The sequence below is a fragment of the Schistocerca americana genome, chromosome 10 (assembly GCF_021461395.2).
Source record: "Schistocerca americana isolate TAMUIC-IGC-003095 chromosome 10, iqSchAmer2.1, whole genome shotgun sequence".
NCBI lineage: Eukaryota > Metazoa > Arthropoda > Insecta > Orthoptera > Acrididae > Schistocerca > Schistocerca americana.
This window is the reverse complement of record NC_060128.1, coordinates 7,130,120-7,202,208: the sequence shown is the minus strand read 5'-3', so window position 1 is coordinate 7,202,208 and position 72,089 is coordinate 7,130,120.

Here is a 72,089-nt window from a genome sequence, read left to right as displayed (position 1 = left end):
AATACCGACTCTAGTACAAGAGGAGTGACACTCTAACTTTCTTTGATTTGACCTCTCCTGTGAGTCCAGTTTTAGATTCCGATGCTTCACTTCAGGTTTACTGTATCCCTTGGACCTTCTTATTGACGATGAATCACAGAAATTGCATCCGAATTTAATACAAATGGCACAATGCTGACTTAAGTAAAAGATGACTGACACTCTCACTTTCTATGATTTGAACCTCTCCTGTGAGTCCAGTTTTAGATTCCGATGCTTCACTTTAGGTTTACTGTATCGCTTGGTCCTTCTTGTTGACGATGAAAGACAGAAATTGCATCCGAATTTAATACAAAAAGCACAATGGCGACTTAAGTACAAGTGGACTGACACTCTCACATTCTATGATTGGAACCTCTCCTGTGAGTCCAGATATGGATTCCGATGCTTCACTACATATTTACTGTATCCCTTGGACCCTCTTATTGACTATTAACCACAGGAATTGCATTCGAATTTAATACAAATGGCACAATGCCGACTTAGGTACGAGAGGACTGACACTCTCACTTTCTATGATTTGAACCCCTCCTGTGAGTCCGGTTTTAGGTTCCGATGCTTTACTTCGGGTTTACAGTATACCTTCCACCCTCTTATTGACGATGAAACACAGAAATTGCATCAGAATTAAATTCAAAAGGCATAATGACGACTTAATTACAAGATGACTGACACTCTCACTTTCTATGATTTGAACCTCTCCTGTGAGGCCAGGTTTTGATTCCGATGCTTCACTTCAGGTTTACTGTATCCCTTGGACATTCTTATTGACGATGAAACACAGAAATTGCATCCGAATTTAATACAAAATGCACAATGCCGTCTTAAGTAAAAGAGGACTGACACTCTAATATTCTATGTTTTGAACCTCTCCTGTGATTCCAGTTTTAGATTCCGAGGCTTCACATAAGGTTTACTGTATCCCTTGGACCTCCTTATTGACGATGAAACACAGAAATTGCATCCGAATTTAATACAAAAGGCACAATACCGACTTAAGTACAAGCGGAGTGACACTCTAACTTTCTATGATTTGAATCTCTCCTGTGGGTCAAGTTGTAGATTCCGATGCTTCACTTCAGGTTTACTGTATCCCTTGGACCTTCTTATTGACGATGAAACACAGAAATTGCATCCGATTTTAATACAAGTGGCACAATGCCGACTTAAGTACAAGAGGACTGACACTCTCACTTTCTATGATTTGAACCTCTCCTGTGAGTCCTGTTTTAGATTCCGATGCTTCACTTCATGTTTACTGTATACCTTGCACCTTCGTATTGACGATGAAACACAGAAATTGCATCGGAATTAATTTCAAAAGGCACAATGCCGACTTAAGTACAAGAGGACTGACACTCTAACTTTCTATGTTTGGAACCTCTCCTGTGAGTCCAGTTTTAGATTCCGATGCCTCACTTCAGGTTTACTGTATCCCTTGGACCTTCTTATTGACGATGAAACACAGAAATTGCAACCGAATTTAATACAAATGGCACAATGCCGACTTAAGCACAAGAGGACTGACACTCAATCTTTCTATGATTTGAACCTCTCCTGTGAGTCCTGTTTTAGATTCCGATGTTTCACTTCAGGTCTACTGTATACCTTGCACCTTCTTATTGACGATGAATCACAGAAATTGCATCGGAATTAAATTCAAAAGGCACAATGCCGACTTAAGTACAAGAGGACTGACACTCTAACTTTCTATGATTGGAAGCTCTCCTGTGAGTCCAGATTTAGATTCCGATGCTTCACTACATGTTTACTGTATCCCTTGGACCTTCTTGTTGAGGATGAAACACAGAAATTGCATACGAATTTAATACAAAAGGCACAATGACGACTTCAGTACAAGAGGACTGCCACTCACACTTTCTATGATTTGAACCTTTCCTGTGAGTCCAGTTTTAGATTCCGATGCCTCACTTCAGGTTTACTGTATCCCTTGGACCTTCTTAATGACGATGAGACACAGAAATTGCAACCGAATTTAATACAAATGGCACAATGCCGACTTAAGTACAAGAGGATTGACACTCTAACTTTCTATGATTTGAACCTCTCCTGTGAGTCCAGTTTTAGATTCCAATGCTACACTTCAGGTTTACTGTATCCCTTGGACCTTCTTATTGACGATGAAACACAGAAATGGCATCCGAATTTAATACAAATGGCACAATGCTGACTTAAGTACAAGAGGACTGACACTCTCACTTTCTATGATTGGAACCTCTCCTGTGAGTCCAGTTTTAGATTCCGATTCTTCAGGTTTACTGTATACCTAGCACCTTCTTATTGACGATGAAACACAGAAATTGCATCCGAATTTAATACAAAAGGCACAATGCCGACTTAAGTACTAGAGGACTGACATTCTAACTTTCTATGATTTGAACCTCTCCTGTGAGCCCAGTTTTAGATTCCGATGCTTCACTTCAGGTTTACTGTATCCCTTGGACCTTCTTACTGACGATGAAACACAGAGTTTGCATAAGAAGTTAATACAAAAGGCACAATACCGACTCTAGTACAAGAGGAGTGACACTCTAACTTTCTTTGATTTGACCTCTCCTGTGAGTCCAGTTTTAGATTCCGATGCTTCACTTCAGGTTTACTGTATCCCTTGGACCTTCTTATTGACGATGAATCACAGAAATTGCATCCGAATTTAATACAAATGGCACAATGCTGACTTAAGTAAAAGATGACTGACACTCTCACTTTCTATGATTTGAACCTCTCCTGTGAGTCCAGTTTTAGATTCCGATGCTTCACTTTAGGTTTACTGTATCGCTTGGTCCTTCTTGTTGACGATGAAAGACAGAAATTGCATCCGAATTTAATACAAAAAGCACAATGGCGACATAAGTTCAAGTGGACTGACACTCTCACATTCTATGATTGGAACCTCTCCTGTGAGTCCAGATATGGATTCCGATGCTTCACTACATATTTACTGTATCCCTTGGACCCTCTTATTGACTATTAACCACAGGAATTGCATCCGAATTTAATACAAATGGCACAATGCCGACTTAGGTACAAGAGGGCTGACACTCTCACTTTCTATGATTTGAACCTCTCCTTTGAGTCCGGTTTTAGATTCCGATGCTTTACTTCAGGTTTACTGTATACCTTGCACCTTCTTATTGACGATGAAACACAGAAATTGCATCGGAATTAAATTCAAAAGGCACAATGCCGACTTAAATACAAGAGGACTGACACTCTAACTTTCTATGATTGGAACCTCTCCTGTGAGTCCAGTTTTAGATTCCGATGCCTCACTTCAGGTTTACTGTATCAATTGGACATTCTTATTGACGATGAAACACAGAAATTGCAACCGAATTTAATACAAATGGCACAATGCCGACTTAAGTACAAGAGGACTGACACTCTCACTTTCTATGATTTGAACCTCTCCTGTGAGTCCAGTTTTAGATTCCGATTCTTCAGGTTTACTGTATACCTTGCACCTTCTTATTGTCGATGAAACACAGAATTTGCATCCGAACTTAATACAAAAGGCACAATGGCGACTTAAGTACAAGAGGACTGACACTCTCACTTTCTATAATTTGAACATCTCTTGTGAGTCCAGTTTTAGACTGCGATGCTTCTTTTCAGGTTTACAGTACACCTTGCACCCTCTTATTGACGATGAAACACAGAAATTGCATCGGAATTAAATTCAAAAGGCACAATGCCGACTTAATTACAAGATGACTGACACTCTCACTTTCTATGATTTGAACCTCTCCTGTGAGTCCAGTTTTAGATTCCGATGTTTCACTTAAGGTTTACTGTATCCCTTGGACCTTCTTATTGACGATGAAACACAGAAATTGCATCCGAATTTAATACAAAAGGCACAATACCGACTTAAGTACAAGCGGAGTGACACTCTAACTTTCTATGATTTGAACCTCTCCTGTGAGTCCAGTTTTAGATTCCGATGCTTCACTTCAGGTTTACTGTATACCTTGCACCTTCTTATTGACGATGAAACACACAAATTGCATCGGAATTAAATTCAAAAGGCACAATGCCGACTTAAGTACAAGAGGATTGACACTCTAACTATCTATGATTGGAAGCTCTCCTGTGTGTCCAGATTTAGATTCCGATGCTTCACTACATGTTTACTGTATCCCTTGGACCTTCTTATTGAAGATGAAACACAGATATTGCATACGAATTTAATACGAAAGGCACAATGACGACTTAAGTACAAGAGGACTGACACTCTCACTTTCTATAATTTGAACATCTCTTGTGAGTCCAGTTTTAGACTGCGATGCTTCATTTCAGGTTTACTGTACACCTTGCACCCTCTTATTGACGATGAAACACAGAAATTGCATCGGAATTAAATTCAAAAGGCACAATGCCGACTTAATTACAAGATGACTGACACTCTCACTTTCTATGATTTGAACCTCTCCTGTGAGTCCAGTTTTAGATTCCGATGCTTCACTTCAGGTTTACTGTATCCCTTGGACCTTATTATTGACGATGAAACACAGAAATCGCATCCGAATTTAATACAAATGGCACAATGCCGACTTCAGTACAAGAGGACTGACACTCACACTTTCTATGATTTGAACCTTTCCTGTGAGTCCAGTTTTAGATTCCGATGCCTCACTTCAGGTTTACTGTATCCCTTGGACCTTCTTATTGACGATGAAACACAGAAATTGCAACCGAATTTAATACAAATGGCACAATGCCGACTTAAGTACAAGAGGACTGACACTCTAACTTTCTATGATTTGAACCTCTCCTGTGAGTCCAGTTTTAGATTCCAATGCTTCACTTCAGGTTTACTGTATCCCTTGGACTTTCTTATTGACGATGAAACACAGAAATTGCATCCGAATTTAATACAAAGGGCACAATGCTGACTTAAGTACAAGAGGACTGACACTCTCACTTTCTATGAATTGAACCTCTCCTGTGAGTCCTGTTTTAGATTCCGATGTTTCACTTCAGGTCTACTGTATACCTTGCACCTTCTTATTGACGATGTAACACAGAAATTGCATCAGAATTAAATTCAAAACGCACAATGCCGACTTAAGTACAAGAGGACTGACTCTCTAACTTTCTATGATTGGAACCTCTCCTGTGAGTCCAGTTTTAGATTCCGATGCCTCACTTCAGGTTTACAGTATCCCTTGGACCTTCTTATTGACGATGAAACACAGAAATTGCAACCGAATTTAATACAAATGGCACAATGCCGACTTAAGTACAAGAGGACTGACTCTCTCACTTTCTATGATTTGAACCTCTCCTGTGAGTCCTGTTTTAGATTCCGATGTTTCACTTCAGGTCTACTGTATACCTTGCACCTTCTTATTGACGATGAAACACAGAAATTGCATCCGAATTTAATACAAAAGGCACAATGGCGACTTAAGTACAAGAGGACTGACATTCTAACTTTCTATGATTTGAACCTTTCCTGTGAGCCCAGTTTTAGATTCCGATGCTTCACTTCAGGTTTACTGTATCCCATGGACCTTCTTATTGACGATGAAACACAGAGTTTGCATAAGAAGTTAATACAAAAGGCACAATACCGACTCTAGTACAAGAGGAGTGACACTCTAACTTTCTATGATTTGACCTCTCCTGTGAGTCCAGTTTTAGATTCCGATGCTTCACTTCAGGTTTACTGTATCCCTTGGACCTTATTATTGCCGATGAATCACAGAAATTGCATCCGAATTTAATACAAATGGCACAATGCCGACTTAAGTAAAAGAGGACTGACACTCACACTTTCTATGATTTGAACCTTTCCTGTAAGTCCAGTTCTAAATTCAGATGCTTCACTTCCGGTTTACTGTATCTCTTGGACCTTCTTATTGAAGATGAAACACAGAAATTGCATCCGAATTAAATACAAATGGCATAATGCCGACGTAATTACAAGATGACTGAAACTCTCACTTTCTATGATTTGAACCTATCCTGTGAGTCCAGTTTTAGATTCCGATGTTTCACTTAAGGTTTACTGTATCCCTTGGACCTTCTTATTGACGATGAAACACAGAAATTGCATCCGAATTTAATACAAAAGGCACAATACCGTCTTAAGTACAAGCGGAGTGACACTCTAACTTTCTATGATTTGAACCTCTCCTGTGAGTCCAGTTTTAGATTCCGATGCTTCACTTCAGGTTTACTGTATCGCTTGGTCCTTCTTGTTGACGATGAAAGACAGAAATTGCATCCGAATTTAATACAAAAGGCACAATGGCGACTTAAGTACAAGTGGACCGACACTCTCATATTCTATGATTTGAACCTCTCCTGTGAGTCCAGTTTTAGATTCCGATGCTGCACTTCAGGTTTACTGTATACCTTGCACCTTCTTATTGACGATGAAACACACAAATTGCATCGGAATTAAATTCAAAAGGCACAATGCCGACTTAAGTACAAGAGGACTGACACTCTCACTTTCTATAAATTGAACATCTCCTGTGAGTCCAGTTTTAGATTCCGATGCTTCATTTCAGGTTTACTGTATACATTGCACCCTCTTAATGACGATGAAACACAGATATTGCATCGGAATTAAATTCAAAAGGCACAATGTCGACTTAATTACAAGATGACTGACACACTCACTTTCTATAATTTGAACCTCTCCTGTGAGTCCAGTTTTAGATTCCGATGCTTCACTTCAGGTTTACTGTATCCCTTGGACCTTATTATTGACGATGAAACACAGAAATTGCATCCGAATTTAATACAAATGGCACAATGCCGACTTCAGTACAAGAGGACTGACACTCACACGTTCTATGATTTGAACCTTTCCTGTGAGTGCAGTTTTAGATTCCGATGCCTCACTTCAGGTTTACTGTATCCCTTGGACCTTCTTATTGACGATGAAACACAGAAATTGCAACCGAATTTAATACAAATGGCACAATGCCGACTTAAGTACAAGAGGACTGACACTCTAACTTTCTATGATTTGAACCTCTCCTGTGAGTCCAGTTTTAGATTCCAGTGCTTCACTTCAGGTTTACTGTATCCCTTGGACCTTCTTATTGACGATGAAACACAGAAATTGCATCCGAATTTAATACAAAGGGCACAATGCTGACTTAAGTACAAGAGGACTGACACTCTCACTTTCTATGATTTGATCCTCTCCTGTGAGTCCTGTTTTAGTTTCCGATGTTTCACTTCAGGTCTACTGTATACCTTGCACCTTCTTATTGACGATGAAACACAGAAATTGCATCAGAATTAAATTCAAAAGGCACAATGCCGACTTAAGTACAAGAGGACTGACACTCAAACTTTCTATGATTGGAACCTCTCCTGTGAGTCCAGATTTAGAATCCGATGCTTCACTACATGTTTACTGTATCCCTTGGACCTTCGTATTGACGGTGAAACACAGAAATTGCAACCGAATTTAATACAAATGGCACAATGCCGACTTAAGTACAAGAGGACTGACACTCTCACTTTCTATGATTTGAACCTCTCCTGTGAGTTAAGTTTTAGATTCCGATTCTTCAGGTTTACTGTATACCTTGCACCTTCTTATTGACGATGAAACACAGAAATTGCATCTGAATTTAATATAAAAGGCACAATGCTGACTTAAGTACAAGAGGACTGACACTCTCACTTTCTATGATTTGAACCTCTCCTGTGCGTCCTGTTTTAGATTCCGATGTTTCACTTCAGGTCTACTGTATACCTTGCACCTTCTTATTGACGATGAAACACAGAAATTGCATCAGAATTAAATTCAAAAGGCACAATGCCGACTTAAGTACAAGAGGACTGACACTCTAACTTTCTATGATTTGAACCTCTCCTGTGAGTCCAGTTTTAGATTCCAGTGCTTCACTTCAGGTTTACTGTATCCCTTGGACCTTCTTATTGACGATGAAACACAGAAATTGCATCCGAATTTAATACAACGGGCACAATGCTGACTTAAGTACAAGAGGACTGACACTCTCACTTTCTATGATTTGATCCTCTCCTGTGAGTCCTGTTTTAGTTTCCGATGTTTCACTTCAGGTCTACTGTATACCTTGCACCTTCTTATTGACGATGAAACACCGAAATTGCATCAGAATTAAATTCAAAAGGCACAATGCCGACTTAAGTACAAGAGGACTGACACTCAAACTTTCTATGATTTGAACCTCTCCTGTGAGTCCAGTTTTAGATTCCAATGCTTCACTTCAGGTTTAATGTATCCCTTGGACTTTCTTATTGACGATGAAACACAGAAATTGCATCCGAATTTAATACAAAGGGCACAATGCTGACTTAAGTACAAGAGGACTGACACTCTCAATTTCTATGATTTGAACCTCTCCTGTGAGTCCTGTTTTAGATTCCGATGTTTCACTTCAGGTCTACTGTATACCTTGCACCTTCTTATTGACGATGAAACACAGAAATTGCATCAGAATTAAATTCAAAAGGCACAATGCCGACTTAAGTACAAGAGGACTGACTCTCTAACTTTCTATGATTGGAACCTCTCCTGTGAGTCCAGTTTTAGATTCCGATGCCTCACTTCAGGTTTACAGTATCCCTTGGACCTTCTTATTGACGATGAAACACAGAAATTGCAACCGAATTTAATACAAATGGCACAATGCCGACTTAAGTACAAGAGGACTGACACTCTCACTTTCTATGATTTGAACCTCTCCTGTGAGTCCTGTTTTAGATTCCGATGTTTCACTTCAGGTCTACTGTATACCTTGCACCTTCTTATTGACGATGAAACACAGAAATTGCATCCGAATTTAATACAAAAGGCACAATGGCGACTTAAGTACAAGAGGACTGACATTCTAACTTTCTATGATTTGAACCTTTCCTGTGAGCCCAGTTTTAGATTCCGATGCTTCACTTCAGGTTTACTGTATCCCTTGGACCTTCTTATTGACGATGAAACACAGAGTTTGCATAAGAAGTTAATACAAAAGGCACAATACCGAGTCTAGTACAAGAGGAGTGACACTCTAACTTTCTATGATTTGACCTCTCCTGTGAGTCCAGTTTTAGATTCCGATGCTTCACTTCCGGTTTACTGTATCCCTTGGACCTTATTATTGCCGATGAATCACAGAAATTGCATCCGAATTTAATACAAATGGCACAATGCCGACTTAAGTAAAAGAGGACTGACACTCACACTTTCTATGATTTGAACCTTTCCTGTGAGTCCAGTTTTAGATTCAGATGCTTCACTTCAGGTTTACTGTATCCCTTGGACCTTCTTATTGAAGATGAAACACAGAAATTGCATCCGAATTAAATACAAATGGCATAATGCCGACGTAATTACAAGATGACTGAAACTCTCACTTTCTATGATTTGAACCTATCCTGTGAGTCCAGTTTTAGATTCCGATGCTGCACTTCAGGTTTACTGTATACCTTGCACCTTCTTATTGACGATGAAACACACAAATTGCATCGGAATTAAATTCAAAAGGCACAATGTCGACTTAATTACAAGATGACTGACACACTCACTTTCTATGATTTGAACCTCTCCTGTGAGTCCAGTTTTAGATTCCGATGCTTCACTTCAGGTTTACTGTATCCCTTGGACCTTATTATTGACGATGAAACACAGAAGTTGCATCCGAATTTAATACAAATGGCACAATGCCGACTTCAGTACAAGAGGACTGACACTCACACTTTCTATGATTTGAACCTTTCCTGTGAGTCCAGTTTTAGATTCCGATGCCTCACTTCAGGTTTACTGTATCCCTTGGACCTTCTTATTGACGATGAAACACAGAAATTGCAACCGAATTTAATACAAATGGTACAATGCCGACTTAAGTACAAGAGGACTGACACTCTAACTTTCTATGATTTGAACCTCTCCTGTGAGTCCAGTTTTAGATTCCAGTGCTTCACTTCAGGTTTACTGTATCCCTTGGACCTTCTTATTGACGATGAAACACAGAAATTGCATCCGAATTTAATACAAAGGGCACAATGCTGACTTAAGTACAAGAGGACTGACACTCTCACTTTCTATGATTTGATCCTCTCCTGTGAGTCCTGTTTTAGTTTCCGATGCTTCACTTCAGGTCTACTGTATACCTTGCACCTTCTTATTGACGATGAAACACAGAAATTGCATCAGAATTAAATTCAAAAGGCACAATGCCGACTTAAGTACAAGAGGACTGACACTCAAACTTTCTATGATTGGAACCTCTCCCGTGAGTCCAGATTTAGATTCCGATGCTTCACTACATGTTTACTGTATCCCTTGGACCTTCGTATTGACGGTGAAACACAGAAATTGCAACCGAATTTAATATAAATGGCACAATGCCGACTTAAGTACAAGAGGACTGACACTCTCACTTTCTATGATTTGAACCTCTCCTGTGAGTTAAGTTTTAGATTCCGATTCTTCAGGTTTACTGTATACCTTGCACCTTCTTATTGACGATGAAACACAGAAATTGCATCCGAATTTAATACAAAAGGCACAATGCCGACTTAAGTACAAGAGGACTGACATTCTAACTTTCTATGATTTGAACGTCTCCTGTGAGCCCAGTTTTAGATTTCGATGCTTCACTTCAGGTTTACTGTATCCCTTGGACCTTCTTATTGACGATGAAATACAGCGTTTGCATAAGAATTCAATACAAAAGGCACAATACCGACTCTAGTACAAGAGGAGTGACACTCTAACTTTCTATGATTTGACCTCTCCTGTGAGTCCAGATTTAGATTCCGATGCTTCACTTCAGGTTTACTGTATCCCTTGGACCTTCTTATTGACGATGAATCACAGAAATTGCACCCGGATTTAATACAAATGGCACAATGCCGACTTAAGTAAAAGATGACTGACACTCTCACTTTCTATGATTTGAACCTATCCTGTGAGTCCAGTTTTAGATTCCGATGTTTCACTTAAGGTTTACTGTATCCCTTGGTCCTTCTTGTTGACGATGAAAGACAGAAATTGCATCCGAATTTAATACAAAAAGCACAATGGCGACTTAAGTACAAGTGGACTGACACTCTCACATTCTATGATTTGAACCTCTCCTGTGAGTCCAGTTTTAGATTCCGATTCTTCAGGTTTACTGTATACCTTGCACCTTCTTATTGACGATGAATCACAGAAATTGCATCCGAATTAAGTTCAAAAGGCACAATGCCGACTTAATTACAAGATGACTGACACTCTCACTTTCTATGATTTGAACCTCTCCTGTGAGTCCAGTTTTAGATTCCGATTCTTCAGGTTTACTGTATACCTTGCACCTTCTTATTGACGATGAATCACAGAAATTGCATCCGAATTTAATACAAAAGGCACAATGCCGACTTAAGTACAAGAGGTCTGACATTCTAACTTTCTATGATTTGAACCTCTCCTGTGACCCCAGTTTCAGATTCCGATGCTTCACTTCAGGTTTACTGTATCCCTTGGACCTTCTTATTGACGATGAAACACAGAGTTTGCATAAGAATTTAATACAAAAGGCACAATACCGACTCAAGTACAAGAGGAGTGACACTCTAACTTTCTATGATTTGATCTCTCCTGTGAGTCCAGTTTTAGATTCCGATGCTTCACTTCAGGTTTACTGTATCCCTTGGACCTTCTTATTGACAATGAAACACAGAAATTGGATCCGAATTTAATACAAATGGCGCAATGCCGACTCAAGTACAAGAGGACAGACACTCTCACTTTCTATGATTTGAACCTCTCCTGTGAGTCCAGTTTTAGATTCCGATTCTTCAGGTTTACTGTATACCTTGCACCTTCTTATTGACGATTAATCACAGAAATTGCATCCGAATTTAATACAAAAGGCACAATGCCGACTTAAGTACAAGAGGACTGACATTCTAACTTTCTTTGATTTGAACTTCTCCTGTGAGCCCAGTTTTAGATTCCGATGCTTCACTTCAGGATTCTGTATCCCTTGGACCTTCTTATTGACGATGAAACGCAGAGTTTGCATAAGAATTTAATACAAAAGGCACAATACCGACTCAAGTACAAGAGGAGTGACACTCTAACTTTCTATGATTTGATCTCTCCTGTGAGTCCAGTTTTAGATTCCGATGCTTCACTTCAGGTTTACTGTCTCCCTTGGACCTTCTTATTGACGATGAAACACAGAAATTGCATCCGAATTTAATACAAATGGCATAATGCCGACTTAATTACAAGATGACTGACACTCTCACTTTCTATGATTTGAACCTATCCTGTGAGTCCAGTTTTAGTTTCCGATGTTTCACTTAACTTTTACTGTATCCCTTGGACCTTCTTATTGACGATGAAACACAGAAATTGCATCCGAATTTAATACAAAAGCACAATACCGATTTAAGTACAAGCGGGGTGACACTCTAACTTTCTATGATTGGAATCTCTCCTGTGGGTCCAGTTTTTGATTCCGATGCTTCACTTCAGGTTTACTATATCCCTTGGACCTTCTTATTGACGATGAAACACAGAAATTGCACCCGAAATTAATACAAATGGCACAATGCCGACTTAAGTACAAGAGGAGTGACACTCTCACTTTCTATGATTTGAACCTCTCCTGTGAGTCCTGTTTCAGATTCCGATGTTTCACTTCAGGTCTACTGTATACCTTGCACCTTCTTATTGACGATGAAACACAGAAATTGCATCTGAATTTAATACAAAAGGCACAATGCCGAATCAAGTACAAGAGGACTGACACTCTCACATTCTATGAGTTGAACCTTTCCTGTGAGTCCAGTTTTGGATTCCGATGCTTCACTTCAGGTTTACTATATACCTTGCACCTTCTTATTGACGATGAAACACAGTAATTGCATCCGAATTTAATACAAAACGCACCATGCCGACTTCAGTACAAGAGGACTGACACTCTCACTTTCTATGATTTGAACCTCTCCAGTGAGTCCAGTTTTAGATTCCAATGCTTCACTTCAGGTTTACTATATCCCTTAAAACTTCGTATTGACGATGAAACACAGATTTTGCATCCGAATGTAACAAAAAAGGCGCAAAGCCGACTTAAGTACAAGACGACTGACACTCTCACTTTCTATGATTTGAACCTCTCCTGTGAGTCCAGTTTTAGATTCCGATTCTTCAGGTTTACTGTATACCTTGCACCTTCTTATAGACGATGAAACACAGAAATTGCAACCGAATTTAATACAAAAGGCACAATGCCGACTTAAGTACAAGTGACTGACATTCTAACTTTCTATGATTTGAACCTCTCCTGTGAGCCCAGTTTTAGGTTCCGATGCTTCACTTCAGGTTTACTGTATCCCTTGGACCTTCTTATTGACGATGAATCACAGAATTTGCATCCGAATTTAATACAAATGGCACAATGCCGACTTAAGTAAAAGAGGACTGACACTCACACTTTCAATGATTTGAACCTTTCCTGTGAGTCCAGTTTTAGATTCAGATGCTTTACTTCAGTTTTACTGTATCTCTTGGACCTTCTTATTGACGATGAAACACAGGAATTGCATTGGAATTAAATAAAAATGGCATAATGCCGACTTAATTACAAAATGACTGACACTCTCACTTTCTATGATTTGAACCTATCCTTTGAGTCCAGTTTTAGTTTCCGATGTTTCACTTATGGTTTACTGTATCCCTTGGACCTTCTTATTGACGATGAAACACAGAAATTGCATCCGAATTTAATACAAAAGGCACAATACCGACTTAAGTACAAGCGGAGTGACACTCTAACTTTCTATGATTTGAACCTCTCCTGTGAGTCCAGTTTTAGATTCCGATGCTTCACTTCAGGTTTACTGTATCGCTTGGTCCTTCTTGTTGACGATGAAAGACAGAAATTGCATCCGAATTTAATACAAAAGGCACAATGGCGACTTAAGTACAAGTGGACTGTCACTCTCACATTCTATGATTTGAACCTCTCCTGTGAGTTCAGTTTTAGATTCCGATGCTTCACTTCAGGTTTACTGTATCCCTTGGACCTTCTTATTGACGATGAAACACAGAGTTTGCATAAGAATTTAATACAAAAGGCACAATACCGACTCTAGTATATGAGGAGTGACACTCTAACTGTCTATCATTTGACCTCTCCTGTGAGTCCAGTTTTAGATTCCGGTGCTTCACTTCAGGTTTACTGTATACCTTGCACCTTCTTATTGACGATGAAACACAGAAATTGCATCGGAATTAAATTCAAAAGTCACAATGCCGACATAAGTACAAGAGGTCTGACACTCTAACTTTCAATGATTGGAACCTCTCCTGTGAGTCCAGATTTAGATTTCGATGCTTCACTACATGTTTACTGTATCCCTTGGGCGTTCTTCTTGACGTTGAAACACAGAAATTGCATCCGAATTTAATACAAAAGGTGCAATGACGACTTAAGTACAAGAGGACTGATACTCTCACTTTCTATAATTTGAACATCTCCTGTGAGTCCAAATTTAGATTCTGATGCTTCATTTCAGGTTTACTGTATACCTTGCACTTTCTTATTGACGATGAAACACAGAAATTGCATCGGAATTAAATTCAAAAGGCACAATGCCGACGTAAGTACAAGGGGACTGCCACTTTTACTTTCTATGATTGGAACCTCTCATGTGAGTCCAGTTTTAGATTCCGATGCCTCACTTCAGGTTTACTGTATCCCTTGGATCTTCTTATTGACGATGAAACACAGAAATTGCATCCGAATTTAATACAAATCGCACAATGCCGACTTAATTACAAGATGACTGACACTCTCACTTTCTATGATTTGAACCTATCCTGTGAGTTCCGTTTTAGATTCCGATGCTTCACTTCAGGTTTACTGTATCCCTTGGACCTTCTTATTCACGATGAAACACAGAAATTGCATCTGAATTTAATACAAAAGGCACAATGCCGATTCAAGTACAAGAGGACTGACACTCTCACATTCTATGAGTTGAACCTCTCCTGTGAGTCCAGTTTTAGATTCCGATGCTTCACTTCAGGTTTACTATATACCTTGCACGTTCTTATTGACGATGAAACACAGAAATTGCATCCGAATTTAATACAAAACGCACCATGCCGACTTCAGTACAAGAGGACTGACACTCTCACTTTCTATTATTTGAACCTCTCCAGTGAGTCCAGTTTTAGATTCCAATGCTTCACTTCAGGTTTACTATATCCCTTAAACCTTCGTATTGACGATGAAACACAGATTTTGCATCCGAATGTAACAAAAAAGGCGCATTGCCGACTTAGTACAAGACGACTGACACTCTCACTTTCTATGATTTGAACCTCTCCTGTGAGTCCAGTTTTAGATTCCGATTCTTCAGGTTTACTGTATACCTTGCACCATCTTATTGACGATGAAATACAGAGTTTGCATAAGAATTTAATACAAACGGCACAATACCGACTCTAGTACAAGAGGAGTGACACTCTAACTTTCTATGATTTGACCTCTCCTGTGAGTCCAGTTTTAGATCCCGGTGCTTCACTTCAGGTTTACTGTATCCCTTGGACCTTCTTATTGACGATGAATCACAGAAATTGCATCCGAATTTAATACAAATGGCACAATGCCGACTTAAGTAAAAGAGGACTGACACTCACACTTTCAATGATTTGAACCTTTCCTGTGAGTCCAGTTTTAGATTCAGATGCTTTACTTCAGTTTTACTGTATCGCTTGGACCTTCTTATTGACGATGAAACACAGAAATTGCATCCGAATTAAATACAAATGGCATAATGCCGACTTAATTACAAGATGACTGACACTCTCACTTTCTATGATTTGAACCTATCCTTTGAGTCCAGTTTTAGTTTCCGATGTTTCACTTAAGGTTTACTGTATCCCTTGGACCTTCTTATTGACGATGAAACACAGAAGTTGCATCCGAATTTAATACAAAAGGCACAATACCGACTTAAGTACAAGCGGAGTGACACTCTAATTTTCTATGATTTGAACCTCTCCTGTGAGTCCAGTTTTAGATTCCGATGCTTCACTTCAGGTTTACTGTATCGCTTGGTCCATCTTGTTGACGATGAAAGACAGAAATTGCATCCGAATTTAATACAAAAGGCACAATGGCGACTTAAGTACAAGTGGACTGACACTCTCACATTCTATGATTTGAACCTCTCCTGTGAGTTCAGTTTTAGATTCCGATGCTTCACTTCAGGTTTACTGTATACCTTGCACCTTCTTATTGACGATGAAACACAGAAATTGCATCGGAATTAAATTGAAAAGGCACAATGCCGACTTAAGTACAAGAGGACTGACGCTCTAACTTTCTATGATTGGAACCTCTCCTATGAGTCCAGATTTAGATTCCGATGCTTCACTACATGTTTGCTGTATCCCTTGGACCATCTTATTGACGATGAAACACAAGAATTGCATCCGAATTGAATACAAAAGGCACAATGACGACTTAAGTACAAGAGGACTGACACTCTCACTTGCTATAATTTGAACATCTCCTGTGAGTCCTGTTTTACATTCCGATGCTTCACTTCAGGTTTACTATGTCCCTTAAACCTTCGTATTGACGATGAAACACAGATTTTGCATCCGAATGTAACAAAAAAGGCGCAATGCCGACTTAAGTACAAGTGGACTGACACTCTCACATTCTATGATTTGAACCTCTCCTGTGAGTCCAATTTAAGATTCCGATGCTTCACTTCAGGTTTACTGTATACCTTGCACCTTCTTATTGACGATGAAACACAGAAATTGCATCGGAATTAAAATCAAAAGGCACAATGCCGACTTAAGTACAAGAGGACTGACACTCTCACTTTCTATAATCTGAACCTCTCCTGTGATTCCAGTTTTAGATTCCGATTCTTCAGGTTTACTGTATACCTTGCACCTTCTTATTGACGATGAAACACAGAAATTGCATCCGAATTTAATACAAAAGGCACAATGCCGACTTAAGTACAAGAGGAGAGACATTCTAACTTTCTATGATTTGACCTCTCCTGTGAGTCCAGTTTTAGATTCCGATGCTTCACTTCATGTTTACTGTATACCTTGCACCTTCTTATTGACGATGAAACACAGAAATTGCATCGGAATTAAATTCAAAAGGCACAATGCCGACTTAAGTACAAGAGGACTGACACTCTAACTTTCTATGATTGGAACCTCTCCTGTGTGTCCAGATTTAGATTCCGATGCTTCACTACATGTTTACTGTATACCTTGCACCTTCTTATTGACGATGAAACACAGAAATTGCATCGGAATTAAATTCAAAAGGCACAATGCCGACTTAAGTACAAGAGGACTGACACTCTAACTTTCTATGATTGGAACCTCTCCTGTGTGTCCAGATTTAGATTCCGATGCTTCACTACATGTTTACTGTATCCCTTGTACCTTCTTATTGACGATGAAACACAGAAATTGCATCCGAATTTAATACAAAAGGCACAATGACGACTTAAGTACAAGAGGAGAGACATTCTAACTTTCTATGATTAGACCGCTCCTGTGATCCCAGTTTTAGATTCCGATGCTTCACTTCAGGTTTACTGTATCCCTTGGACCTACTTATTGACGATGAAACACAGAGTTTGCATAAGAATTTAATACAAAAGGCACAATACCGACTCTAGTACAAGAGGAGTGACACTCTAACTTTCTATGATTTGACCTCTCCTGTGAGTCCAGTTTTAGATTCCGATGCTTCACTTCATGTTTACTGTATACCTTGCACCTTCTTATTGACGATGAAACACAGAAATTGCATCGGAATTAAATTCAAAAGGCACAATGCCGACTTAAGTACAAGAGGACTGACACTCTAACTTTCTATGATTGGAACCTCTCCTGTGTGTCCAGATTTAGATTCCGATGCTTCACTACATGTTTACTGTATCCCTTGGACCTTCTTATTGACGATGAAACACAGAAATTGCATCCGAATTTAATACAAAAGGCACAATGACGACTTAAGTACAAGAGGACTGACACTCTCACTTTCTATAATTTGAACATCTCCTGTGAGTCCAGTTTTAGATTCTGATGCTTCATTTCAGGTTTACTGTATACCTTGCACCTTCTTATTGACGATGAATTACAGAAATTGCATCGGAATTAAATTCAAAAGGCACAATGCCGACTTAAGTACAAGAGGACAGACACTTTAACTTTCTATGATTGGATCCTCTCCTGTGAGTCCAGTTTTAGATTCCGATGCCTCACTTCAGGTTTACTGTATCCCTTGGACCTTCTTATTGACGATGAAACACAGAAATTGCATCCGAATTTAATACAAAACGCACCATGCCGACTTCAGTACAAGAGGACTGACACTCTCACTTTCTATGATTTGAACCTCTCCAGTGAGTCCAGTTTTAGATTCCAATGCTTCACTTCAGGTTTACTATAACCCTTAAACCTTCGTATTGACGATGAAACACAGATTTTGCATCCGAATGTAACAAAAAAGGCGCAATGCCGACTTAAGTACAAGACGACTGACACTCTCACTTTCTATGATTTGAACCTCTCCTGTGAGTCCAGTTTTAGATTCCGATGCTTCACTTCAGGTTTACTGTATCCCTTGGACCTTCTTATTGGCGATGAAACACAGAAATTGCATCCGAATTTAATACAAATGGCACAATGCCGACTTAAGTGCAAGAGTACTGATACTCTCACTTTCTATGATTTGAACGTCTCCTGTGAGTCCAGTTTTACATACCGATGCTTCACTTCAGGTTTACTGTATCCCTTGGACCTTCTTATTGACGATGAAACACAGAGTTTGATAAGAATTTAATACAAAAGGCACAATACCGACTCTAGTACAAGAGGAGTGACACTCTAACTTTCTATGATTTGACCTCACCTGTGAGTCCAGTTTTAGATTCCGATGCCTCGCTTCAGGTTTACTGTATCCCTTGGACCTTCTTATTGACGATGAATCACAGAAATTGCATCCGAATTTAATACAAATGGCACAATGCCGACTTAAGTAAAAGGGGACTGACACTCACACTTTCTATGATTTGAACCTTTCCTGTGAGTCCAGTTTTAGATTCAGATGCTTTACTTCAGGTTTACTGTATCTCTTGGACCTTCTTATTGACGATGAAAAACAGAAATTGCATCCGAATTAAATACAAATGGCATAATGCCGACTTAATTACAAGATGACTGACACTCTCACTTTCTATGATTTCAACCTATCCTGTGAGTCCAGTTTTAGGTTCCGATGTTTCACTTAAGGCTTACTGTATCCCGTGGACCTTCTTATTGACGATGAAACACAGAAATTGCATACGAACTTAATACAAAAGGCACAATACCGACTTAAGTACAAGCGGAGTGACACTCTAACTTTCTATGATTTGAACCTCTCCTGTGAGTCCAGTTTTAGATTCCGATGCTTCACTTCAGGTTCACTGTATCCCTTGGACCTTCTTATTGGCGATGAAACACAGAAATTGCATCCGAATTTAATACAAATGGCACAATGCCGACTAAAGTGCAAGAGTACTGACACTCTCACTTTCTATGATTTAAACGTTTCCTGTGAGTCCAGTTTTACATTCCGATGCTTCACTTCAGGTTTAGTGTATCCCTTGGACCTTCTTATTGACAATGAAACACAGAAATTGCATCCGAATTTAATACAAATGGCGCAATGCCGACTTAAGTACAAGAGGACTGACACTCTCACTTTCTATGATTTGACCTCTCCTGTGAGTCCAGTTTTAGATTCCGAAGCTTCACTTCAGGTTTACTATATCCCTTAAACCTTCGTATTGACGATGAAACACAGATTTTGCATCCGAATGTAACAAAAAAGGCGCAATGCCGACTTAAGTACAAGTGGACTGACACTCTCACATTCTATGATTTGAACCTCTCCTGTGAGTCCAGTTTTAGATTCCGATGCTTCACTTCAGGTTTACTGTATCCCTTGGACCTACTTATTGACGATGAAACACAGAGTTTGCATAAGAATTTAATACAAAAGGCACAATACCGACTCTAGTACAAGAGGAGTGACACTCTAACTTTCTATGATTTGACCTCTCCTGTGAGTCCAGTTTTAGATTCCGATGCTTCACTTCATGTTTACTGTATACCTTGCACCTTCTTATTGACGATGAAACACAGAAATTTCATCGGAATTAAATTCAAAAGGCACAATGCCGACTTAAGTACAAGAGGACTGACACTTTAACTTACTATGATTGGAACCTCTCCTGTGAGTCCAGTTTTCGATTCCGATGCCTCACTTCAGGTTTACTGTATCCCTTGGACATTCTTATTGACGATGAAACACAGAAATTGCATCCGAATTTAATACAAATGGCATAATGCCGACTTAATTACAAGATGACTGACACTCTCACTTTCTATGATTTGAACCTATCCTGTGAGTTCCGTTTTAGATACCGATGCTTCACTTCAGGTTTACTGTATCCCTTGGACCTTCTTATTGACGATGAAACACAGAAATTGCATCTGAATTTCATACAAAAGGCACAATGCCGAATCAAGTACAAGAGGACTGACACTCTCACATTCTATGGGTTGAAACTCTCCTGTGAGTCCAGTTTTAGATTCCGATGCTTCACTTCAGGTTTACTATATACCTTGCACCTTCTTATTGACGATGAAACACAGAAATTGCATCCGAATTTAATACAAAACGCACCATGCCGACTTCAGTACAAGAAGACTGACACTCTCACTTTCTATGATTTGAACCTCTCCAGTGAGTCCAGTTTTAGATTCCAATTCTTCACTTCAGGTTTACTATAACCCTTAAACCGTCGTATTGACGATGAAACACAGATTTTGCATCCGAATGTAACAAAAAAGTCGCAATGCCGACTTAAGTACAAGACGACTGACACTCTCACTTTCTATGATTTGAACCTCTCCTGTGAGTCCAGTTTTAGATTCCGATGCTTCACTTCAGGTTTACTGTATCCCTTGGACCTTCTTATTGGCGATGAAACACAGAAATTGCATCCGAATTTAATACAAATGGCACAATGCCGACTTAAGTGCAAGAGTACTGATACTCTCACTTTCTATGATTTGAACCTCTCCTGTGAGTCCAGTTTTACATTCCGATGCTTCACTTCAGGTTTACTGTATCCCTTGGACCTTCTTATTGACGATGAAACACAGAGTTTGAAAAGAATTTAATACAAAAGGCACAATACCGACTCTAGTACAAGAGGAGTGACACTCTAACTTTCTAGGATTTGACCTCTCCTGTGAGTCCAGTTTTAGATTCCGATGCTTCACTTCAGGTTTACTGTATCCCTTGGACCTTCTTATTGACGATGAATCACAGAAATTGCATCCGAATTTAATACAAATGGCACAATGCCGACTTAAGTAAAAGCGGATTGACACTCACACTTTCTATGATTTGAACCTTTCCTGTGAGTCCAGTTTTAGAATCAGATGCTTTACTTCAGGTTTACTGTATCTCTTGGACCTTCTTATTGACGATGAAACACAGAAATTGCATCCGAATTAAATACAAATGGCATAATGCCGACTTACTTACAAGATGACTGACACTCTCACTTTCTATGATTTGAACCTATCCTGTGAGTCCAGTTTTAGGTTCCGATGTTTCACTTAAGGTTTACTGTATCCCTTGGACCTTCTTATTGACGATGAAACACAGAAATTGCATCCGAATTTAATACAAAAGGCACAATGACGACTTAAGTACAAGAGGACTGACACTCTCACTTTCTATAATTTGAACATCTCCTGTGAGTCAAGTTTTAGATTCTGATGCTTCATTTCAGGTTTACTGTATACCTTGCACCCTCTTATTGACGATGAAACACAGAAATTGCATCGGAATTAAATTCAAAAGGCACAATGCCGACTTAAATACAAGATGACTGACACTCTCACTTTCTATGATTTGAACCTCTCCTGTGAGTCCAGTTTTAGATTCCGATGCTTCACTTCAGGTTTACTGTATCCCTTGGACCTTCTTATTGGCGATGAAACACAGAAATTGCATCCGAATTTAATACAAATGGCACAATGCCGACTAAAGTGCAAGAGTACTGACACTCTCACTTTCTATGATTTAAACGTTTCCTGTGAGTCCAGTTTTACATTCCGATGCTTCACTTCAGGTTTACTGTATCCCTTGGACCTTCTTATTGACAATGAAACACAGAAATTGCATCCGAATTTAATACAAATGGCGCAATGCCGACTTAAGTACAAGAGGACTGACACTCTAAATTTCTATGATTGGAACCTCTCCTGTGAGTATAGATTTAGATTCCGATGCTTCACTACATGTTTACTGTATCCCTTGGACCTTCTTATTGACGATGAAACACAGAAATTGCATCCGAATTTAATACAAAAGGCACAATGACGACTTAAGTACAAGAGGAATGACACTCTCACTTTCTATAATTTGAACATCTCCTGTGAGTCCAGTTTTAGATTGTGATGCTTCAATTCAGGTTTACTGTATACCTTGCACCTTCTTATTGACGATGAAACACAGAAATTGCATCCGAATTTAATACAAAAGGCACAATGCCGACTTAAGTACAAGAGGACTGACATTCTAACTTTCTATGATTTGAACCTCTCCTGTGAGCCCAGTTTTAGATTCCGATGCTTCACTTCAGGTTTACTGTATTCCTTGGACCTTCTTACTGACGATGAAACACAGAGTTTTCATAAGAATTTAATACAAAAGGCACAAGAACGACTCAAGTACAAGAGGAGTGACACTCAAACTTTCTATGATTTGACCTCTCCTGTGAGTCCAGTTTTAGATTCCGATGCTTCACTTCAGGTTTACTGTATCCCTTGGACCTTCTTATTGACGATGAAACACAGAAATTGCATCCGAATTTAATACAAATGGCATAATGCCGACTTAGTTACAAGATGACTGACACTCTCACTTTCTATGATTTGAACCTATACTGTGAGTTCCGTTTTAGATTCCGATGCTTCACTTCAGGTTTACTGTATCCCTTGGACCTTCTTATTGACGATGAAACACACAAATTGCATCCGAATTTAATACAAATTGCATAATGCCGACTTAATTACAAGATGACTGACACTCTCACTTTATATGATTTGAACCTCTCCTGTGAGTCCAGTTTTAGATTCCGATTCTTCAGGTTTACTGTATACCTTGCACCTTCTTATTGCCGATGAAACACAGAAATTGCATCTGAATTTAATACAAAAGGCACAATGCCGACTTAAGTACATGAGGATTGACATTCTAACTTTCTATGATTTGAACCTCTCCTGTGAGTCCAGTTTTAGATTCCGATGCTTCACTTCAGGTTTACTGTATCGCTTGGTCCTTCTTGTTGACGATGAAAGACAGAAATTGCATCCGAATTTAATACAAAAGGCACAATGGCGCCTTAAGTACAAGTGGACTGACACTCTCACATTCTATGATTTGAACATCTCCTGTGAGTCCAGTTTTAGATTCCGATGCTTCACTTCAGGTTTACTGTATACCTTGCACCCTCTAATTGACGATGAAACACAGAAATTGCATCGGATTAAATTCAAAAGGCACAATGCCGACTTAATTACAAGATGACTGACACTCTCACTTTCTATGATTTGAACCTCTCCTGTGAGTCCAGTTTTAGATTCCGATGCTTCACTTCAAGTTTACTGTATCCCTTGGACCTTCTTATTGGCGATGAAACACAGAAATTGCATCCGAATTTAATACAAATGGCACAATGCCGACTTAAGTACAAGAGTACTGACACTCTCACTTTCTATGATTTGAACCTCTCCTCTGAGTCCAGTTTTACATTCCGATGCTTCACTTCAGGTTTATTGTATCCCTTGGACCTTCTTATTGTCAATGAAACACAGAAAATGCATCCGAATATAATACAAATGGCGCAATGCCGACTTAAGTACAAGAGGACTGACACTCTCACTTTCTATGATTTGAACCTCTCCGTTGAGTCCAGTTTTAGATTCCAATGCTTCACTTCAGGTTTACTGTATCCCTTGGACCTTCTTATTGACGATGAAACACAGAGTTTGCATAAGAATTTAATCCAAAGGCACAATACCGACTCAAGTACAAGAGGAGTGACACTCTAACTTTCTATGATTTGACCTCTCCTGTGAGTCCAGATTCCGATGCTTCACTTCAGGTTTACTGTATCCCTTGGACCTTCTTATTGTCGATGAAACACAGAAATTGCATCCGAATTTAATACAAATGGCACAATGCCGACTTAAGTACAAGAGGACTGACACTCTCACTTTCTATGATTTGAACCTCTCCTGTGAGTCCTGTTTTAGATTCCGATGTTTCACTCCAGGTCTACTGTATACCTTGCACCTTCTTATTGACGATGAAACACAGAAATTGCATCGGAATTAAATTCAAAATGCACAATGCCGACTTAAGTACAAGAGGACTGACACTCTAACTTTCTATGATTGGAACCTCTCCTGTGAGTCCAGTTTTAGATTCCGATGCCTCACTTCAGGTTTGCTGTATCCCTTGGACCTTCTTATTGACGATGAAACACAGAAATTGCAACCGAATTTAATACAAATGGCACAATGCCGACTTAAGTACAAGAGGACTGACACTCTCACTTTCTATGATTTGAACCTCTCCTGTGAGTCCAGTTTTAGATTCCAATGCTTCACTTCAGGTTTACTGTATCCCTTGGACCTTCTTATTGACAATGAAACACAGAAATTGCATCCGAATGTAATACAAATGGCGCAATGCCGACTTAAGTACAAGAGGACTGACACTCTCACTTTCTATGATTTGAACCTCTCCTGTGAGTCCAGTTTTAGATTCCGATTCTTCAGGTTTACTGTATACCTTGCACCGTCTTATTGACGATGAAACACAGAAATTGCATCCGAATTTAATCCAAAAGGCACAATGCCGACTTAAGTACAAGAGGACTGACATTCTAACTTTCTATGATTTCAACCTCTCCTGTGAGCCCAGTTTGGGATTCCGATGCATCACTTCAGGTTTACTGTATCCCTTGGAACTTCTTATTGACGATGAAACACAGAGTTTGCATAAGAATTTAATACAAAAGGCACAATACCGACTCAAGTACAAGAAGAGTGGCACTCTAACGTTCTATGATTTGACCTCACCTGTGAGTCCAGTTTTAGATTCCGACGCTTCACTTCAGGTTTACTGTATCCCTTGGACCTTCTTACTGACGATGAAACATAGAAATTGCAACCGAATTTAATACAAATGGCACAATGCCGACTCAAGTACAAGAGGACTGACACTCACACTTTCTATGATTTGAACCTTTCCTGTGAGTCCAGTTTTAGATTCAGATGCTTCACTTCAGGTTTACTGTATCTCTTGGACCTTCTTATTGACGATGAAACACAGAAATTGCATCCGAATTTAATACAAATGGCATAATGCCAACTTAATTACAAGATGACTGACACTCTCACTTTCTATTATTTGAACCTATCCTGGGAGTCCAGTTTTAGTTTCCGATGTTTCACTTAAGGTTTACTGTATCATTTGGACCTTCTTATTGACGATGAAACGCAGAAATTGCATCCGAATTTAATACAAATGGCATAATGCCGACTTAATTACAAGATGACTGACACTCTCACTTTCTATGATTTGAACCTATCCTGTGAGTTCCGTTTTAGATTCCGTTGCTTCACTTCAGGTTTACTGTATCCCTTGGACCTTCTTATTGACGATGAAACACAGAAATTGCATCTGAATTTAATACAAAAGGCACAATGCCGAATCAAGTACAAGAGGACTGACACTCTCACATTCTATGAGTTGAACCTTTCCTGTGAGTCCAGTTTTAGATTCCGATGCTTCACTTCAGGTTTACTGTATCCCTTGGACCTTCTTATTGGCGATGAAACATTAGAAATTTCATCCGAATTTAATACAAATGGCACAATGCTGACTTAAGTACAAGAGTACTGACACTCTCACTTTCTATGATTTGAACCTCTCCTGTGAGTCCAGTTTTACATTCCGATGCTTCACTTCAGGTTTACTGTATCCCTTGGACCTTCTTACTGACGATGAAACACAGAAATTGCAACCGAATTTAATACAAATGGCACAATGCCGGCTTAAGTACAAGAAGACTGACACTCTCACTTTCTATGATTTGAACCTCTCCTGTGAGTCCTGTTTTAGATTCCGATGTTTCACTTCAGGTCTACTGTATACCTTGTACCTTCTTATTGACGATGAAACACAGAAATTGCATCGGAATTAAATTCAAAAGGCACAATGCCGACGTAAGGACAAGAGGACTGACACTCTAACTTTCTATGATTGGAACCTCTCCTGTGAGTCCAGTTTTAGATTCCGATGCCTCACTTCAGGTTTACTGTATCCCTTGGACCTTCTTCCTGACGATGAAACACAGAAATTGCAACCGAATTCAATACAAATGGCACAATGCCGACTTAAGTACAAGAGGACTGACACTCTAACTTTCTATGATTGGAACCTCTCCTGTGGGTCCAGATTTAGATTCCGATGCTTCACTACATGTTTACTGTATCCCTTGGACCTTCTTATTGACGATGAAACATAGAAATTGCATCCGAAATTAATACAAAAGGCACAATGACGACTTAAGTACAAGAGGACTGACACTCTCACTTTCTATAATTTGAACATCTCCTGTGAGTCCAGTTTTAGATTCCGATGCTTCATTTCAGGTTTACTGTATACCTTGCACCCTCTTATTGACGATGAAACACAGAAATTGCATCGGAATTAAATTCAAAAGGCACAATGCCGACTTAATTACAAGATGACTGACACTCTCACTTTCTATTTTATGAACCTATCCTGGGAGTCCAGTTTTAGATTCCGATGTTTCACTTAAGGTTTACTGTATCCCTTGGACCTTCTTATTGACAATGAAACACAGAAATTGCATCAGAATTTAATACAAATGGCGCAATGCCGTCTTAAGTACAAGAGGACTGACACTCTCACTTTCTATGATTTGAACCTCTCCTGTGAGTCCAGGTTTTGATTCCGATTCTTCAGGTTTACTGTATACCTTGCACCTTCTTATTGACGATGAAACACAGAAATTGCATCCGAATTTAATACAAATGCCACAATGCCGACTTAAGTACAAGAGTACTGACATTCTATCGTTCTATGATTTGACCTCTCCTGTGAGTCCAGTTTTAGATTCCGATGCTTCACTTCAGGTTTACTGGATCCCTTGGACCTTCTTATTGACGATGAAACACAGAAATTGCATCCGAATTTAATACAAATGGCACAATGCCGACTTAAGTACAAGAGGACTGACACTCACACTTTCTATGATTTGAACCTTTCCTGTGAGTCCAGTTTTAGATTCAGATGCTTCACTTCAGGTTTACTGTATCTCTTGGACCTTCTTATTGACGATGAAACACAGAAATTGCATCCGAATTTAATACAAATGGCATAATGCCGACTTAATTACAAGATGACTGACACTCTCACTTTCTATTATTTGAACCTATCCTGGGAGTCCAGTTTTAGATTCCGATGTTTCACTTAAGGTTTACTGTATCACTTGGACCTTCTTATTGACGATGAAACACAGAAATTGCATCCGAATTTATTACAAATGGCACAATACCGACTTAAGTACAAGCGGAGTGACACTCTAACTTTCTATGATTTGAATCTCTCCTGTGGGTCCAGTTTTAGACTCCGATGCTTCACTTCAGGTTTACTGTATCCCTTGGACCTTCTAATTGACGATGAAACACAGAAATTGCATCCGAATTTAATACAAATGGCATAATGCCGACTTAATTACAAGATGACTGACACTCTCACTTTCTATGATTTGAACCTATCCTGTGAGTCCAGTTTTACATTCCGATGCTTCACTTCAGGTTTACTGTATCCCTTGGACCTTCTTATTGACGATGAATAACAGAAATTGCATCTGAATTTAATACAAATGGCACAATGCCAACATAAGTAAAAGAGGCCTGACAATCACACTTTCTATGATTTGAACCTTTCCTGTGAGTCCAGTTTTAGATTCAGATGCTTCACTTCAGGTTTACTGTATCTCTTGGACCTCCTTATTGACGATGAATTACAGAATTTGCATCCGAATTTAATACAAATGGCTTAATGCCGGCTTAAGTACAAGATGACTGACACTCTCACTTTCTATGAATTGAACCTCTCCTGTGAGTACAGTTTTAGATTCCGATGCTTCACTTCAGGTTTACTCTAACCCTTGGACCTTCTTATTGACGATGAAACACAGAAATTGCTTCCGAATTTAATACAAAATGCACAATGCCGACTTTAGTAAAAGAGGACTGACACTCTAACATTCTATGATATGAACCTATCCTGTGAGTCCAGTTTTAGATTCCGATGCTTCACTTAAGGTTTACTGTATCCCTTGGACCTTCTTATTGACGATGAAACACAGAAATTGTATCCGATTTTAATACAAAAGGCACAATACCGACTTAAGTACAAGAGGATTGCCACTCTCACTTTCTATGGTTTGAACCTCTCTTGTGAGTCCAGTTTTAGATTCTGAGGCTTCACTTCAGGTTTACTGTATCCCTTGGACCTTCTTATTGACGATGAAACACAGAAATTGCATATGAATTCAATACAAAAGCACAATGCTGACTTAAGTACAAGAGGACTGACACTCTCACTTTCTATGATTTGAACCTCTACTGTGAGTTCAGTTTAGAATCCGCTGGTTCAAATCAGGTTTACTGTATCCCTTGGACCTTCTTATTGGCGAAGAAACACAGAGTTTGCATCCGAATTTAATACAGAAGGACAATGCCGACTTAAGTGCAAGAGGACTGATACTCTAATTTTCTGTGATTTGAACCTCTCCTGTGAGTCTACTTTTAGATTCCGATGCTTCACTTCAGGTTTACTGTATCCCTTGGACCTTCTTTTTGACGATGAAACACAGAAATTGCATCCGAATTTAATACAAATGGCACAATGCCGACTTAAGTACAAGAGGACTGACACTCTCACTTTCTATGATTTGAACCTCTCCAGTGAGTCCAGTTTTAGATTCCAATGCTTCACTTCAGGTTTACTATATCCCTTAAACCTTCGTATTGACGATGAAACACAGATTTTGCATCCGAATCTAACAAAAAAGGCGCAATACCGACTTAAGTACAAGACGACTGACACTCTAACTTTCTAAGAATTAAACCTCTCCTGTGAGTCCAGTTTTAGACTCCCATGCTTCACTTCAGGTTTACTATATCCCTTGGACTATCTTATTGACGATGAAACACAGAAATTGCATCCGAATTTAATACAAAAGGCACAATGCCGACTTAAGTACAAGAGGACTGACACTCAAACTTTCTATGATTTGAACCTCTCCTGTGAGTATAGTTTTAGATTCCGATGCTACACTTCAGGTTTACTGTATACCTTGCACCTTCTTATTGACGATGAAACACAGACATTGCATCCGAATTAAATACAAAAGGCACAATGCCGACTTAAGTACAAGAGGACTGAGACTCTCACTTTCTATCATTTGAACCTCTCCTGTGAGTCCAGTTTTAGATTCCGATGCTTCACTTCAGGTTTACTGTATCCCTTGGACCTTCTTATTGACGATGAAACACAGAAATTGCATCCGAAATAAATACAAATATCACAATGCCGACTTAAGTACAAGAGGACTGACACTCTCACTTTCTATGAATTGTACCTCTCCTGTGAGTCCAGTTTTAGATTCCGACGCTTCACTTCAGGTTTAATGTATCCCTGGGACCTTCTTATTGACGATGAAACACAGAAATTGCATCCGAATTTAATACAAACGGCACAATGCCGACTTAAGTACAAGAGGACTGACACTCTCACTTTCTATGATTTGAACCTCTCCTGTGAGTCCAGTTTTAGATTCCGATGCCTCACTTCAGGTTTACTGTATCCCTTGGACCTTCTTATTGACGATGAAACACAGAAATTGCAACCGAATTTAATACAAATGGCACAATGCAGACTTAAGTACAATAGGACTGACACTCTCACTTTCTATGATTTGAACCTCTCCTGTGAGTCCAGTTTTAGAATCCGATGCTTCACTTCATGTTTACTGTATCCCTTGAGACCTTCTTAATGGCGATGAAACACAGAAATAGCATCCGCATTTAATACAAATGGCACATTGCCGACATAAGTACAAGAGCACTGACACTCTCACTTTCTATGATTTGAACCTCTCCTGTGAGTTCAGTTTTAGATTCCGATTCTTCACTTCAGGTTTACTGTATACCTTGCACCTTCTTACTGACGTTGAAACACAGAGTTTGCATCCGAATTTAATACAAAAGGCACAATGCCGACTTAAGTACAAGAGGACTGACACTCTAACTTTCTATGATTTGAACCTCTCCTGTGAGTCCAGTTTTAGATTCCGATGCTTCACTTCAGGTTTACTGCATCCCTTGGACCGTCTTATTGACGATGAAACACAGAAATTGCATCCGAATTTAATACAAAAATCACAATGGCGACTTAAGTACAAGAGGACTGACACTCTCACTCTCTATGATTGGAACCTCTCCGGTGAGTCCAGTTTTAGATTCCGATGCTTCACTTTTGGTTTACTGTATACCTTGCACCTTCTTATTGACGATGAAACACAGAAATTGCACCGGAATTAAATTCAAAAGGCACAATGCCGACTTAAGTACAAGACTACTGACACTCTAACTTTCTATGATTTGAACCTCTCCTGTGAGGCCAGTTTTAGATTCCGATGCTTCACTTCATGTTTACTGTATCTCTTGTACCTTCTGATTGACGATGAAACGCAGAAATTGCATCCGAATTTAATACAAAAGGCACATTACCGACTTAATTACAAAAGGAGTGACACTCTAACTTTCTATCATTTGAACTCTCCTGTGAGTCCAGTTTTAGATTCCGATGCTTCACTTCAAGTTTACTGTATCCCTTGGACCTTCTTATTGACGATGAAACACAGAAATTGTATCCGAATTTAATACAAATGGCACAATGCCGACTTAAGTACAAGAGGACTGACTCTCTCACTTTCTATGATTTGAACCTCTCCTGTGAGTCCAGTTTTAGATTCCGATTCTTCAGGTTTACTGAATACCTTGCACCTTCTTATTGACGATGAAACACAGTAAATTGCATCCGAATTTAATACAAAAGGCACAATGCCGACTTAAGTAGTCGAGGACTGACATTCTAACTTTCTATGATTTGAACCTCTCCTGTGAGCCCAGTTTTAGATTCCGATGCTTCACTTCAGGTATACTGTATCTCTTGGACCTTCTTATTGACGATGAAACACAGAATTTGCATCCGAAGTTAATACAAAAGGCACAACACCGACTCAAGTACAAGCGGAGTGACACTTTAACTTTCTATGATTTGAACCGCTCCTTTGAGTCCAGTTTTAGATTCCGATTCTTCACTTCACGTTTACTGTATCGCTTGGTCCTTCTTGTTGACGATGAAAGACAGAAATTGCATCCGAATTTAATACAAAATGCACAATGGCGACTTAAGTACAAGTGGACTGACACTCTCACATTCTATGATTTGAACCTCTCCTGTGAGTATAGTTTTAGATTCCGATGCTACACTTCAGGTTTACTGTATACCTTGCACCTTCTTATTGACGATGAAACACAGACATTGCATCCGAATTAAATACAAAAGGCACAATGCCGACTTAAGTACAAGAGGACTGAGACTCTCACTTTCTATAATTTGAACATCTCCTGTGAGTCCAGTTTTAGATTCCGATGCTTCATTTCAGGTTTACTGTATACCTTGCGCCCTCTTATTGACGATGAAACACAGAAATTGCTTCGGAATTAAATTCAAAAGGCACAATGCGGACTTAATTACAAGATGACTGACACACTCACTTTCTATGATTTGAACCTCTCCTGTGAGTCCAGTTTTAGATTCCGATGCTTCACTTCAGGTTTACTGTATCCCTTGGACCTTCTTATTGGCGATGAAACACAGAAATTGCATCCGAATTTAATACAAATGGCACAATGCCGACTTAAGTACAAGGGGACTGACACTCTCACTTTCTATGATTTGAACCTTTATTGTGAGTCCATTTGTAGATTCCGATGCTTCACTTCAGTTTTACTGTATCCCTTGGACCTTCTTCTTGACGATGAAACACAGAAATTGCATCCGAATTTAATACAATTGGCTTAATGCCGACTTAATTACAAGATGACTGACACTCTCACTTTCTATTATTTGAACCTCTCCTGTGAGTACACTTTTAGATTCCGATGCTTCACTTCAGGTTAACTGTATCCCTTGGACCTTCTTATTGACGATGAAACACAGAAATTGCTTCCGAATTTTATACAAAATCCACAATGCCGACTTAAGTAAAAGAGGACTGACACTCTAACATCCTATGATTTCAACCTATCCTGTGAGTCCAGTTTTAGATTCTGATGCTTCACTTAAGGTTTACTGCATTCCTTGGACCTTCTTATTGACGATGAAACACAGAAATTTTATCCGATTTTAATACAAGAGGCACAATACCGACTTAAGTACAAGTGGAGTGACACTCTAACTTTCTATGATTTGAACCTATCCTGTGAGTCCAGTTTTAGATATCGATGCTTCACTTCACGTTTTCTGTATCCCTTGGACCTTCTTATTGACGATGAAACACAGAGTTTGCATTCGAAATTAATACAAAAATCACAATGCCGACTTAAGTAAAAGAGGACTGACACTCTAATTTTCTATGATTTGATCCTCTCCTGTGAGTCCAGTTTTAGATTCCGATGCTTCACTTCAGGTTTACTGTTTCCCTTGGACCTTCTTGTTGACGATGAAACACAAAAATTGCATCCTAATTTAATAGAAAAGGCATAATGGCGACATAAGTACAAGAGGACTGACACTCTAACTATCTATGATTTGAATCTGTCCTGTGAGTCCAGTTTTAGATTCCGATGCTTCACTACAGATTTACTGCATTCCTTGGACCTTCTTATAGACGATGAAACACAGACATTGCATCCGAATTTAATACAAATGGCACAATACCGACTTAAGTACAAGCGGACTGACACTTTCCCTTTCTATGATTTGAATCTCTCCTGTGAGTCCAGTTTCGGATTCCGATGCTTCACTTCAGGATTACTGTATCCCTTGGACCTTCTTATTGACGATGAAACACAGACATTGCATCGGAACTAAATTCAAAAGGCACAATGCCGACTTAAGTAAAAGAGGACTGACACACTCACTTTCTACGATTTGAACCTCTCCTGTGAGTCCAATTTTGGATTCCGACGCTTCACTTCAGGTCTACTGTATCCCTTGGACCTTCTTATTGACGATGAAACACAGAAATTGCATCGGAATTAATTTCAAAAGGCACAATGCCGACTTAAGTACAAGAGTACTGACACTCTAACTTTCTATGATTTGAACCTCTCCAGTGAGTCCAGTTTTAGATTCCGATGCTTCACTTCAGGTTTACTCTATCCCTTGGACCTTCTTATTGACGATGAAACACAGAGTTTGCATCCGAATTTAATACAAAAGGCACAATGCCGACTTAAGTACAAGAGGGCTGACACCCTAACTTTCAATGATTTGAATCTCTCCTGTGATCCAGTTTTAAATTCCGATGCTTCACTTCAGGTTTACTGTATCCGTTGGACCATCTTATTGACGATAAAACACAGAAATTGCATCCGAATTTAATACAAAAGGCACAATGGCGACTTAAGTAAAGAGGACTGACACTCTCACTTTCTATGATTTGAACCTCTCCTGTGGGTCCAGTTTTAGATTCCGATGCTTCACTTCAGGTTTACTGTATCCCGTGGACCTTCTTATTGACGATGAAACACAGAAATTCCATCCGAATTGAATACAAATGGCACAATACCGACTTAAGTACAAGAGGAGTGACACTCTAACTCTCTATGATTTGAACCTCTCCTGTGAGTCCAGTTTTAGATTCCGATGCTTCACTTCAGGTTTACTGTATACCTTGCACCTTTTTATTGACGATGAAACACAGAAATTGCATCGGAATTAAATTCAAAAGGCACAATGCCGAATTAAGTACATGAGGACTCACACTCTAACTTTCTATGATTGGAACCTCTTCTGTGAGTCCAGTTTTAGATTCCGATGCTTCACTACAGATTTACTGTATCTCTTGGACCTTCTTATTGACGATGAAACACAGAAATTGCATCCGAATTTAATACAAATGGCACAATGCCGACTTAAGTACAAGAGGACTGACATTCTCACTTTCTATAATTTGAACATCTCCTGTGAGTCCAGTTTTAGATTCCGATGCTTCACTTCAGGTTTACTGTATCCCTTGGACCTTCTTGTTTACGATGAAACACAGAAATTGCATCCGAAATTAATACAAAGGGCACAAAGGCGACTTAAGTACAAGAGGACTGACACTTTCCCTTTCTATGATTTGAATCTCTCCTGTGAGTCCAGTTTCGGATTCCGATGCTTCACTTCAGGATTACTGTATACCTTGCACCTTCTTATTGACGATGAAGCACAGAAATTGCATCGGAATTATAATTAAAAGGCACAATGCCGACTTAAGTACAAGCGGACTGACTCTCTAACATTCAATGATTTGAACCTATCCTGTGAGTCCACTTTTAGATTCCGATGCTTAACTTCAGGTTTACTGTATCCCGTGGACCTTCTTATTGACGATGAAACACAGAAATTCCATCCGAATTGAATACAAATGGCACAATACCGACTTAAGTACAAGAGGAGTGACACTCTAACTCTCTATGATTTGAACCTCTCCTGTGAGTCCAGTTTTAGATTCCGATGCTTCACTACAGATTTACTGTATCTCTTGGACCTTCTTATTGACGATGAAACACAGAAATTGCATCCGAATTTAATACAAATGGCACAATGCCGACATAAGTACAAGAGGACTGACACTCTAACTATCTATGATTTGAATCTGTCCTGTGAGTCCAGTTTTAGATTCCGATGCTTCACTACAGATTTACTGCATTCCTTGGACCTTCTTATAGACGATGAAACACAGACATTGCATCCGAATTTAATACAAATGGCACAATACCGACTTAAGTACAAGCGGACTGACACTTTCCCTTTCTATGATTTGAATCTCTCCTGTGAGTCCAGTTTCGGATTCCGATGCTTCACTTCAGGATTACTGTATACCTTGCACCTTCTTATTGACGATGAAGCACAGAAATTGCATCGGAATTATAATTAAAAGGCACAATGCCGACTTAAGTACAAGCGGACTGACTCTCTAACATTCAATGATTTGAACCTATCCTGTGAGTCCACTTTTAGATTCCGATGCTTAACTTCAGGTTTACTGTATCCCGTGGACCTTCTTATTGACGATGAAACACAGAAATTCCATCCGAATTGAATACAAATGGCACAATACCGACTTAAGTACAAGAGGAGTGACACTCTAACTCTCTATGATTTGAACCTCTCCTGTGAGTCCAGTTTTAGATTCCGATGCTTCACTTCAGGTTTACTGTATCCCTTGGACCTTCTTGTTTACGATGAAACACAGAAATTGCATCCGAAATTAATACAAAGGGCACAAAGGCGACTTAAGAACAAGAGGACTGACACTCTCACTTTCTATAATTTGAACCTTTATTGTGAGTCCAGTTGTAGATTCCGATGCTTCACTTCAGTTTTACTGTTTCCCTTGGACCTTCTTATTGACGATGAAACACAGAAATTGCATCCGAATTTAATACAAATGGCACAATGCCGACTTAAGTACAAGAGGACTGACATTCTCACTTTCTATAATTTGAACATCTCCTGTGAGTCCAGTTTTAGATTCCGATGCTTCATTTCAGGTTTACTGTATACCTTGCGCCCTCTTATTGACGATGAAACACAGAAATTGCATCGGAATTAAATTCAAAAGGCACAATGCGGACTTAATTACAAGATGACTGACACTCTCACTTTCTATGATTTGAACCTCTCCTGTGAGTCCAGTTTTAGATTCCGATGCTTCACTTCAGGTTTACTGTATACCTTGCACCTTTTTATTGACGATGAAACACAGAAATTGCATCGGAATTAAATTCAAAAGGCACAATGCCGAATTAAGTACATGAGGACTCACACTCTAACTTTCTATGATTGGAACCTCTTCTGTGAGTCCAGTTTTAGATTCCGATGCTTCACTACAGATTTACTGTATCTCTTGGACCTTCTTATTGACGATGAAACACAGAAATTGCATCCGAATTTAATACAAATGGCACAATGCCGACTTAAGTACAAGAGGAATGACACTCTAACTCTCTATGATTTGAGCCTCTCCTGTGAGTCCAGTTTTAGATACCGATGTTTCACTTAAGGTTTACTGTATTCCTTGCACCTTCTTATTGACGATGAAACACAGAAATTGCATCCGAATTTAATACAAAAGGCACAACACCGACTCAAGTACAAGCGGAGTGACACTTTAACTTTCTATGATTTGAACCGCTCCTTTGAGTCCAGTTTTAGATTCCGATTCTTCACTTCACGTTTGCTGTATCGCTTGGTCCTTCTTGTTGACGATGAAAGACAGAAATTGCATCCGAATTTGATACAAAATGCACAATGGCGACTTAAGTACAAGTGGACTGACACTCTCACATTCTATGATTTGAACCTCTCCTGTGAGTCCAGTTTTAGATTCCGAAGCTTCACTTCAGGTTTACTGTATCCCTTGGACCTTCTTATTGGCGATGAAACACAGAAATTGCATCCGAATTTAATACAAATGGCACAATGCCGACTTAAGTACAAGAGGACTGACACTCTCACTTTCTATAATTTGAACATCTCCTGTGAGTCCAGTTTTAGATTCCGATGCTTCATTTCAGGTTTACTGTATACCTTGCGCCCTCTTATTGACGATGAAACACAGAAATTGCATCGGAATTAAATTCAAAAGGCACAATGCGGACTTAATTACAAGATGACTGACACTCTCACTTTCTATGATTTGAACCTCTCCTGTGAGTCCAGTTTTAGATTCCGATGCTTCACTTCAGGTTTACTGTATCCCTTGGACCTTCTTATTGGCGATGAAACACAGAAATTGCATCCGAATTTAATACAAATGGCACAATGCCGACTTAAGTACAAGAGGACTGACACTCTCACTTTCTATAATTTGAACCTTTATTGTGAGTCCAGTTGTAGATTCCGATGCTTCACTTCAGTTTTACTGTTTCCCTTGGACCTTCTTCTTGACGATGAAACACAGAAATTGCATCCGAATTTAATACAAATGGCTTAATGCCGACTTAATTACAAGATGACTGACACTCTCACTTTCTATTATTTGAACCTCTCCTGTGAGTACAGCTTTAGATTCCGATGCTTCACTTCAGGTTAACTGTATCCCTTGGACCTTCTTATTGACGATGAAACACAGAAATTGCTTCCGAATTTAATGCAAAATGCACAATGCCGACTTAAGTAAAAGAGGACTGACACTCTAACATTCTATGATTTGAACCTATCCTGTGAGTCCAGTTTTAGATTCTGATGCTTCACTTAAGGTTTACTGTATTCCTTGGACCTTCTTATTGACGATGAAACACAGAAATTTTATCCGATTTTAATACAAGAGGCACAATACCGACTTAAGTACAAGCGGAGTGACAATCTAATTTTCTATGATTTGAACCTATCCTGTGAGTCCAGTTTTAGATATCGATGCTTCACTTCAGGTTTACTGTATCCCTTGGACCTTCTTATTGACGATGAAACACAGAGTTTGCAGTTGAAATTAATACAAAAGGCACAATGCCGACTTTAGTAAAAGAGGACTGACACTCTAACATTCTATGATTTGAACCTCTCCTGTGAGTCCAGTTTTAGATTCCGATGCTTCACTTCAGGTTTACTGTATCCGTTGGACCTTCTTATTGACGATAAAACACAGAAATTGCATCCGAATTTAATACAAAAGGCACAATGGCGACTTAAGTAAAGAGGACTGACACTCTCACTTTCTATGATTTGAACCTCTCCTGTGGGTCCAGTTTTAGATTCCGATGCTTCACTTCAGGTTTACTGTATACCTTGCACCTTCTTATTGACGAAGAAGCATAGAAATTGCATCGGAATTAAAATTAAAAGGCACAATGCCGACTTAAGTACAAGAGGACTGACTCTCTAACAGTCAATGATTTGAACCTCTCCTGTGAGTCCACTTTTAGATTCCGATGCTTAACGTCAGGTTTACTGTATCCCGTGGACCTTCCTATTGACGATGAAACACAGAAATTCCATCCGAATTGAATACAAATGGCACAACACCGACTTAAGTACAAGAGGAGTGACACTCTAACTCTCTATGATTTGAACCTCTCCTGTGAGTCCATTTTTAGATTCCGATGCTTCACTTCAGGTTTACTGTATCCCTTGGACCTTCTTGTTTACGATGAAACACATAAATTGCATCCGAAATTAATACAAAGGGCACAAAGGCGACTTAAGAACAAGAGGACTGACACTCTCACTTTCTATGATTTGATCCTCTCCTGTGAGTCCAGTTTTAGAATTCGATGCTTCACTTCAGGTTTACTGTATACCTTGCACCTTTTTATTGACGATGAAACACAGAAATTGCATCGGAATTAAATTCAAAAGGCACAATGCCGAATTAAGTACATGAGGACTGACATTCCAACTTTCTATGATTGGAACCTCTTCTGTGAGTCCAGTTTTAGATTCCGATGCTTCACTACAGATTTACTGTATCTCTTGGACCTTCTTATTGACGATGAAACACAGATATTGCATCCGAATTTAATACAAATGGCACAATGCCGACTTAAGTACAAGAGGAATGACACTCTAACTCTCTATGATTTGAGCCTCTCCTGTGAGTCCAGTTTTAGATTCCGATGTTTCACTTAAGGTTTACTGTATTCCTTGGACCTTCTTATTGACGATGAAACACAGAAATTGCATCCGAATTTAATACAAATGCCATAATGCCGACTTAAGTACAAGAGGACTGACATACTCACTTTCTATGATTTGAACCTCTCCTGTGAGTCCAGTTTTTGATTCCGATTCTTCACTTCATGTTAACTGTATCCCTTGGACCTTCTTATTGACGATGAAACACAGAGTTTGCATCCGAATTTAATACAAAAGGCAAAATGCCGACTTAAGTACAAGAGGACTGACACTCTAAGTTTCAATGATTTGAACCGCTCCTGTGAGTCCAGTTTTAGATTCCGATGCTTCACTTCAGGTTTACTGTACCCCTTGGACCTTCTTATTGACGATGATACACAGAAATTGCATCCGAATTTAATACAACAGGCACAATGGCGACTTAAGTACAAGAGGACTGACACTCTCTCTTTCTATGATTTGAACCTCTCCTGTGAGTCCAGTTTCAGATTCCGATGCTTCACTTCAGGTTTACTGTATACCTTGCACCTTCTTATTGACGATGATATACAGGAATTGCATCGGAATTAAATTCAAAAGGCACAATGCCGACTTAAGTACAAGAGGACTGACACAATAACTTTATATGATTTGAACCTCTCCTGTGAGTCCAGTTTTAGATTCCGATGCTTCACTTCAGGTTTACTGTATCCCTTGGACCTTCTTATTGACGATGAAACACAGAAATTGCATCCGAATTTAATACAAAAGGCACAATACCGACTTAACTACAAGAGGAGTGACACTCTAACTCTCCATAATTTGAACCTCTCCTGTGAGTCCAGTATTAGATTCTGATGCTTCACTTCAGGTTTACTGTATCCCTTGGATCTTCTTATTGACGATGAGACACAGAAATTCATCCGAATTTAATACAAATGGCACAATGCCGACTTAAGTACAAAAGGACTGACACACTCACTTTCTATGATTTGAACCTCTCCTCTGAGTCCAGTTTTAGATTCCAATGCTTCACTTCAGATTTACTTTATCCCTTGGACACTCTTATTGAGGATGAAACACAGAAATTGCATCCGAATTTAATACAAATCGCACAATGTCGACTTAAGTACAAGAGGACTGACACTCCCACTTTCTATGATTCAAACCTCTCCTGTGAGGTCAGTTTTAGATTCCGATGCTTCACTTCAGGTTTACTGTATCCCTTGGAACTTCTTATTGACGATAAAGCACAGAAATTGCATCCGAATTTAATACAAATGGCACAATACCGACTTAATTACAAGAGGAGTGACACTCTAACTTGCTATGATTTGAACCTCTCCTGTGAGTCCAGTTATAGATTCCGATGTTTCACTTCAGGTTTAGTGTATCCCTCGGACCTTCTTATTGACTATGAAACACAGGAATTGCATCCGAATTTAATACAAATGGCATAATGCCGACATAAGTACAAGAGGACTGACACTCTCACTTTCTATGATTTGAACCTCTCCTGTGAGTCCAGTTTTAAATTCCGATGCTTCACTTCAGGTTTACTGTATACCTTGCACCTTCTTATTGACGATGAAACATAGAAATTGCATCGGAATTTAATACAAAAGGCACAATGCCGACGTAAGTAAAAGAGGCCTGACACTCTAACTTTGTATGATTTGAACCTCTCCTGTGAGTCCAGTATTAGTTTCCGATGCTTCACTTCAGGTATACTGTATACCTTACACCTTCTTATTGACGATGAAGCACAGAAATTGTATCCGAATTTAATACAAAAGGCACAATGCCGACTTAAGTACAAGAGGGCTGACATTCTAACTATCTATGATTTGAACCTCTCCAGAGAGTCCTGTTTTAGATTCCGATGCTTCACTTCTGGTTTACTGTATCCCTTGGACTTTCTTATTGACGATGAAACACAGACATTGCATCCGAGTTTAATACAAATGGCACAATACCGACTTAAGTACGAGAGGAGTGACCCACTAACTTTCTATGATTTGAACCTCTCCTGTGAGTCCAGTTTTAGATTCCGATGCTTCACTTCAGGTTTACTGTATATCTTGGACCTTCTTATTGACGATGAAACACAGAAATTGCATCCGAATTTAATACAAATGGCACAATGCCGACTTAAGTACAAGAAGACTGACACTCTCACTCTCTATGATTTGAATCCCTCCTGTGAGTCCAGTTATAGATTCCGATGCTTCACTTCGGGTTTTCTGTATAACTTGCACCTTCTGATTGACGATGAAACACAGAAATTGCAATGGAATTTAATACAAAAGGCACAATGCCGACTTAAGTAAAAGAGGACAGACCCTCTAACTTTCTGTGATTTGAACCTCTCCTGTGAGTCCAGTTTTAGATTCTGATGCTTCACTTCAGGTTTACTGTATCCCTTGGCTCTTCTTATTGACGATGAAACACAGAAATTGCATCCGAATATAATACAAATGGCAAAATGCCTACTTAACTACAAGAGGACTGACACTCTCACTTTCTATGATTTGAACCTCTCCTGTGAGTCCAGTTTTAGATTCCGATGCTTCACTTCAGTTTTACTTTACCCCTTGGACACTCTTATTGAGGATGAAACACAGAAATTGCTTCCGAATTTAATACAAATCGCACAATGCCGACTTAAGTACAAGAGGACTGACACTCTCACTTTCTATGATTCGAACCCCTCCTGTGAGGTCAGGTTTAGATTCCGATGCTTCACTTCAGGTTCACTGTATCATTTGGTCCTTCTTATTGACGATAAAACACAGAAATTGCATCCGAATTTAATACAAAAGGCACAATACCGACTTAAGTACAAGGGGCGTGACACTCTAACTTTCTATGATTTGAACCTCTCCTGTGAGTCCAGTTTTAGATTCCGATGTTTCACTTCAGGTTTAGTGTATCCCTTGGACCTTCTTATTGACTATGAAACACAGGAATTGCATTCGAATTTAATACAAACGACACTATGCCGACTTAAGTACAAGAGGACTGACACTCTAACTTTCTATGATTTGAACCTCTCTTGTGAGCCCAGTTTCAAATACCGATGCTTCACTTCAGGTTTACTGTATACCTTGCACCTTCTTGTTGACGATGAAACATAGAAATTGCATCGGAATTTAATACAAAAGCCACAATGCCGACGTAAGTAAAAGAGGTCAGACACTCTAACTTTCTATGATTTGAACCTCTCCTGTGAGTCCAGTTTTAGATTCCTATGCTTCACTTCAGGTTTACTGTATATCTTGGACCTTCTTATTGACGATGAAACACAGAAAATGCGTCCGAATTTAATACAAATGGCACAATGCCGACTTAAGTACAAGAGGACTGACACTCTCACTTTCTATGATTTGATCCCTCCCGTGAGTCCAGTTTTAGATTCCAGAGCTTCACTTCGGGTTTTCTGTATAACTTGCACCTTCTGATTGACGATGTAACACAGAAATTGCATCGGAATTTAATACAAAAGGCACAATGCCGACTTAAGTTAAAGAGGACAGACCCTCTAACTTTCTATGATTTGAACCTCTCGTGTGAGTCCAGTTTTAGATTCTGATGCTTCACTTCAGGATTACTGTATCCCTTGCACCTTCTTATTGACGATGAAACACAGAAATGGCATCCGAATTTAATAGAAAAGGCACAATGCAGACTCAAGTACAGGAGGACTGACACTCTCACTTTCTATGATTTGAACCTCTCCTGTAAGTCCAGTTTTAGATTCCGATGCTTCACTTCAGTGTTACTGTATACCTTGCACCTTCTTATTGGCGATGAAACACAGAGTTTGCAACCGAATTTAATACAAAAGGCACAATGCCTACTTAAGTAAAAGAGGACAGACACTCTCACTTTCTATGATTTGAACCTCTCCTGTGAGTCCAGTTTTAGATTCCGATGCTTCACTTCAGGTTTACTGTATCCCTTGCACCTTCTTATTGACGATGAAACATAGATATTGCATCGGAATTTAATACAAAATACACAATGCCGACGTAAGTAAAAGAGGCCTGACACTCTAACTTTCCATGATTTGAACCTCTCCTGTGAGTCCAGTTTTAGATTCCGATGCTTCACTTCAGGTATACTGTATCGCTTGGACCTTCTTATTAACGATAAAACACAGAAATTACATCCGAATTTAATACAAATGGCACAATGTCGACTTAAGTACAAGAGGACTGACACTCTCACTTTCTATGATTTGTACCTCTCTTGTGAGTCCAGTTTTAGATTCCGATGCTTCGCTTCAGGTTTCCTGTATACCTTGCACCTTCTTATTGACGATGAAACACAGAAATTGTGTCCAAATTTAATACAAAAGGCTCAATGCCGACTTAAGTACAAGGGGACTGACATTCTAACTTTCTATGATTTGAACCTCACCTGAGAGTCCAGTTTTAGATTCCGATGCTTCACTTCAGGTTTCCTGTATACCTTACACCTTCTTATTGACGATGAAACACAGAAATTGAATCCGAATTTAATACTAAAGGTACAATGCCGACTTAAGTACAAGAGGACTGACATTCTAACTATCTATGATTTGAACCTCTCCAGAGAGTCCAGTTTTAGATTCCGATGCTTCACTTCTGGTTTACTGTATCCCTTGGACTCTCTTATTGACGATGAAACACAGAAATTGCATCCGAGTTTCATACAAATGGCACAATACCGACTTAAGTACAAGAGGAGTGACACACTAACTTTCTATGATTTGAACCTCTCCTGTGAGACCAGTTTTAGATTCCGATGCTTCACTTCAGGTTCACTGTATATCTTGGACCTTCTTATTGACGATGAAACACAGAAATTGCATCCGAATTTAATACAAATGGCACAATGCTGACTTAAGTACAAGAGGACTGACACTCTCACTTTCTATGATTTGAATCCCTCCTGTGAGTCCAGTTTTAGATTCCGATGCTTCACTTCAGTTTTACTTTACCCCTTACACACTCTTATTGAGGATGAAACACAGAAATTGCTTCCGAATTTAATACAAATCGCACAATGCCGACTTAAGTACAAGAGGACTGACACTCTCACTTTCTATGATTCGAACCACTCCTCTGAGGTCAGGTTTAGATTCGGATGGTTCACTTCAGGTTCACTGTATCATTTGGTCCTTCTTATTGACGATAAAACACAGGAATTGCATACAAATTTAATACAAAAGGCACAATACCGACTTAAGTACAAGAGGAGTGACACTCTAACTTTCTATGATTTGAACCTCTCCTGTGAGCCCAGTTTTAAATACAGATGCTTCACTACAGGTTTACTGTATACCTTGCACCTTCTTATTGACGATGAAACATAGAAATTGAATCGGAATTTAATGCAAAAGCCACAATGCCGACGTAAGTAAAAGAGGCCTGACACTCTAACTTTCTATGATTTGAACCTCTCCTGAGAGTCCAGTTTTAGGTTCCGATGCTTCACTTCTGGTTTACTGTATCCCTTGGACTTTCTTACTGTCGATGAAACACAGAAATTGCATCCGTGTGTGATACAAAAGGCACAATACCGACTTAAGTACAAGAGGAGTGACACTCTAACTTTCTATGATTTGAACCTCTCCTGTGAGTCCAGTTTTAGATTCCGATGCTTCACTTCAGGTATACTGTATCCCTTGGACCTTCTCATTAACGATGAAACACAGAAATTGCATCCGAATTTGATACAAATGCCACAATGCCGACATAAGTACAAGAGGACAGGCACTCTCTTTTTCTATCATTTGTACCTCTCCTGTGAGTCAGTTTTAGATTCCGATGCTTCACTTCAGGTTTCCTGTATACGTTGCACCTTCTTATTGACGATGAAACACAGAATTTGTATCCGAGTTTAATACAAAAGGAACAATGCCGACTTAAGTACAAGAGGACTGACATTCTAACTTTCTATGATTTGAACCTCTCCTGAGAGTCCAGTTTTAGATTCCGATGCTTCACTTCTGGTTTACTGTATCCCTTGGACTTTCTTATTGTCGATGAAACACAGAAATTGCATCCGAGTTTGATACAAATGGCACAATACCGACTTAAGTACAAGAGGAGTGACACTCTAACTTTCTATGATATGAACCTCTCCTGTGAGTCCAGTTTCAGATTCCGATGCTTCACTTCAGGTTTACTGTATATCTTGGACCTTCTTATTGACGATGAAACACAGAAATTGCATCCGAGTTTAATTCAAATGGCACAATACCGACTTAAGTACAAGGGGAGTGACACTCTAACTTTCTATGATTTGAACCTCTCCTGTGAGTCCAGTTTTAGATTCCGATGCTTCACTTCAGGTTTACTGTATATCTTGGACCTTCTTATTGACGATGAAACACAGAAATTGCGTCCGAATTTAATACAAATGGCACAATGCCGACTTAAGTACAAGAGGACTGACACTCTCACTTTCTATGATTTAAATCCCTCCTGTGAGTCCAGTTTTAGATTCCAGAGCTTCACTTCGGGTTTTCTGTATAACTTGCACCTTCTGATTGACGATGTAACACAGAAATTGCATCGGAATTTAATACAAAAGGCACAATGCCGACTTAAGTAAAAGAGGCAGACCCTCTAACTTTCTATGATTTGAACCTCTCGTGGGAGTCCAGTTTTAGATTCTGATGCTTCACTTCAGGATTACTGTATCCCTTGGACCTTCTTATTGACGATGAAACACAGAATTTGCATCGGATTAAATTCAAAAGGCACAATGCCTACTTAAGTAAAAGAGGACAGGCACTCTCACTTTCTATGATTTGAACCTCTCCTGTGAGTCCAGTTTTAGATTCCGATGCTTCACTTCAGGTTTACTGTATTCCTTGGACCTTCTTATTGACGATGAAACACAGAAATTGCATCGGAATTAAATTCAAACCGCACAATGCCGACTTAAGTACAACAGGACTGACACTCTAACCTTCTATGATTTCAACCTCTCCTGTAGGTCCAGTTATAGATTCCGATGCTTCACTTCAGGTTTACTGTATCCCTTGGACCTTCTTATTGACGATGAAACACAGAGTTTGCATCCGAATTTAATACAAAAGGCACAATGCAGACGTAAGTACAAGTGGACAGACACTCTAACTTTCTATGATTTGAACCTCTCCTGTGAGTCCAGTTTTAAATACCGATGCTTCACTTCAGGTTTACTGTATTCCTTGCACCTTCTTATTGACGATGAAACATAGAAATTGCATCGGAATTTAATACAAAAGCCACAATGACGACGTAAGTAAAAGAGGCCTGACACTCTAACTTTCTATGATCTGAACCTCTCCTGTGAGTCCAGTTTTAGATTCCGATGCTTCACTTTAGGTATACTGTATCCCTTGGACCTTCTTATTAACGATGAAACACAGAAATTGCATCCGAATTTAATACAAATGGCACAATGTCGACTTAAGTACAAGAGGACTGACACTCTCACTTTCTATGATCTGTACCTCTCTTGTGAGTCCAGTTTTAGATTCCGATGTTTCACTTCAGGTTTCCTGTATACCTTGCACCTTCTTAATGACGATGAAACACAGAAATTGTATTAGAATTTAATAATTTAATACAAAAGGCTCAATGCCGTCTTAAGTACAAGAGGACTGACACTCTTACTTTCTATGATTTGTACCTCTCCTGTGAGTCCAGTTTTAGATTCCGATGCTTCACTTCAGGTTTCCTGTATACCTTGCACCTTCTTATTGACGATGAAACACAGAAATTGTATCCGTATTTAATACAAATAGCACAATGTCGACTTAAGTACAAGAGGACTGACACTCTCACTTTCTATGATTTGTACCTCTCCTGTGAGTCCAGTTTTAGATTCCGATGCTTCACTTCAGGTTTCCTGTATACCTTGCACCTTCTTATTGACGATGAAACACAGAAATTGTATCCGAATTTAATACAAAAGGCACAATGCCGACTTAAGTACAAGAGGACCGACATTCTAACTTTCTATGATTTGAACCTCTCCTGACAGTCCAGTTTTAGATCCGACGCTTCACTTCTGGTTTACTGTATCCCTTGGACTTTCTTATTGTCGATGAAACACAGAAATTGCATCCGAGTTCAATACAAATGGCACAATACCGACTTAAGTACAAGAAGAGTGACACTCTAACTTTCTATGATTTGAGCCTCTCCTGTGAGTCCAGTTTTAGATTCCGATGCTTCACTTCTGGTTTACTGTATATCTTGGACCTTCATATTGACGATGAAATACAAAAATTGCATCCGAGTTTAATACAAATGGCCCAATACCGACTTAAGTACAAGAGGAGTGACACTCAAACTTTCTATTATTTGAACCTCTCCTGTGAGTCCAGTTTTAGATTCCGAAGCTTCACTTTGGGTTTTCTGTATAACTTGCACTTTCTGATTGACGATGTAACACAGAAATTGCATCGATTTTTAATCCAAAAGGCACAATGCCGACTTAAGTAAAAGAGGACAGACCCTTTAACTTTCTATGATTTGAACCTCTCCTGTGAGTACAGTTTTAGATTCCGGTGTTTCACTTCAGGTTTAGTGTATCCCTTGGACCTTCTTATTGACTATGAAATACAGGAATTGCATCCGAATTTAATACAAATGGCACAATGCCGACTTAAGTACAAGAGGACTGACACACCAACATTCTATGATTTGTACCTCTCCTGTGAGTCCAGTTTTAAATACCGATACTTCACTTCAGGTTTACTGTATACCTTGCACCTTCTTATTGACGATGAAACATAGAAATTGCATCGGAATTTAATACAAAAGGCACAATGCCGACTTAAGTACAAGAGGACTGACACTCTCACTTTCTATAATTTAAATCCCTCCTGTGAGTCCAGTTTTAGATTCCAGAGCTTCACTTCGGGTTTTCTGTATAACTTGCACCTTCTGATTGACGATGTAACACAGAAATTGCATCGGAATTTAATACAAAAGGCACAATGCCGACTTAAGTAAAAGAGGCAGACCCTCTAACTTTCTATGATTTGAACCTCTCGTGTGAGTCCAGTTTTAGATTCTGATGCTTCACTTCAGGATTACTGTATCCCTTGGACCTTCTTATTGACGATGAAACACAGAATTTGCATCGGAATTAAATTCAAAAGGCACAATGCCTACTTAAGAAAAAGAGGACAGGCACTCTCACTTTCTATGATTTGAACCTCTCCTGTGAGTCCAGTTTTAGATTCCGATGCTTCACTTCAGGTTTACTGTATTCCTTGGACCTTCTTATTGACGATGAAACACAGAAATTGCATCGGAATTAAATTCAAAACGCACAATGCCGACTTAAGTACAACAGGACTGACACTCTAACCTTCTATGATTTCAACCTCTCCTGTAGGTCCAGTTTTAGATTCCGATGCTTCACTTCAGGTTTACTGTATCCCTTGGACCTTCTTATTGACGATGAAACACAGAGTTTGCATCCGAATTTAATACAAAAGGCACAATGCAGACGTAAGTACAAGTGGACAGACACTCTAACTTTCTATGATTTGAACCTCTCCTGTGAGTCCAGTTTTAAATACCGATGCTTCACTTCAGGTTTACTGTATTCCTTGCACCTTCTTATTGACGATGAAACATAGAAATTGCATCGGAATTTAATACAAAAGCCACAATGACGACGTAAGTAAAAGAGGCCTGACACTCTAACTTTCTATGATCTGAACCTCTCCTGTGAGTCCAGTTTTAGATTCCGATGCTTCACTTTAGGTATACTGTATCCCTTGGACCTTCTTATTAACGATGAAACACAGAAATTGCATCCGAATTTAATACAAATGGCACAATGTCGACTTAAGTACAAGAGGACTGACACTCTCACTTTCTATGATCTGTACCTCTCTTGTGAGTCCAGTTTTAGATTCCGATTTTTCACTTCAGGTTTCCTGTATACCTTGCACCTTCTTAATGACGATGAAACACAGAAATTGTATTAGAATTTAATAATTTAATACAAAAGGCTCAATGCCGTCTTAAGTACAAGAGGACTGACACTCTCACTTTCTATGATTTGTACCTCTCTTGTGAGTCCAGTTTTAGATTCCGATGCTTCACTTCAGGTTTACTGTATACCTTGCACCTTCTTATTGACGATGAAACATAGAAATTGCATCGGAATTACATACAAACGCCACAATGCCGATGTATGTAAAAGAGGCCTGACACTCTAACTTTCTATAATTTGAACCTCTCCAGTGAGTCCAGTTTTAGATTCCGATGCTTCACTTCAGGTATACTGTATCCCTTAAACCTTCTTATTAACGATGAAACACAGAAATTGCATCCGAATTTAATACAAATGGCACAATGTCGACTTAAGTACAAGAGGACTGACACTCTTACTTTCTATGATTTGTACCTCTTCTGTGAGTCCAGTTTTAGATTCCGATGCTTCACTTCAGGTTTCCTGTATACCTTGCACCTTCTTATTGACGATGAAACACAGAAATTGTATCCGCATTTAATACAAATGGCACAATGTCGACTTAAGTACAAGAGGACTGACACTCTCACTTTCTATGATTTGTACCTCTCCTGTGAGTCCAGTTTTAGATTCCAATGCTTCACTTCAGGTTTCCTGTATACCTTGCACCTTCTTATTGACGATGAAACACAGAAATTGTATCCGAATTTAATACAAAAGGCACAATGCCGACTTAAGTACAAGAGGACCGACATTCTAACTTTCTATGATTTGAACCTCTCCTGACAGTCCAGTTTTAGATCCGACGCTTCACTTCTGGTTTACTGTATCCCTTGGACTTTCTTATTGTCGATGAAACACAGAAATTGCATCCGAGTTCAATACAAATGGCACAATACCGACTTAAGTACAAGAAGAGTGACACTCTAACTTTCTATGATTTGAGCCTCTCCTGTGAGTCCAGTTTTAGATTCCGATGCTTCACTTCAGGTTTACTGTATATCTTGGACCTTCATATTGACGATGAAATACAAAAATTGCATCCGAGTTTAATACAAATGGCCCAATACCGACTTAAGTACAAGAGGAGTGACACTCAAACTTTCTATTATTTGAACCTCTCCTGTGAGTCCAGTTTTAGATTCCGAAGCTTCACTTTGGGTTTTCTGTATAACTTGCACCTTCTGATTGACGATGTAACACAGAAATTGCATCGGATTAAAATACAAAAGGCACAATGCCGACTTAAGTAAAAGAGGACAGACCCTTTAACTTTCTATGATTTGAACCTCTCCTGTGAGTCCAGTTTTAGATTCCGATGCTTCACTTCAGGTTTACTGTATACCTTGGACCTTCTTATTGACGATGATACACAGAAATTGCATCGGAATAAAATTCAAAAGCCACAATGCCGACGTAAGTAAAAGAGGCCTGACACTCTAACTTTCTATGATTTGAACGTCTCCTGTGAGTACAGTTTTAGATTCCGATGTTTCACTTCAGGTTTAGTGTATCCCTTGGACCTTCTTATTGACTATGAAACACAGGAATTGCATCCGAATTTAATACAAATGGCACAATGCCGACTTAAGTACAAGAGGACTGACACACCAACATTCTATGATTTGTACCTCTCCTGTGAGTCCAGTTTTAAATACCGATACTTCACTTCAGGTTTACTGTATACCTTGCACCTTCTTATTGACGATGAAACATAGAAATTGCATCGGAATTTAATATAAAAGCCACAATGCCGACGTAAGTAAAAGAGGCCTGACACTCTAACTTTTTATGATTTGAACCTCTCCTGTGAGTCCAGTTTTAGATTCCGATGCTTCACTTTAGGTTTCCTGTATACCTTGCACCTTCTTATTGACGATGAAACACAGAAATTGTATCCGAATTTAATACAAAAGGCACAATGCCGACTTAAGTAGAAGAGTACCGACATTCTAACTTTTTATGATTTGAACCTCTCCTGAGAGTCAAGTTTTAGATTCCGATGCTTCACTTTTGGTTTACTGTATCCCTTGGACTTTCTTAATGTCGATGAAACACAGAAATTGCATCCGAGTTTAATGCAAATGGCACAATACCGACTTAAGTACAAGAGGAGTGACAATCTAACTTTCTATGATTTGAACCTCTCCTGTGAGTCCAGTTTTAGATTCCGATGCTTCACTTCAGGTTTACTGTATATCTTGGACCTTCTTATTGACGATGAAACACAAAAATTGCATCCGAGTTTAATACAAATGGCACAATACCGACATAAGTACAAGAGGAGTGACACTCAAACTTTCTATTATTTGAACCGCTCCTATGAGTCAAGTTTTAGATTCCGATGCTACACTTCAGGTTTACTGTATAATTTGGACCTTCTTATTGACGATGAAACACAGAAATTGCATCCGAGTTTAATGCAAATGGCACAATACCGACTTAAGTACAAGAGGAGTGACAATCTAACTTTCTATGATTTGAACCTCTCCTGTGAGTCCAGTTTTAGATTCCGATGCTTCACTTCAGGTTTACTGTATACCTTGGACCTTCTTATTGACGATGAAACACAGAAATTGCATCGGAATTAAATTCAATAGGCACAATGCCGACTTAAGTACAACAGGACTGACACTCTAACCTTATATGATTTCAACCTCTCCTGTAGGTCCAGTTTTAGATTCCGATGCTTCACTTCAGGTTTACTGTATCCCTTGGAACTTCTTATTGACGATGAAACACAGAGTTTGCATCCGAATTTAATACAAAAGGCACAATTCCGACGTAAGTACACGAGGACAGACACTCTAACTTTCTATGAATTGAACCTCTCCTATGAGTCCAGTTTTAGATTCCGATGCTTCACATCGGGTTTACTGTGTCCCTTGGACCTTCTTAATGACGATGAAACACAGAAAATGCATGCGAATTTAATACAAAAGGCACAATACCGACTTAAGTACAAGAGGAGTGATACTCTAACTTTCTATGATTTGTACCTCTCCTGTGAGTCCAGTTTTAGATTCCGATGCTTCACTTCAGGTTTACTGTATCCCTTCGACTTTCTTATTAACGATGAAACACAGAAATTGCATCCGAATTTAATACAAATGGCACAATGTCGACTTAAGTACAAGAGGACTGACACTCTCACTTTCTATTATTTGTACCTCTCCTGTGAGTCCAGTTTTAGATTCCGATGCTACACTTCAGGTTTACTGTATATCTTGGACCGTCTTATTGACAATGAAACACAGAAATTGCATCCGAATTTAATACAAATGGCACAATGACGACTTAAGTACAAGAGGACTGACACTCTCACTTTCTATGATTTGAATCCCTCCTGTGAGTCCAGTTTTTGATTACGATGCTTCACTTTGGGTTTTCTGTATAACTTGCACCTTCTGATTGACGATGAAACACAGAAATTGCATCGGAATTTAATACAAAAGGCACAATGCCGACTTAAGTAAAAGAAGACAGACCCTCTAACTTTCTATGATTTGAACCTCTCCTGTGAGTCCAGTTTTAGATTCTGATGCTTCACTTCAGATTTACTGTATCCCTTGGACCTTGTTATTGACGATGAAACACAGAAATTGCATCCGAATTTAATACAAAAGGCACAATGCCGACTTAAGTACAAGAGGACTGACACTCTCACTTTCTGTGATTTGAACCTCTCCTGTCAGTCCAGTTTTAGATTCCGATGCTTCACTTCAGGGTTACTGTATACCTTGCACCTTCTTATTGACGATGAAACACAGAAATTGCATCGGAATTAAATTCAAAAGGCACAATGCCTACTTAAGTAAAAGAGGACAGAGACTCTCACTTTCTATGATTCGAACCTCTCCTGTGAGTCCAGTTTTAGATTCCAATGCTTCACTTCAGGTTTACTGTATCCCTTGGACCTTCTTATTGACGATGAAACACAGAAATTGCATCGGAATTATATTCAAAAGTCACAATGCCGACTTAAGTACAACAGGACTGACACTCTAACCTTCTATGATTTCAACATCTCCTGTGAGTCCAGTTTTAGATTCGGAAGCTTCACTTCGGGTTTTCTGTATAACTTGCACCTTCTGATCGACGATGTAACTCAGAAATTGCATCGGAATTTAATACAAAAGGCACAATGCCGACTTAAGTAAAAGAGGACTGACCCTCTAACTTTCTATGATTTGAACGTCTCCTGTGAGTCCAGTTTTAGATTCTGATGCTTCACTTCAGGTTTACTGTATCCCTTGGACCTTCTTATTGACGATGAAACACAGAAATTGCATCTGAATTAAATTCAAAAGGCATAATGCCTACTTAAGTAAAAGACGACAGACACTCCCACTTTCTATGATTTGAAGCTCTCCTGTGAGTCCAGTTTTAGATTCCGATGCTTCACCTCAGGTTTACTGTATCCCTTGGACCTTCTTGTTGACGATGAAACACAAAAATTGCATCCGAGTTTAATAAAAATGGCACAATACCGACTTAAGTACAAGAGGAGTGACACTCAAACTTTCTATTATTTGAACCACTCCTGTGAGTCCAGTTTTAGATTCCGATGCTTCACTTCAGGTTTCCTGTATACCTTGCACCTTCTTATTGACGATGAAACACAGAAATTGTATACGAATTTAATACAAAAGGTTCAATGCCGACTTAAGTACAAGAGGACTGACATTCTAACTTTCTATGATTTGAACATCTCCTGAGAGTACAGTTTTAGATTCCGATGCTTCACTTCTGGTTTACTGTATCCCTTGGACATTCTTATTGACGATGAAACACAGAAATTGCATCCGAGTTTGATACAAATGGCACAATACCGACTTAAGTACAAGAGGAGTGACACTCTAACTTTCTATGATTTGAACCTCTCCTGTGAGTCCAGTTTAAGATTCCGATGCTTCACTTCAGGTTTACTGTATATCTTGGACCGTATTATTGACAATGAAGCAGAAACTGCATCCGAATTTAATACAAATGGCACAATGCCGACTTAAGTACAAGAGGACTGACACTCTCACTTTCTATGATTTGAATCCCTCCTGTGAGTCCAGTTTTAGATTCCGATGCTTCACTTCGGGTATTCTGTATAACTTGCACCTTCTGATTGACGATGAAACACAGAAATTGCATCGGAATTAAATACAAAAGGCACAATGCCGACTTAAGTAAAAGAGGACAGACCCTCTAACTTTCTATGATTTGAACCTCTCCTGTGAGTCCAGTTTTAGATTCTGATGCTTCACTTCAGGTTTCCTGTATACCTTGCACCTTCTTATTGACGATGAAACACAGAAATTGTATACGAATTTAATACAAAAGGTTCAATGCCGACTTAAGTACAAGAGGACTGACATTCTAACTTTCTATGATTTGAACATCTCCTGAGAGTACAGTTTTAGATTCCGATGCTTCACTTCTGGTTTACTGTATCCCTTGGACGTTCTTATTGACGATGAAACACAGAAATTGCATCCGAGTTTAATACAAATGGCACAATACCGACTTAAGTACAAGAGGAGTGACACTCTAACTTTCTATGATTTGAACCTCTCCCGTGAGTCCAGTTTAAGATTCCGATGCTTCACTTCAGGTTTACTGTATATCTTGGACCGTATTATTGACAATGAAACAGAAATTGCATCCGAATATAATACAAATGGCACAATGCCGACTTAAGTACAAGAGGACTGACACTCTCACTTTCTATGATTTGAATCCCTCCTGTGAGTCCAGTTTTAGATTCCGATGCTTCACTTCGGGTATTCTGTATAACTTGCACCTTCTGATTGACAATGAAACACAGAAATTGCATCGGAATTAAATACAAAAGGCACAATGCCGACTTAAGTAAAAGAGGACAGACCCTCTAACTTTCTATGATTTGAACCTCTCCTGTGAGGTCAGGTTTAGATTCCGATGCTTCACTTCAGGTTCACTGTATCCCTTAAACTTTCTGATTGTCGATGAAACACAGAAATTGCATCCGAATTTAATAGAAATGGCACAATGTCGACTTAAGTACAAGAGGACTGACACTCTCACTTCCTACGATTTGAACCTCTCCTGTGAGTCCAGTTTTAGATTCTGATGCTTCACTTCAGGTTTCCTGTATACCTTACACCTTCTTATTGACGTTGAAACACAGAAATTGAATCCGAATTTAATACAAAGGCACAATGCCGACTTAAGTACAAGAGGACTGACATTCTAACTATCTATGATTTGAACCTCTCCAGAGAGTCCAGTTTTAGATTCCGATGCTTCAATTCTGGTTTACTGTATCCCTTGGACTTTCTTATTGACGATGAAACACAGAAATTGCATCCGAGTTTCATACAAATGGCACAATACCGACTTAAGTACAAGAGGAGTGTCACACTAACTTTCTATGATTTGAACCTCTCCTGTGAGACCAGTTTTAGATTCCGATGCTTCACTTCAGGTTTACTGTATATCTTGGACCTTCTTATTGACGATGAAACACAGAAATTGCATCCGAATTTAATACAAATGGCACAACGCCGACTTAAGTACAAGAGGACTGACACTCTCACTTTCTATGATTTGAACCTCTCCTGTAAGTCCAGTTTTAGATTCCGATGCTTCACTTCAGGGTTACTGTATACCTTGCACCTTCTTATTGACGATGAAACACAGAAATTGCATCGGAATTAAATTCAAAAGACACAATGCCTACTTAAGTACAACAGGACTGACACTCTAACCTTCTATGATTTCAACATCTCCTGTAGGTCCAGTTTTAGATTCCGATGCTTCACTTCAGGTTTACTGTATATCTTGGACCGTCTTATTGACAATGAAACACAGAAATTGCATCCGAATTTAATACAAATGGCACAATGTTGACTTAAGTACAAGAGGACTGACACTCTCACTTTCTATGATTTGTACCTCTCTTGTGAGTCCAGTTTTAGATTCCGATGTTTCACTTCAGGTTTCCTGTATACTTTGCACCTTCTTAATGACGATGAAACACAGATATTGTATCCGAATTTAATAATTTAATACAAAAGGCTCAATGCCGTCTTAAGTACAAGGGGACTGACATTCTAAATTTCTATGATTTGAACCTCTCCTGAGAGTCCAGTTTTAGATTACGATGCTTCACTTCTGGTTTACTGTATCCCTTAAACTTTCTGATTGTCGATGAAACACAGAAATTGCATCCGAATTTAATAGAAATGGCACAATGTCGACTTAAGTACAAGAGGACTGACACTCTCACTTCCTACGATTTGAACCTCTCCTGTGAGTCCAGTTTTAGATTCTGATGCTTCACTTCAGGTTTCCTGTATACCTTACACCTTCTTATTGACGTTGAAACACAGAAATTGAATCCGAATTTAATACAAAGGCACAATGCCGACTTAAGTACAAGAGGACTGACATTCTAACTATCTATGATTTGAACCTCTCCAGAGAGTCCAGTTTTAGATTCCGATGCTTCAATTCTGGTTTACTGTATCCCTTGGACTTTCTTATTGACGATGAAACACAGAAATTGCATCCGAGTTTCATACAAATGGCACAATACCGACTTAAGTACAAGAGGAGTGTCACACTAACTTTCTATGATTTGAACCTCTCCTGTGAGACCAGTTTTAGATTCCGATGCTTCACTTCAGGTTTACTGTATATCTTGGACCTTCTTATTGACGATGAAACACAGAAATTGCATCCGAATTTAATACAAATGGCACAATGCCGACTTAAGTACAAGAGGACTGACACTCTCACATTCTATGATTTGAATCCCTCCTGTGAGTCCAGTTTTAGATTCCGATACTTCACTTCGGGTTTTCTGTATAACTTGCACCTTCTTATTGACGATGAAACACTGAAATTGCATTGGAATTTAATACAAAAGGCACAATGCCGACTTAAGTAAAAGAGGACAGACCCTCTAACTTTCTATGATTTGAACCTCTCCTGTGAGGTCAGGTTTAGATTCCGATGCTTCACTTCAGGTTCACTGTATCATTTGGTTCTTCTTATTGACGATAAAACACAGGAATTGCATCCGAATTTAATACAAAAGGCACAATACCGAATTAAGTACAAGAGGACTGACACTCTCACTTTCTATGATTTGAACCTCTCCTGTGAGTCCAGTTTTAGATTCCGACGTTTCACTTCAGGTTTAGTGTATCCCTTGGACCTTCTTATTGACTATGAATCACAGGAATTGCGTCCGAATTTAATACAAATGGCACAATGCCGACTTAAGCACAAGAGGACTGACACTCTAACTTTCTATGATTTGAACCTCTCCTGTGAGCGCAGTTTTAAATACCGATGCTTCACTACAGGTTTACTGTATACCTTGCACCTTCTTATTGACGATGAAACATAGAAATTGCATCGGAATTTAATGCAAAAGCCACAATGCCGACGTAAGTAAAAGAGGCCTGACACTCTAACTTTCTATGATTTGAACTTCTCCTGTGAGTCCAGTTTTAGATTCCGATGCTTCACTTCAGGTATACTGTATCCCTTGGACCTTCTCATTAACGATGAAACACAGAAATTGCATCCGAATTTGATACAAATGCCACAATGCCGACATAAGTACAAGAGGACAGACACTCTCACTTTCTATGATTTGTACCTCTCCTGTGAGTCAGTTTTAGATTCCGATGCTTCACTTCAGGTTTCCTGTATACCTTGCACCTTCTTATTGACGATGAAACACAGAAATTGTATCCGAATTTAATACAAAAGGAACAATGCCGACTTAAGTACAAGAGAACTGACATTCTAACTTTCTATGATTTGAACCTCTCCTGAGAGTCCAGTTTTAGATTCCGATGCTTCACTTCTGGTTTACTGTATCCCTTGGACTTTCTTATTGTCGATGAAACACAGAAATTGCATCCGAGTTTGATACAAATGGCACAATACCGACTTAAGTACAAGAGGAGTGACACTCTAACTTTCTATCATATGAACCTCTCCTGTGAGTCCAGTTTTAGATTCCGATGCTTCACTTCAGGTTTACTGTATATGTTGGACCTTCTTATTGACGATGAAACACAGACATTGCATCCGAGTTTAATACAAATGGCACAATACCGACTTAAGTACAAGGGGAGTGACACTCTAACTTTCTATGATTTGAACCTCTCCTGTGAGTCCAGTTTTAGATTCCGATGCTTCACTTCAGGTTTACTGTATATCTTGGACCTTCTTATTGACGATGAAACTCAGAAATTGCGTCCGAATTTAATACAAATGGCACAATGCCGACTTAAGTACAAGAGGACTGACACTCTCACTTTCTATGATTTGAATCCCTCCTGTGAGTCCAGTTTTAGATTCCAGAGCTTCACTTCGGGTTTTCTGTATAACTTGCACCTTCTGATTGACGATGTAACACAGAAATTGCATCGGAATTTAATACAAAAGGCACAATGCCGACTGAAGTAAAAGAGGACAGACCCTCTAACTTTCTATGATTTGAACCTCTCGTGTGAGTCCAGTTTTAGATTCAGATGCTTCACTTCAGGATTACTGTATCCCTTGGACCTTCTTATTGACGATGAAACACAGAAATAGCATCCGAATTTAATAGAAAAGGCACAATGCCGACTTAAGTACAAGAGGACTGATACTCTCACTTTCTATGATTTGAACCTGTCCTGTAAGTCCAGTTTTAGATTCCGATGCTTCACTTCTGGGGTTACTGTATACCTTGCACCTTCGTATTGACGATGAAACACAGAAATTGCATCGGAATTAAGTTCAAAAGGCACAATGCCTACTTAAGTAAAAGAGGACAGGCACTCTCACTTTCTATGATTTGAACCTCTCCTGTGAGTCCAGTTTTAGATTCCGATGCTTCACTTCAGGTTTACTGTATCCCTTGGACCTTCTTATTGACGATGAAACACAGAAATTGCATCGGAATTAAATTCAAAACGCACAATGCGGTCTTAAGTACAACAGGACTGACACTCTAACCTTCTATGATTTCAACCTCTCCTGTAGGTCCAGTTTTAGATTCCGATGCTTCACTTCAGGTTTACTGTATCCCTTGGACCTTCTTATTGACGATGAAACACAGAGTTTGCATCCGAATTTAATACAAAAGACACAATGCAGACGTAAGTACAAGTGGACAGACATTCTAACTTTCTATGATTTGAACCTCTCCTGTGAGTCCAGTTTTAAATACCGATGCTTCACTTCAGGTTTACTGTATTCCTTGCACCTTCTTATTGACGATGCAACATAGAATTTGCATCGGAATTTAATACAAAAGCCACAATGCCGACGTAAGTAAAAGAGGCCTGACACTCTAACTTTCTATGATTTGACCTCTCCTGTGAGTTCAGTTTTAGATTCCGATGCTTCACTTCAGGTATAATGTATCCCTTGGACCTTCTTATTAACGATGAAACACAGAAATTGCATCCGAATTTAATACAAATGGCACAATGTCGACTTAAGTACAAGAGGACTGACACTCTCACTTTCTATGATTTGTACCTCTCTTGTGAGTCCAGTTTTAGATTCCGATGTTTCACTTCAGGTTTCCTGTATACCTTGCACCTTCTTAATGACGATGAAACACAGAAATTGTATCCGAATTTAATAATTTAATACAAAAGGCTCAATGCCGTCTTAAGTACAAGGGGACTGACATTCTAACTTTCTATGATTTGAACCTCTCCTGAGAGTCCAGTTTTAGATTCCGATGATTCACTTCTGGTTTACTGTATCCCTTGGACTTTCCTATTGTCGATGAAACACAGAAATTGCATCCGAATTTAATACAAATGGCACAATACCGACTTAAGTACAAGAGGACTGACACTCTAACTTTCTATGATTTTTACCTCTCCTGTGAGTCCAGTTTTAAATACCGATGCTTCACTTCAGGTTTACTGAATACCTTGCGCCTTCTTATTGACGATGAAACATAGAAATTGCATCGGAATTTAATACAAACGCCACAATGCCGATGTAAGTAAAAGAGGCCAGACACTCTAACTTTCTATAATTTGAACCTCTCCAGTGAGTCCAGTTTTAGATTCCGATGCTTCACTTCAGGTTTCCTGTATACCTTGCACCTTCTTATTGACGATGAAACACAGAAATTGTATCCGAATTTAATACAAATGGCACAATGTCGACTTAAGTACAAGAGGACTGACACTCTCACTTTCTATGATTTGTACCTCTCCTGTGAGTCCAGTTTTAGATTCCGATGCTTCACTTCAGGTTTCCTGTATACCTTGCACCTTCTTATTGACGATGGAAACACAGAAATTGCATCGGAATTAAATTCAAAAGGCACAATGCCTACTTAAGTAAAAGAGGACAGAGACTCTCACTTTCTATGATTTGAACCTCTCCTGTGAGTCCAGTTTTAGATTCCAATGCTTCACTTCAGGTTTACTGTATCCCTGGGACCTTCTTATTGACGATGAAACACAGAAATTGCATCGGAATTATATTCAAAATTCACAATGCCGACTTAAGTACAACAGGACTGACACTCTAACCTTCTATGATTTCAACATCTCCTGTAGGTCCAGTTTTAGATTCCGATGCTTCACTTCAGGTTTACTGTATCCCTTGGAGCTTCTTATTCACGATGAAACACAGAGTTTGCATCCGAATTTAATACAAAAGGCACAATGCCGACGTAAGTAAAAGAGGACAGACCCTCTAACTTTCTATGATTTGAATCCCTCCTGTGAGTCCAGTTTTAGATTCCGATGCTTCACTTCGGGTTTTCTGTATAAACTTTGCACCTTCTGATTGACGATGAAACACAGAAATTGCATCGGAATTTAATACAAAAGGCATAATGCCGACTTAAGTAAAAGAAGACAGACCCTCTAACTTTCTATGATTTGAACCTCTCCTCGAGTCCAGTTTTAGATTCTGATGCTTCACTTCAGATTTACTGTATCCCTTGGACCTTCTTATTGACGATGAAACACAGAATTGCATCCGAATTTAATACAAAAGGCACAATGCCTACTTAAGTAAAAGACGACAGACACTCCACTTTCTATGATTTGAACCTCTCCTGTGAGTCCAGTTTTAGATTCCGATGCTTCACCTCAGGTTTACTGTATCCCTTGGACCTTCTTGTTGACGATGAAAACACAAAAATTGCATCCGAGTTTAATAAAAAATGGCACAATACCGACTTAAGTACAAGAGGAGTGACACTCAAACTTTCTATTATTTGAACCTCTCCTGTGAGTCCAGTTTTAGATTCCGATGCTACACTTCAGGTTTACTGTATATCTTGGACCTTCTTATTGACGATGAATCACAGAAATTGCCCCCGAATTTAATACAAATGGCACAATGCCGACTTAAGTACAAGAGGACTGACACTCTCACTTTCTATGATTTGAATCCCTCCTGTGAGTCCATTTTTAGATTCGGAAGCTTCACTTCGGGTTTTCTGTATAACTTGCACCTTCTGATCGACGATGTAACTCAGAAATTGCATCGGAATTTAATACAAAAGGCACAATGCCGACTTAAGTAAAAGAGGACTGACCCTCTAACTTTCTATGATTTGAACGTCTCCTGTGAGTCCAGTTTTATATTCTGATGCTTCACTTCAGGTTTACTGTATCCCTTGGACCTTCTTATTGACGATGAAAGACAGAAATTGCATCCGAATTTAATACAAATGCACAATGCCGACTTAAGTACAAGAGGACTGACACTCTTACTTTCTATGATTTGAATCTCTCCTGTAAGACCAGTTTTAGATTCCGATGCTTCACTTCAGGGTTACTGTATAGCTTGCACCTTCTTATTGACGATGAAACACAGAAATTGCATCGGAATTAAATTCAAAAGGCACAATGCCTACTTAAGTAAAAGAGGACAGGACACTCTCACTTTCTGTGATTTGAACCTCTCCTGTGAGGTCCAGTTTTAGATTCCGATGCTTCACTTCAGTTTACTGTATACCTTGGACCTTCTTATTGACGATGAAACACAGAAATTGCATCGGAATTAAATTCAAAAGGCACAATTGCCGACTTAAGTACAACAGGACTGACACTCTAACCTCTATGATTTCAACCTCTCCTGAAGGTCCAGTTTTAGATTCCGATGCTTCACTTCAGGTTTACTGTATCCCTTGGAACTTCTTATTGACGATGAAACACAGAGTTTGCATCCGAATTAAATACAAAAGGCACAATTCCGACGTAAGTACAAGAGGACAGACACTCTAACTTTCTATGATTTGAACCTCTCCTATGAGTCCAGTTTTAGATTCCGATGCTTCACATCGGTACTGTGTCCCTTGGACCTTCTTAACGACGATGAAACACAGAAAATGCATCCGAATTTAATACAAAAGGCACAATACCGACTTAAGTATAAGAGGAGTGACACTCTAACTTTCTTTGATTTGAACCTCTCCTGTGAGTCCAGTTTTAGATTCCGATGTTTCACTTCAGGTTTAGTGTATCCCTTGGACCTTCTTAACGACTATGAAACACAGGAATTGCATCCGAATTTAATACAAATGGCACAATGCCGACTTAAGTACAAGAGGACGGACACTCTAACTTTCTATGATTTGAACCTGTCCTGTGAGTCCAGTTTTAAATACCGATGCTTCACTTCAGGTTTCCTGTATACCTTGCACCTTCTTATTGACGATGAAACATAGAAATTGCATCGGAATTTAATACAAAAGCCACAATACCGACGTAAGTAAAAGAGGCATAACACTCTAACTTTCTATGATTTGAACATCTCCTGTGAGTCCAATTTTATTTTCCGATGCTTCACTTCAGGTATACTGTATCGCTTCGACTTTCTTATTTACGATGAAACACAGAAATTGCATCCGAATTTAATACAAATGGCACAATGTCGACTTAAGTACAAGAGGACTGACACTCTCACTTTCTATTATTTGTACCTCTCCTGTGAGTCCAGTTTTAGATTCCGATGCTTCACTTCAGGTTTCCTGTATACCTTGCACCTTCTTATTGACAATGAAACACAGAAATTGTATACGAATTTAATACAAAAGGTTCAATGCCGACTTAAGTACAAGAGGACTGACATTCTAACTTTCTATGATTTGAACATCTCCTGAGAGTACAGTTTTAGATTCCGATGCTTCACTTCTGGTTTACTGTATCCCTTGGACTTTCTTATTGACGATGAAACACAGAAATTGCATCCGAGTTTAATACAAATGGCACAATACCGACTTAAGTACAAGAGGAGTGACACTCTAACTTTCTATGATTTGAACCTCTCCTGTGAGTCCAGTTTAAGATTCCGATGCTTCACTTCAGGTTTACTGTATATCTTGGACCGTCTTATTGACAATGAAACAGAAATTGCATCCGAATTTAATACAAATGGCACAATGCCGACTTAAGTACAAGAGGACTGACACTCTCACTTTCTATGATTTGAATCCCTCCTGTGAATCCAGTTTTTGATTACGATGCTTCACTTTGGGTTTTCTGTATAACTTGCACCTTCTGATTGACGATGAAACACAGAAATTGCATCGGAATTTAATACAAAAGGCACAATGCCGACTTAAGTAAAAGAAGACAGACCCTCTAACTTTCTATGATTTGAACCTCTCCTGTGAGTCCAGTTTTAGATTCTGATGCTTCACTTCAGATTTACTGTATCCCTTGGACCTTGTTATTGACGATGAAACACAGAAATTGCATCCGAATATAATACAAAAGGCACGATAACGACTTAAGTACAAGAGGACTGACACTCTCACTTTCTATGATTTGAACCTCTCCTGTAAGTCCAGTTTTAGATTCCGATGCTTCACTTCAGGGTTACTGTATACCTTGCACCTTCTTATTGACGATGAAACACAGAAATTGCATCGGAATTAAATTCAAAAGGCACAATGCCTACTTAAGTAAAAGAGGTCAGAGACTCTCACTTTCTATGATTTGAACCTCTCCTGTGAGTCCAGTTTTAGATTCCAATGCTTCACTTCAGGTTTACTGTATCCCTTGGACCTTCTTATTGACGATGAAACACAGAAATTGCATCGGAATTGTATTCAAAAGTCACAATGCCGACTTAAGTACAACAGGACTGACACTCTAACCTTCTATGATTTCAACATCTCCTGTAGGTCCAGTTTTAGATTCCGATGCTTCACTTCAGGTTTACTGTATCCCTTGGAGCTTCTTATTCACGATGAAACACAGAGTTTGCATCCGAATTTAATACAAAAGGCACAATGCCGACGTAAGTAAAAGAGGACAGACCCTCTAACTTTCTATGATTTGAATCCCTCCTGTGAGTCCAGTTTTAGATTCCGATGCTTCACTTCGGGTTTTCTGTATAACTTGCACCTTCTGATTGACGATGAAACACAGAAATTGCATCGGAATTTAATACAAAAGGCATAATGCCGACTTAAGTAAAAGAAGACAGACCCTCTAACTTTCTATGATTTGAACCTCTCCTCGAGTCCAGTTTTAGATTCTGACGCTTCACTTCAGATTTACTGTATCCCTTGGACCTTCTTATTGACGATGAAACACAGAAATTGCATCCGAATTTAATAAAAAAGGCACAATGCCGACTTAAGTACAAGAGGACTGACACTCTCACTTTCTATGATTTGAACCTCTCCTGTAAGTCCAGTTTTAGATTCCGATGCTTCACTTCAGGGTTAGTGTATACCTTGCACCTTCTTATTGACGATGAAACACAGAAATTGCATCTGAATTAAATTAAAAAGGCATAATGCCTACTTAAGTAAAAGACGACAGACACTCCCACTTTCTATGATTTGAACCTCTCCTGTGAGTCCAGTTTTAGATTCCGATGCTTCACCTCAGGTTTACTGTATCCCTTGGACCTTCTTGTTGATGATGAAACACAAAAATTGCATCCGAGTTTAATAAAAATGGCACAATACCGACTTAAGTACAAGAGGAGTGACACTCAAACTTTCTATTATTTGAACCTCTCCTGTGAGTCCAGTTTTAGATTCCGATGCTACACTTCAGGTTTACTGTATATCTTGGACCTTCTTATTGACGATGAAACACAGAAATTGCCCCCGAATTTAATACAAATGGCACAATGCCGACTTAAGTACAAGAGGACTGACACTCTCACTTTCTATGATTTGAATCCCTCCTGTGAGTCCAGTTTTAGATTCGGAAGTTTCACTTCGGGTTTTCTGTATAACTTGCACATTCTGATCGACGATGTAACTCAGAATTGCATCGGAATTTAATACAAAAGGCACAATGCCGACTTAAGTAAAAGAGGACTGACCCTCTAACTTTCTATGATTTGGACGTCTCCTGTGAGTCCAGTTTTAGATTCTGATGCTTCACTTCAGGTTTACTGTATCCCTTGGACCTTCTTATTGACGATGAAACACAGAAATTGCATCCGAATTTAATACAAATGCACAATGCCGACTTAAGTACAAGAGGACTGACACTCTTACTTTCTATGATTTGAATCTCTCCTGTAAGACCAGTTTTAGATTCCGATGCTTCACTTCAGGGTTACTGTATAGCTTGCACCTTCTTATTGACGATGAAACACAGAAATTGCATCGGAATTAAATTCAAAAGGCACAATGCCTACTTAAGTAAAAGAGGACAGACACTCTCACTTTCTGTGATTTGAACCTCTCCTGTGAGTCCAGTTTTAGATTCCGATGCTTCACTTCAGGTTTACTGTATACCTTGGACCTTCTTATTGACGATGAAACACAGAAATTGCATCGGAATTAATTTCAAAAGGCACAATGCCGACTTAAGTACAAGAGGAGTGACACTCTAACTTTCTATGATTTGAACCTCTCCTGTGAGTCCAGTTTTATATTCCGATGCTTCACTTCAGGTATACTGTATCGCTTCGACTTTCTTATTTACGATGAAACACAGAAATTGCATCCGAATTTAATACAAATGGCACAATGTCGACTTAAGTACAAGAGGACTGACACTCTCACTTTCTATTATTTGTACCTCTCCTGTGAGTTTAGTTTTAGATTCCGATGTTTCACTTCAGCTTTAGTGTATACCTTGGACCTTCTTATTGACGATGAAACACAGAAATTGCATCCGAATTTAATACAAATGCACAATGCCGACTTAAGTACAAGAGGACTGACACTCTTACTTTCTTTGATTTGAATCTCTCCTGTAAGACCAGTTTTAGATTCCGATGCTTCACTTCAGGTTTCCTGTATACCTTGCACCTTCTTATTGACGATGAAACACAGAAATTGTATACGAATTTAATACAAAAGGTTCAATGCCGACTTAAGTACAAGAGGACTGACATTCTAACTTTCTATGATTTGAACATCTCCTGAGAGTACAGTTTTAGATTCCGATGCTTCACTTCTGGTTTACTGTATCCCTTGGACTTTCTTATTGACGATGAAACACAGAAATTGCATCCGAGTTTAATACAAATGGCACAATACCGACTTAAGTACAAGAGGAGTGACACTCTAACTTTCTATGATTTGAACCTCTCCTGTGAGTCCAGTTTAAGTTTCCGATGCTTCACTTCAGGTTTACTGTATATCTTGGACCGTCTTATTGACAATGAAACAGAAATTGCATCCGAATTTAATACAAATGGCACAATGCCGACTTAAGTACAAGAGGACTGACACTCTCACTTTCTATGATTTGAATCCCTCCTGTGAGTCCAGTTTTAGATTCCGATGCTTCACTTTGGGTATTCTGTATAACTTGCACCTTCTGATTGACGATGAAACACAGAAATTGCATCGGAATTAAATACAAAAGGCACAATGCCGACTTAAGTAAAAGAGGACAGACCCTCTAACTTTCTATGATTTGAACCTCTCCTGTGAGTCCAGTTTTAGATTCTGATGCTTCACTTCAGATTTACTGTATCCCTTGGACCTTCTTATTGACGATTAAACACAGAAATTGCATCCGAATTTAATACAAATGGCACAACGCCGACTTAAGTACAAGAGGACTGACACTCTCACTTTCTATGATTTGAACCTCTCCTGTAAGTCCAGTTTTAGATTCCGATGCTTCACGTCAGGGTTACTGTATACCTTGCACCTTCTTATTGACGATGAAACACAGAAATTGCATCGGAATTAAATTCAAAAGACACAATGCCTACTTAAGTAAAAGAGGACAGACACTCACACTTTCTATGATTTGAACCTCTCCTGTGAGTCCAGTTTTAGATTCCGATGCTTCACTTCAGGTTTACTGTAACCCTTGGACCTTCTTATTGACGATGAAACACAGAAATTGCATCGGAATTATATTCAAAAGTCACAATGCCGACTTAAGTACAACAGGACTGACACTCTAACCTTCTATGATTTCAACATCTCCTGTAGGTCCAGTTTTAGATTCCGATGCTTCACTTCAGGTTTACTGTATATCTTGGACCGTCTTATTGACAATGAAACACAGAAATTGCATCCGAATTTAATACAAATGGCACAATGTTGACTTAAGTACAAGAGGACTGACACTCTCACATTCTATGATTTGAATCCCTCCTGTGAGTCCAGTTTTAGATTCCGATGCTTCACTTCGGGTTTTCTGTATAACTTGCACCTTCTGATTGACGATGAAACACTGAAATTGCATTGGAATTTAATACAAAAGGCACAATGCCGACTTAAGTAAAAGAGGACAGACCCTCTAACTTTCTATGATTTGAACCTCTCCTGTGAGGTCAGGTTTAGATTCCGATGCTTCACTTCAGGTTCACTGTATCATTTGGTTCTTCTTATTGACGATAAAACACAGGAATTGCATCCGAATTTAATACAAAAGGCACAATACCGAATTAAGTACAAGAGGACTGACACTCTCACTTTCTATGATTTGAACCTCTCCTGTGAGTCCAGTTTTAGATTCCGATGTTTCACTTCAGGTTTAGTGTATCCCTTGGACCTTCTTATTGACTATGAATCACAGGAATTGCGTCCGAATTTAATTCAAATGGCACAATGCCGACTTAAGCACAAGAGGACTGACACTCTAACTTACTATGATTTGAACCTCTCCTGTGAGCGCAGTTTTAAATACCGATGCTTCACTACAGGTTTACTGTATACCTTGCACCTTCTTATTGACGATGAAACATAGAAATTGCATCGGAATTTAATGCAAAAGCCACAATGCCGACGTAAGTAAAAGAGGCCTGACACTCTAACTTTCTATGATTTGAACTTCTCCTGTGAGTCCAGTTTTAGATTCCGATGCTTCACTTCAGGTATACTGTATCCCTTGGACCTTCTCATTAACGATGAAACACAGAAATTGCATCCGAATTTGATACAAATGCCACAATGCCGACATAAGTACAAGAGGACAGACACTCTCACTTTCTATGATTTGTACCTCTCCTGTGAGTCAGTTTTAGATTCCGATGCTTCACTTCAGGTTTCCTGTATACCTTGCACCTTCTTATTGACGATGAAACACAGAAATTGTATCCGAATTTAATACAAAAGGAACAATGCCGACTTAAGTACAAGAGAAGTGACATTCTAACTTTCTATGATTTGAACCTCTCCTGAGAGTCCAGTTTTAGATTCCGATGCTTCACTTCTGGTTTACTGTATCCCTTGGACTTTCTTATTGTCGATAAAACACAGAAATTGCATCCGAGTTTGATACAAATGGCACAATACCGACTTAAGTACAAGAGGAGTGACACTCTAACTTTCTATCATATGAACCTCTCCTGTGAGTCCAGTTTTAGATTCCGATGCTTCACTTCAGGTTTACTGTATATCTTGGACCTTCTTATTGACGATGAAACTCAGAAATTGAGTCCGAATTTAATACAAATGGCACAATGCCGACTTAAGTACAAGAGGACTGACACTCTCACTTTCTATGATTTGAATCCCTCCTGTGAGTCCAGTTTTAGATTCCAGAGCTTCACTTCGGGTTTTCTGTATAACTTGCACCTTCTGATTGACGATGTAACACAGAAATTGCATCGGAATTTAATACAAAAGGCACAATGCCGACTTAAGTAAAAGAGGACAGACCCTCTAACTTTCTATGATTTGAACCTCTCGTGTGAGTCCAGTTTTAGATTCTGATGCTTCACTTCAGGATTACTGTATCCCTTGGACCTTCTTATTGACGACGAAACACAGAAATAGCATCCGAATTTAATAGAAAAGGCACAATGCCGACTTAAGTACAAGAGGACTGACACTCTCACTTTCTATGATTTGAACCTGTCCTGTAAGTCCAGTTTTAGATTCCGATGCTTCACTTCTGGGGTTACTGTATACCTTGCACCTTCGTATTGACGATGAAACACAGAAATTGCATCGCAATTAAATTCAAAAGGCACAATGCCTACTTAAGTAAAAGAGGACAGGCACTCTCACTTTCTATGATTTGAACCTCTCCTGTGAGTCCAGTTTTAGATTCCGATGCTTCACTTCAGGTTTACTGTATCCCTTGGACCTTCTTATTGACGATGAAACACAGAAATTGCATCGGAATTAAATTCAAAACGCACAATGCCGACTTAAGTACAACAGGACTGACACTCTAACTTTCTATGATTTCAACCTCTCCTGTAGGTCCAGTTTTAGATTCCGATGCTTCACTTCAGGTTTACTGTATCCCTTGGACCTTCTTATTGACGATGAAACACAGAGTTTGCATCCGAATTTAATACAAAAGACACAATGCAGACGTAAGTACAAGTGGACAGACATTCTAACTTTCTATGATTTGAACCTCTCCTGTGAGTCCAGTTTTAAATACCGATGCTTCACTTCAGGTTTACTGTATTCCTTGCACCTTCTTATTGACGATGCAACATAGAATTTGCATCGGAATTTAATACAAAAGCCACAATGCCGACGTAAGTAAAAGAGGCCTGACACTCTAACTTTCTATAATTTTAACCTCTCCAGTGAGTCCAGTTTTAGATTCCGATGCTTCACTTCAGGTATAATGTATCCCTTGGACCTTCTTATTAACGATGAAACACAGAAATTGCATCCGAATTTAATACAAATGGCACAATGTCGACTTAAGTACAAGAGGACTGACACTCTCACTTTCTATGATTTGTACCTCTCTTGTGAGTCCAGTTTTAGATTCCGATGTTTCACTTCAGGTTTCCTGTATACCTTGCACCTTCTTAATGACGATGAAACACAGAAATTGTATCCGAATTTAATAATTTAATACAAAAGGCTCAATGCCGTCTTAAGTACAAGGGGACAGACATTCTAACTTTCTATGATTTGAACCTCTCCTGAGAGTCCAGTTTTAGATTCCGATGCTTCACTTCTGGTTTACTGTATCCCTTGGACTTTCCTATTGTCGATGAAACACAGAAATTGCATCCGAGTTTAATACAAATGGCACAATACCGACTTAAGTACAAGAGGAGTGACACTCTAACTTTCTATGAATTGAACCTCTCCTGTGAGTTTAGTTTTAGATTCCGATGTTTCACTTCAGCTTTAGTGTATCCCTTGGACCTTCTTATTGACTATGAAACACAGGAATTGCATCCGAACTTAATACAAATGGCACAATGCCGACTTAAGTACAAGAGGACTGACACTCTATCTTTCTTCGATTTTTACCTCTCCTGTGAGTCCAGTTTTAAATATCGATGCTTCACTTCAGGTTTACTGAATACCTTGCACCTTCTTATTGACGATGAAACATAGAAATTGCATCGGAATTTAATACAAACGCCACAATGCCGATGTAAGTAAAAGAGGCCAGACACTCTAACTTTCTATAATTTTAACCTCTCCAGTGAGTCCAGTTTTAGATTCCGATGATTCACTTCCGGTTTCCTGTATACCTTGCACCTTCTTATTGACGATGAAACATAGATATTGCATCGGAATTTAATACAAAATACACAACGCCGACGTAAGTAAAAGAGGCCTGACACTCTAACTTTCCATGATTTGAACCTCTCCTGTGAGTCCAGTTTTAGATTCCGATGCTTCACTTCAGGTATACTGTATCGCTTGGACCTTCTTATTAACGATAAAACACAGAAATTACATCCGAATTTAATACAAATGGCACAATGTCGACTTAAGTACAAGAGGACTGACACTCTCACTTTCTATGATTTGTACCTCTCTTGTGAGTCCAGTTTTAGATTCCGATGCTTCGCTTCAGGTTTCCTGTATACCTTGCACCTTCTTATTGACGATGAAACACAGAAATTGTGTCCAAATTTAATACAAAAGGCTCAATGCCGACTTAAGTACAAGGGGACTGACATTCTAACTTTCTATGATTTGAACCTCACCTGAGAGTCCAGTTTTAGATTCCGATGCTTCACTTCAGGTTTCCTGTATACCTTACACCTTCTTATTGACGATGAAACACAGAAATTGAATCCGAATTTAATACTAAAGGTACAATGCCGACTTAAGTACAAGAGGACTGACATTCTAACTATCTATGATTTGAACCTCTCCAGAGAGTCCAGTTTTAGATTCCGATGCTTCACTTCTGGTTTACTGTATCCCTTGGACTCTCTTATTGACGATGAAACACAGAAATTGCATCCGAGTTTCATACAAATGGCACAATACCGACTTAAGTACAAGAGGAGTGACACACTAACTTTCTATGATTTGAACCTCTCCTGTGAGACCAGTTTTAGATTCCGATGCTTCACTTCAGGTTTACTGTATATCTTGGACCTTCTTATTGACGATGAAACACAGAAATTGCATCCGAATTTAATACAAATGGCACAATGCTGACTTAAGTACAAGAGGACTGACACTCTCACTTTCTATGATTTGAATCCCTCCTGTGAGTCCAGTTTTAGATTCCGATGCTTCACTTCAGTTTTACTTTACCCCTTACACACTCTTATTGAGGATGAAACACAGAAATTGCTTCCGAATTTAATACAAATCGCACAATGCCGACTTAAGTACAA